This window comes from Gossypium arboreum, chromosome 1, assembly GCF_025698485.1.
Source record: "Gossypium arboreum isolate Shixiya-1 chromosome 1, ASM2569848v2, whole genome shotgun sequence".
Taxonomy (NCBI): domain Eukaryota; kingdom Viridiplantae; phylum Streptophyta; class Magnoliopsida; order Malvales; family Malvaceae; genus Gossypium; species Gossypium arboreum.
The window spans coordinates 36,188,415-36,260,503 of record NC_069070.1 but is presented as its reverse complement, the minus strand read 5'-3'; positions in this window follow the sequence as shown (position 1 = coordinate 36,260,503).

Genomic DNA, 72,089 nt, shown 5'->3' with positions numbered 1-72,089 from the left:
TTTTGGGCCTACTATATGATAACTACATAAGACTTAATTAACATATTGCGACCGTGGACAAGTCAAAGGGTTAAGGTGTGGCAATAGGTATATGCATGTCTAGGATTGGATCTAGGGAGAGCTTGGTACTTAAGCGGTCTTAATGACCCACCTCCTCTTCTCTAGAATCCTACATGGTGCATAGTATTAGTTCATCTTAGCTCGCAGAACTTGTTAACGGGTCAAGGTAAGTGAAAACCATAATTAAGGAAAAATTATTGAAATGCCCCTAAGGGCAAAAATGACCAAAATACCCCTAGATGTTGAATGTAAGTTTTATAGATGTGACATGCATACAAATGATCTTCTGCTCAGGTTCCATATGGGGTGGGAAATATGGAACGGAGGAAGTATTTGAGGATCGCATGGTTACCTGACAATCGTGGTTCCATAGACAGCTTTTAAAGCCCAATATGTAAATGAAGGTAGTTTCGCAACCAGGCTACCATTGGTGTGTGGGTTGGGTTGGTTGATATTTATATCCCCACATGGTGTGACGGGGGACGAAGCTGGTGTGTAGCGGATGGATAACTTGGATGGGATTGTATTGCATGTTTGATATTTATCTTTGAATGCTTGTTTTTCATCGAGGGTTGTACGCACTGAGTCGAAAACTCACCTATTCTTTTATTTTATTTTTAGGTGATGCTCAGTAGAAGGTTCGATGTTCGAAGGAACTTTGGGTGGCCGGCTAGCAAGATAATTCAGACTTGGTTTTTTTTAAGCATTTAAGTTTTTATTTCTTTTTACGTGTGTTCAAATCAGATTGTAATAAGGTTTTCATTATGTTATTATTATTTGAATTACTATTATTATTTTCATTGTAATTATAAGAAGTTGAACATGGTTTCTTAAACTATAGTATGTCTTTTCTACGTTTCCGCAACTAAATTTTTAAGTGACATGTTTCATCAAATCTTATGTTTCAAACAAGTGATTGAAAGAAGTTTATTTTTAAGATGTTCTTTTATTTTAATAAGGGTTTTCAATGAAAACACGGTTTTTGCTAAAACACTTCAATGTGATACGCCGAGTTCGACCATAACGTCCGGGCCGGGTTTAGGGTGTTACATTTCAAGACCATGAATTCGAGTCAAAAAATATTTAAAAATTATTTTTTTGTGTTTATTTTGTGTGAATTTATATCTGTGAAATTTTTGTGATTTAATTTTGTCGTTCAGGTGTCTGATTAAATAAAAGGACTTAACCGCGTAAATTGAAAAATTGGGTAGTTTATTTTGTAAAGGGCTTATTTGTTAATGGCTTTCTAATGGGAGTATTTAAGATGAAATTAGCCCATTATATATGATGTTGGATAGTAATGGACTTAGGTTATATGATATTATTATTATTTCATTAAGGGTAGTTAGGTAAATTAGTAATAAATTTAATATATGTTAATATATCATAAAAAAATAAGTTATCATCACATTTGTTTCTTAATTATTGCACCGAATATAAACAAAAGAAACAAAGAAAGAAAAAAGGTTAGGTTCGGCCATCTTGCAAGCTAAATTCAAGGTTCGTTCTTTGTCGGTTTTTGATAATTTCTACGTTTTTGAGATCGTTGCTTCGAGTACTACAAAACCCAAGCTTTATTTTTTGATTTTGATGAATATTTTGAGTTGTGCCATTGTTGATAGCTTGTGATTTTTGTTGTTTGATGATGAAAAATGAAAGATATGATTTTGATTAAATGAAAGATATGATTTAGATTAACATATTTTATATTGGAGTTTTTGATGATTTTGAGTAATTAGGACTTAATTGCAAAAATAATAATTTGAGGCACTAAAATGTGAAATGTATAAAATATATGGAATTGTATGAGCATATGAGCACAGGTACTATTCGGCCTAACATGGGTGTTGTGAAATTTTGTGTATTTTGTGTTTTGTGCAAAGGGACTAAATTGTAAAAATTGTAAATGTTAAGGGTAAAAGGGTAATTTCCCTATTTATGTGTTTTTGGACTTAATTGAATGAAAATATGTTTGAATGAGCTTAATTTGAATATGTTTAGATCAAGAACCAAAGAAATCGGATTTGGATCGGGGAAAAACGAAAGTTGTCGACTAGCTACCCAATTCTGTTTTTGTATCGTATGAGGTAAGTTTATAAGCAAATAGACGGGTTTACTGATAATTTAATGTTATAATTACATGTTGTTATGAAATATTAAGATTAAATTATGCTATAGCCGAATGTGTTTGAATATGGTTACCACACTTCCCAGTTTGATAAGACCGAGATACGACGTCCGAAAGCCCCGTATGAACCTTAAGAATAGTTAAGATACATATGTCATGACATAGGATTTCGATATATGTGTGCAAGTAAGTCCATGGTATCGATTTTTGATTTTGATATGTGTTTTCGAGTAAGACCCTGTCTGGGACAGTGGCATCGATATGTGGCTACATGTAAGACCACGTCTGGGACGTTCGCATTGTACGAATTATATGATTATCCGAGTGTCCTATCCAATTCCAATGGTTCATCGGGAAAAGGTAAATTGTGATCGGATGTGTTAAATGAACAAAAGAAGTGACAGGTATGAATTAGCTTGCTAGTTATCAATGATAAGGTTTGTCTCTGACTTTTTTGATAATATAAGTTATATATGATATAAAGCATGAATTTCCATGTTTTAAATTAAGTGTATTTGTCTTGAACAAGTAGTGTGGATATTATGAAAATGATCCTTGGATATACATTAATATGTAATCATGTATATAATAGGCTATGGTTATACTTTGTGTATGTGATGTTTTAAATGAATTCTTGAACTTATATAAATATGTATATTTGTGAAGTGGATTACATATTGATAATTTAACTTTGGAAGCTGATTGATATTTGGCTAATATGTTCATGGGAGCATTCAACCAAGGTAGCTTTGACACATGGAAATGTAGTATTTTATCAATTTCTATATGTTACTGAGCTGTTTATTTGCTTATAGCTTACCAAGCTACGATAGCTTATTCTGTGTTTTATGTTACTCTATTTTATAGATTTTGAAGTCAAGCTACAAGTTTGGGGATTGTCAGCCAAGCTCATCACACTATCTACTATTTTGGTACCTTTAAGCTTAACTTAAATTATGGCATGTATAGGCTAATTTTGAGATTGAATATTTTGGAAATGCTGTAAATTAGCCATGCGAAAATGGCTTAATTATTTTGCTTGACTTGATTTCAGTTTAGTTGTGGTTGAGGTCTATTTTGGTTGAGATGTCGTATGCCATGAATATATATATATAAATTGTGCTAGGTGATTATATATCAAGTTTAGTGTTTGATCTTAATTGTGACATGATAAAAATCAGTCATATACTTAGTATGTATGTGAATTTAGTTGCTATGTTTAGTCTTAATCTACATGTCTTTGGTTAAAGCAGTTTAACAAATTTATTTGCTGGTAAAGAGATAATGGAAGCTTATATACGTAAGTGATCCTAGGTATAGAGATTCGGCCATGAAATAGCATTAGTATAATACATGTTTATTATTTGTGTGATGGAGGATATTAAATGTGACATTATTTAAATGAGGGGTAGCTACGATCCAGCTCATTTAGTTTGTTTATGAAGTGACAAAGAATCCATGTGGTTCATGATTAACCTAGTCGACTACTTGATATATATATATACATATATATATAAATATATATTTGATGTTCAAATGTTAAGTACAACTTGGCACTTGGTTAAATGCGCACCTTGCATGATTTCATGATAAATAAGTAATACATAAATGTTTTGTTCTATATTAAGGCTATACTAAGAACGCAATAATAATATACATTCGGCTTGCTTGATAACATGTGTATTCGATTATATAGTGCATTGTTAAAGTTATGGAATTTTTATAAGTCATGAAACTAAGGTGTAAAGAGGATAGAATACGCATGATATAAACTTTGTAGTACATTTATGAATTTAAACTATGACATGTGCATATGGCATTTGACTTGCTATTTTATTTAAGTTTTGTTTGCCTTGAATATCTGTCAAGAGTTTATGTGTGACAACCCGAATTAGGGCCTAATCGGAATAGTGGTTTCGTGACCACAAATCCGAGATAGAAATAATTGTTTTATAAATATTTTGGGGTTTATGATATGATTGCATGATTGTGTGAAAATTTCGTGATGAAATTCTATGCCTAAAGTGTTTAAATTGAAAGTAGGGACTAAATCGAATAAGTTGCAAAATTTGCATACTAGAAATTTTAGTATGAAATTGTTTTGAAATATTTATTAGGAGGTCTTAAATAGCAATTCTACCAATTTTAAGTTCATGGACAAATTTAGGACATGGAAGGAATTTTTGGAAAGTTTAGTAGTAAGGGTATTTTGGTCATTTTGATATTAAATGAAATAAAATGGGAAAAATAACACAAAATAGTCATCTTCCCATTTAGTTGCTGCCAAACTTCACTCTCTCCATAGCTAGGATTCTTCAACTTTCAAGCTCCATAGTAAGTGATTCTAAGCCCGCTTTTAATGTTCTTTACGTTTTTGGAATCCGGAAGCTCGATTAAGCTTATGTTAGTAATAATTTAACCTAGGGTTCATATTTGGAAAAATACCCATAGGTGAAATTTGTGTATTTTGATGTTTTATGATAGAATATGAGGTTTTAAATTGTGTTAAATAATTTGTGCTACTCGGTTTTAAGTGAAAACGAGTAAAAGCAGATAATCCAGTAAAATACCTAATGTTCATAACTATATGATAGAGTGGGAATTTGATGTTGTTGTAGAAGAGAAAATGTTCAGCATATCATAAAACATAAGAATAAGGGCTGAAATTAAATTCCCGAGCCTAGGGGCAAAATTGTAATTTTGTAAAAGTTAGGGGCAAAATGTAATTTTTCTACAATGTGATTTTTGGATTGAAATAAATAGTATGAGTATTAAATGAGCTAAATGTGTTATTATAGATCAAGAAAGGCGCTGAACCCACCTCGAACGGGGAAAGAAAAAGTTTTGGACTAAATTGCAAAATTTCCATATGTTGCACCAAGGTAAGTTGTATGTAAATATTACAATAATTTCATGTACATTCTTATATTTCAGCCTATTATATAAATATACTAGCTGATGTTAAAATATAAATTGACTATTGGAAGAATGGAAATAAATACAGAGAAAGAGATCCGGTTGAACATTCTGAGAGATCGAATGAAATAGAGGAGCGTAGCTAGGTCACATGTATGATGCTTTGAGTGCACATCATGTGTACAAGAGAGCTACGAGACACCCAGTAGTAGCTAGGTCACATGCGTGATACGAGATCTATCCCATGTAGACAAGAGAGCTACGTGAAAGATAAATGTAGCTAGGTCGCATGCGTGATTCCAAGTGAAGGACACCATGTAGACAAGAGAGCTACGTGAAAGATAAATGTAGCTAGGTCGCATGCGTGATTCCAAGTGAAGGACACCATGTAGACAAGAGAGCTACGAGACAAATCGGCTAGGTCGCATGAGTGGTACTAAGTGTTCCCCATGTGTACAAGAGAGCCGAACTAAATGAAGTATGATGGTGGGGTCAGTGTCAAACCGTTAAATATCGAGGATTGATCCGAATTGTTCAACGGGATGGTTTTGTGGTGACATTGTGGTTTGGACCTACACTTATAGTGAATGAAATGTGGTGAAAATGAATTGTGGCATATACATATATACGATAAAATGAGGTTAGTATAAAGAATGTGTGAAAGAGTGAAATTAGTATTAAAACTGTTTTTAGATGGCAGCAGTGACGTGATTTTGAAAATCACCAAAAATAGGAGGAATATAATTAGAGGTTGAATGAGATGTGAAATTAAATCTTAATGAGTCTATTTTCATATAAAAGAAGCAGGGCAAGCAAAGGAATTCTATATTTTGAGATATTTACAATTGTAACTGACTTGCTCAGGATGAATACGTGATCCCCTGTTTCCACTTTGAAAAATCATTAAAATTGTACAAAGCAAATTAAGAAATATAGTTTACATGCATAAATTCCTTATTGAGACTAGTTTTAAATACAACAGACTTCAGGGTTGTTTGAGTTATGTACTGAGAGAAATTCAATTCGTAGTGGACAGAGGTCAGGCCAGTCGAGCTGTGTAACAGGGGAAACTTTAACTAATAAACTGTACTAATTTGCTGAACCAAAATTATAAAAAATTTAGCAAGAAGCTTTATGAGTCTAGATTCAGGAAATTTTATGGATATGAATTTCGAGTTTTGTAACTCGAGTTATGATTTATTTAGTGAATATGACACAGCAGAGACAAATTAATCAAGTGGAATAAGTAGTGAAGTTAAAGTCGATATACTTGAATTGTTGTGTAAACATGTTAGATTCTTAAATTAGTATTTACATACTACTTACTAAGCTATAAGCTTACTTCGCTTTCTCTCTTTTGTCTTATAGTGTTCTCCAGCTTGCTCAGAGTCAAGGATCGTGAAGATCTACCCGCACTATCATACTTTGGGGTATTTGAACTAAATGTTTTGAATTATGGCATGTATAGTAGACAAAAAATTATTTTGTTATGTGTCATATTTGTCTAGGTTTAAAATATTAGTTACAAGATTTCGACCAGTTACTTTGTACAAGCCATAAAAGTTGGCTAATATTGTTCAAGATATATGTTATACGATGCATTATCAAATGGGATGACATATTTCTATCTTGGTATATGTTATGTTCGTAATACCTTGTATCTTGTTCCTATGACAGTAACGGGTAAGGGTGTTACATTTAGTGGTATCGAGCTATGGTTTAGTCGGTTCTCGGACTAATAAAGTGTGTGTAAAAGTCTAGCTATACATGCCATAAAAATATTGTGATAGTGTGGTGACTCTCGATTATTCTAAACGTGTTTTGTTTTAATATAGTAATGGATCCTCAAGGAACTGCGGTGATGATGTCTTAGTAATGCGCCGGCTCCCTTTACAAGGGACCGCTACTGTGGAAAGTAGACACGAGACATTGGGACAAGGAGATGAGGCTCGGGCGCCTTTCTCCAAATGATGAACAATTGGTATACTGAATTTATTCGAGCAAATCCAAATGCTCAACCTCCTCCACCCCTCCTATACCTCGACGATTCCTCAGAGCTGCTCAAGGTATAAATTTGGTAAGAATGAACAAGCCTCCGGTTGACAAGATTCAAAACAAGGGGCAAGAGAGTTTAGAGCAAAGGTTGATGATGATCCCGAGAAAGCGGAATTCGGCTTGAAAATTCTACCGTGTATTTGATGAGCTCTCATGTACACCGAGGAATGCTTAAAGTGTCAGATCACTTTTGAGAGATTCACCTACCACCGGTGGAAGACTTTGGTTGCAGTGGTGCCAAAAGAAAAGTTACTTGGGATTTCTTCCAGAAGAATTTAGAAAGAAATACATAAGTCAGCGATTTATTGATCAAAACGGAAGGAGTTCCTTGAATTGAAGCAAGGAAAATGTCTGCCGCAGAGTATGAACGCGAATTTGTAAGACTCAAAGCAAGTATGCCCAGTGAATGTGTGTCCACCGAGGCCATTATGTGTAGAAGATTTGAAGATGGGCTGAATGAGGACATTAAAGTGTTTGTAGGATTTTGGAGTTGAAAGAATTTGTAGTATTGGTTGATCGAGCTCTTAAAGTCAAGAATTGAACAAAGAAAGAAGAAAAGCGCTATTGAGGCTCGAGATGTCGAAAAAGACGGATAAGTAAGCCATTTCAATCTCAACCAAAGAGGTCCAAAGAGACAAACCCTCGAATGACAGCTTCAATTGGGGATTTACACAGAGATCGTGGTAGAGCATATTCGGGTCTAAAGCTCAAGCTACTTGGTGGCAAGTGTGGGTAATGTGCGACCTAGAAAGCCCGAGTGTCGCAATGTGGCGAGCAACATTATGGTGAGTGTTGGGGACCGAGCGAGCTTGTTTCAGTCTTGGTTCTCATGAGCATTTTATTAGAGACCGTCCGAGAAGGTTAAAGAAGAAAGATTTCAGAGTGTTAGATGAATACCACCGCTAGTAGAGGTAGACCACCGAGAAATACTGGAGGTGGGACTAGTAGTAGAACTGTGATGAAAGATTTAACGGCAAGATCGAAGCTAGAGCACCGCTAGAGCTTATGCTATACGTGTCGAGAAGATGCATCATCTCCCGATGTCATTCTTCGGTACATTTTCTCTTTATGATACTATTGTTATTGCATTGATTGATCCCGGTCCACCCATTCCTATATTTGCATGAATTTAGTATCCAATAAAAAGTTGCTCGTTGAATTTATCGAGTTTACGATTAAAGTGTCGAACCCTTAGGCCAATATGTGCTAGTTGACAAGGTTTGCAAGAATTGCCCATTAATGATTCAAGGTCACTGCTTTTCCTACCAACTTGATGTCATTACCATTTGGTGAGTTTGACGTTATCTTGGGAATGGACCGGTTAACATTGTATGATGCTAAGGTAGATTGTAAACAAAAGACACTAGAGTTAAAATGTGAAAATGGAGAAATTTCGTGGGTTGAAACAGACGAATCAAATAAATTGCCTATGGTGATTTCGCACATGTCTCGCATGTAAATACATGAGAAAAGGTGTGAAGCTTATCCGCTTATGTAATGAATGTTGAGATGTCTCAACTGAAATTTGAATCAATACCTATAGTCTGTGAGTTTCGGATGTATTTCGGAGGAATTGCAGGTTGCCTCCAAACAGAGAGATAGATTTTGCCATTGATTTGTTGCTTGGTCATCGCACCGATCTCGATTGCTCCATATAGAATGGCTCATTGAATTAAAAGAATTGAAGGCTCGCTTGCGGGAGTTAACGGACAAGGGATTTGTGAGACCGAGTTTCTCTCCCGGGTGCTCTGTATTATTCAGAAGAAGAAGGATGGTTCAATGAGACTTTGCATTGATTACCGTCGACTTAATAAGGTGACTATAAAGAACAAGTACCCATTGCCGAGGATTGATGATTTATTCGATCGCTTAAAGGGGCCACAGTGTTTTCAAAGATTGATTTGAGGTCTGGTTACTACCAATGAGAGTTAAGGAGTCGATGTGCCAAAACCGCCTTTAGGACAAGGTATGGACATTATGAGTTTCGGTGATGCCTTTTGGCTTAACAAATGCTCCACCATATTTATGGACTTAATGAATCGGATTTTCCTACCATATTTGGATAAGTTTGTAGTAGTGTTTATAGATGACATTTTAATTTATTCTCGAGATGAGTTTGAACATGCCGAACACTTGAGAACTATATTGCAGATCTTGAGAGAAAAGAAACTGCTTGCCAAGTTTAGTAAAAGTGAGTTCGGCTTCGTGAAGTCGGATTTTTGGGGCATATAGTCTCGGTGATGGTATTCGGTGGATCCAAGCAAGATTTCTCCGATCGTTGATTGAAACCGCCCAAGAATGTATCTGAGGTTAGAAGCTTTTAGGCTTGGCCGGGTATTATAGGCGTTTTGTTGAAGGATTTTCGATAATTGCCTCTCCTATGACTAAATTGTTGCGTAAGAATGTTAAGTTTGAATGGATGATAAATGTCAACGAGTTTTGAAAAGTTGAAAGCACGATTGATGAAGCACCAATTTTAGTACAGCCGAGTCGGAAAGGAGTTCAGTAATTTATAGTGATGCATCATTGATGTGCCTTGGATGTGTGTTGATGCAAGAGGGCAAAGTAGTAGCTTATGCTTGAGGCGCTTAAAACCGCATGAGAAGAACTATCCTACACATGATTTGGGCCGGCATTGTTGTTTTTGCCTTGAAGATTTGGCGACATTATTTATACAAATGAAAATGCCGAATTTTTACCGATCACAAAAGTTTGAAGTATTTGATGAATCAAAAGGACCTAAATTTGCGACAAATAAGATGGCTTGAATTATTAAAGGATTATGATCTAGTGATTGATTATCATCCTGAAAAGCAAATGTAGTTCTTGACGCCTTGAGCGTAAAATTTCTTTTCACTTTGAGAGCCATGAACATGGGGTTAGCATTGTCGATGACGGGTCAATTTTAGCGAGATGAGAGCTAAACCGTTATTTCTCCAGTTGATTTGTGATGCTCAAAAGAATGATAGTGAGTTGCGGATCAAGAGAACTCAATGCGAATCAAAGTTATGACTCGATTTTCGAGTTGGACCAGATGACTGCTTGATGTTTCGAGACGAATATGTGTGCCGAAAAATGATAAATTGATTCGAGAAAATATTACATGAGGCGCACAATGGTGTTTATCAGTTCACCCCGGTAGCACAAAATGTATAATGATTTAAAAAAGTCAGATTGGTGGCGGTATGAAAAGGACATTTCGAATTTGTAACTAAGTGTTTGATCATCAACAAGTAAAAGTGAACATCAAGTACCTTGAGATTACTTCAACCGTAATGGTGCCCGAGTGGAAATGGGACAAGATTACCATGGATTTTGTAACGGTTTGCCTTTAACTCCTAAATGGATCTTGTTTGGGTAGTGGTTGATAGATTAACAAAGTCAGCCCACTTTATACCAAGACGTCTGATTACTCACTTGATAAATTAGCGAATTATATATTGCTGAAATTGTGAAGTTGCACGAGTACCTATGTCTATAATATCGATAGAGATCCAAGATTTACCTCGAGATTTTGGAAAAAGTTACAAGAAGCTTTGGGTACAAAATTGAACTTTAGTACCGCATTTCATCCACAAACAGATGGTCAAACGGAAAGAGTAATCCGGTACTCAAGATATGCTTAGATGTTGTGTTTTAGAATTTGGAGGTAGTTGGGAGAAATATCTATCTTTGATTGAGTTTGCCTACAATAACAGCTTATCAATCAAGTATACAAATGGCACCGCATCTGAAGCCTTATATGGTCGTAAGTGTCGGACTCCTTTATATTGGACCGAGCTTAGTGAGAAACAGATTCACTGAGTTGATCTAGTTAAAGAAACCAAGAGAAAATAAAAGTAATTCGGGATTGCTTGAAAGTCGCTTGAGATCGACAAAAGTCATATGCGATTTAAAAAGAAAAGATATTGAATTTCAAGTGGGTGATAAAGTGTTCTTGAAGGTGTCACCATGGAAAAAGATTCGAGATTTAGTCGAAAAGGCAAGTTGAGTCCGCGTTTTATTGGGCGTCACGAGATTCTTGAGAGAATTGGGCGATGGCATATCGGTTGGCCTTTACCGGCAGAGTTAGAAAAGATTCATAACGTGTTTCATGTATCAATGTTGCGACGTTATCGTTCGATCCTTCACATGTGATTTCCCAATGAAATTGAGATTCGATCGGATATGACCTATGAGGAGGAACCAATAAAGATTTTTGCTCGAGAAGTTAAACAGTTAAGAAACAAAAGTATAGCCTTAGTGAAAGTATTGTGGCACGTACATGGGATAGAAGAGGCTACGTGGGAACCTGAGGAAGCTATGAGGAAACAGTACCCAAACCTCTTTACCGGTAAGATTTTCGGGGACGAAAATCTCTAAAGGGGGGGAGAATTGTGACAACCCGAATTAGGGCCTAATCGGAATAGTGGTTTCGTGACCACAAATCCGAGATAGAAATAATTGTTTTATAAATATTTTGGGGTTTATGATATGATTGCATGATTGTGTGAAAATTTCGTGATGAAATTCTATGCCTAAAGTGTTTAAATTGAAAGTAGGGACTAAATCGAATAAGTTGCAAAATTTGCATACTAGAAATTTTTAGTATGAAATTGTTTTGAAATATTTATTAGGAGGTCTTAAATAGCAATTCTACCAATTTTAAGTTCATGGACAAATTTAGGACATGGAAGGAATTTTTGGAAAGTTTAGTAGTAAGGGTATTTTGGTCATTTTGATATTAAATGAAATAAAATGGGAAAAATAACACAAAATAGTCATCTTCCCCATTTAGTTGCTGCCGAAACTTCACTCTCTCCATAGCTAGGGATTCTTCAACTTTCAAGCTCCATAGTAAGTGATTCTAAGCCCCGTTTTTAATGTTCTTTACGTTTTTGGAATCCCGGAAGCTCGATTAAGCTTATGTTAGTAATAATTTAACCTAGGGTTCATATTTGGAAAAATACCCATAGGTGAAATTTGTGTATTTTGATGTTTTATGATAGAATATGAGGTTTTAAATTGTGTTAAATAATTTGTGCTACTCGGTTTTAAGTGAAAACGAGTAAAACGGCATAATCGGTAAAAATACCTAATGTTCATAACTATATGATAGAGTGGGAATTTGATGTTGTTGTAGAAGAGAAAATGTTCAGCATATCATAAAACATAAGAATAAGGGCTGAAATTAAATTCCGAGCCTAGGGGCAAAATTGTAATTTTGTAAAAGTTAGGGGCAAAATGTAATTTTTCTACAATGTGATTTTTGGATTGAAATAAATAGTATGAGTATTAAATGAGCTAAATGTGTTATTATAGATCAAGAAAGGCGCTGAACCCGACCTCGAGCTGGGAAAGAAAAAGTTTTGGACTAAATTGCAAAATTTCCATATGTTGCACCAAGGTAAGTTGTATGTAAATATTACAATAATTTCATGTACATTCTTATATTTCAGCCTATTATATAAATATACTAGCTGATGTTAAAATATAAATTGACTATTGGAAGAATGGAAATAAATACTGAGAGAGAGATCCTGTTGAACATTCTGGAGATCGAATGAAATAGAGGGAGTAGCTAGGTCACATGTATGATGCCGAGTGCACATCATGTGTACAAGAGAGCTACGAGACACCCTGTAGTAGCTAGGTCACATGCGTGATACGAGATCTATCCCATGTAGACAAGAGAGCTACGTGAAAGATAAATGTAGCTAGGTGCATGCGTGATTCCAAGTGAAGGACACCATGTAGACAAGAGAGCTACGTGAAAGATAAATGTAGCTAGGTCGCATGCGTGTTTCCAAGTGAAGGACACCATGTAGACAAGAGAGCTACGAGACAAATCGGCTAGGTCGCATGAGTGGTACTAAGTGTTCCCCATGTGTACAAGAGAGCCGAACTAAATGAAGTATGATGGTGGGGCTGTGTGCTGAAACCGTTAAATATCGAGGATTGATCCGAATTGTTCAACGGGATGGTTTTGTGGTGACATTGTGGTTTGGACCTACACTTATAGTGAATGAAATGTGGTGAAAATGAATTGTGGCATATACATATATACGATAAAATGAGGTTAGTATAAAGAATGTGTGAAAGAGTGAAATTAGTATTAAAACTGTTTTAGATGGCAGCAGTGACGTGATTTTGAAAAATCACCAAAAATAGGAGGAATATAATTAGAGGTTGAATGAGATGTGAAATTAAAGCTTAATGAGTCTATTTTCATATAAAAGAAGCAGGGCAAGCAAAGGAATTCTATATTTTGAGATATTTACAATTGTAACTGACTTGCTCAGGATGAATACGTGATCCCCTGTTTCCACTTTGAAAAATCATTAAAAATTGTACAAAGCAAATTAAGAAATATAGTTTACATGCCTAAATTCCTTATTGAGACTAGTTTTAAATACAACAGACTTCAGGGTTGTTTGAGTTATGTACTGAGAGAAATTCAATTCGTAGTGGACAGAGGTCAGGCCAGTCGAGCTGTGTAACAGGGAAACTTTAACTAATAAACTGTACTAATTTGCTGAACCAAAAATTATAAAAAATTTAGCAAGAAGCTTTATGAGTCTAGATTCAGGAAATTTTACGGATATGAATTTCGAGTTTTGTAACTCGAGTTATGATTTATTTAGTGAATATGACACAGCAGAGACAGCTTAATCGAAGTGGAATAAGTAGTGAAGTTAAAGTAGACATACTTGAATTGTTGTGTAAACATGTTAGATTCTTAAATTAGTATTTACATACTACTTACTAAGCTATAAGCTTACTTCGTTTTCTCTTTTTGTCTTATAGTGTTCTCCAACTTGCTCAGAGTCAAGGATCGTGAAGATCTACCCGCACTATCATACTTTGGGGTATTTGAACTAAATGTTTTGAATTATGGCATGTATAGTAGACAAAAAATTATTTTGTTATGTGTCATATTTGTCTAGGTTTAAAATATTAGTTCTGATTTCGACCGATTACTTTGTACAAGCCATAAAAGTTGGCTAATATTGTTCAAGATATATGTTATACGATGCATTATCAAATGGGATGACATATTTCTATCTTGGTATATGTTATGTTCGTAATACCTTGTATCTGTTCCTACGATTTGAACGGGTAAGGGGTGTTACATTATGATTATGGGAGCATATTACCTTATTCATATGATTATAGAAAACGATAAACAAATGTAAGTTGTGAGTATGTATTGCAACATATATATTTATTTTGTTACATGTGAAGGACGTATCTATTATTTATACTTATGAAGTGAAAATGTTTTCATTAAAAGGTGTTATTTTATGATTTAAATTTTGAGTAACTATTGAGACTTGTGTTTACGATTAATTATATAATTCATATATATTTGTTTAAGATTGTATTTTATTTTGTAATACCTTGAGACTCCGTCCGGCGACAGACACGGGTTAAGGGTGTTACATTTTATTGGTATCAGAGCTACGGTTTAGTCAGTTGTATGACTAACGTAGCGTGTGTGAGTTTAGCTATACATGCCATAATTATATACTGTGATAATGTGTTGACTTCTGACATTTGAAATGTGTTATCATATAGTAAATGGATCCCGACAGAGCTGTAGTTGATGATGTCGAGAGTGTAGCGTCTGCTCTCGCACAAGGGACACCGCAGGCTGATTCTCAACCGACTTCGAGTAATCCAAAAAGTGAGGCTAAACATGCCTTTTATCAAATTATGAATGATTAGTTCACTCAACATATCCAGACTAATCTGGTCGTACAACAACCTCCACCCCCGATTAATCCATCTTCCGTGCCTGTTGTATCCCAAGTAAGTGATCTGTTGCGAATGAATAGACACCTGTTGATAAAATCAGAAAACATGGAGTTGAAGATTTTAAAGCCACTGATGAGGATGATGCTGAGCGGGCTGAGTTCTGGCTTGATAATACCATCCGTGTGTTTGATGAGTTATCCTGTACCCCAGATGAATGTTTGAAATGTGTCATACCCTAGTATCAGTAGTTTTGAGAGAGAAGGTGACCTGGGAATTCTTTCAGATTGAGTTTCGTAAGAAATATATCAGTCAGAGATTTATTAATCAAAAGCGTAAAGAATTTCTAAAACTGAAACAGGGTCGGATGACAGTGACGGAGTATGAGCGGAAGTTAGTAAGACTCAGCCGGTATGCTCGAGAGTGTGTTTCTACTAAAGCCATAATGTGTAATGAAGATATCAAACTATTAGTTGGCATACTTCAGATAAAAGAGTTTGTGGTACTTGTTGAGCGAGCCTGCAAAGTTGAAGAGCTCAGGGAAGAGAAAAGAAAAGCTCACTTTGAAGCTAGAGATGCACGCAAAAGAACATCCGATAAGTCATTCCAGTCAACATCAAATAAGTTCCGAGATGATTTTAGCCGTTCTAAAGCCACTTCAGGTTACTCCAGACAGGATCAAAATAGACCACCAGTGAGCTCGAGAGCTACCTCAGTTGTGAGTGTAGGTAATGTCAGATCAAATCAACCCGAGTGTAAGCACTATGGTAAACGACATCCTGGCAGTTGCAGATTGCATGAGCGGGCCTATTTTAAATGTGGTTCGACAGATCATTATATTCGAGACTGCCCAATGTTAGCTGAAGAAAATCCGGTGTAGAATACGAGATCAGGTAACACTGCAGCTCGAGGTAGACTACCTAGAAATGCTAGTAATACGAGTGGCAGTCTGACAGGGACTAAAGATACGACAATCAGATCAGAGGCTCGTGCACCTGCCAGAGCCTATGCTATACGTGCACGAGAGGAGGCTTCATCCCCAGATGTTATTACTGGTACATTTACTCTTTATGATACTAATGTAATTGTATTGATTGATCCTGGTTCTACTCATTCTTATGTATGTGAGACATTAGTATTAAGCAAGACTCTACCTGTTGAGTCTACTGAGTTTGTGATTAGAGTGTCAAACCCCTTGGGCAGGTGTGTTATGGTTGATAAGGTGTGTAAGAATTGTCCTTTAATGGTTCAAGATCTGTGCTTTCCGACTGATTTGAAGTTGCTGCCATTTAATGAGTTCGACTTAATTCTGGGTATGGATTGGCTGACTTTACATGATGCTATTGTGAACTGCAAAAGAAAGACCATTGATCTATGGAGCTAGAATGATGAAGTCATTCAGATTGAATCTAGTGATTTGTGTGGTTTACTAGCAGTGATTTCTTCGATGCTAGTTCAAAAATATGTGAGAAAAGGGTGTGAAGCTTACTTTGCCTACGTGCTCGACAGTAAAGTGACTGAAAGAAACATTGAATCAGTACCTATTGTGTGCGAGTATCCGGATGTGTTTCCTGAAGAATTACCAGGTTTGCGACGTATTCGGGAAGTAGAGTTTGTTATTGAGTTAATACCTGGGACAACTCTGATATCTATAGCATCGTACAAAATGGCACCTATAGAATTAAAAAAATTGAAAGCTCAGTTGCAAGAATTAACAGATAGAGGTTTTGCACGACCGACATTTTCTCCGTGGGGTGCACCTATGTTGTTTGCGAAAAAGAAAGATGGAACCATGAGAATGTGCATCGATTACAACAGCTTAATAAGGTGACTATAAAGAATAAGTATCTGCTACCACGAATTGATGATATATTTGACCAACTGAAAGGGGCTACAATATTTTCGAAGATAGATTTGAGATCAGGCTACTATCAGTTGCGAGTTAAAGATTCAGATGTACCAAAGACTGCTTTTAAAATGAGGTACGGATATTATAAGTTTTTGGTTATGCCTTTTGGACTCACTAATGCACCTTCTATTTTCATGGATTTGATGAATTGGATCTTCAGACCGTATCTTGATCAGTTTGTGGTTGTATTTATAGATGACATTTTGATCTACTCTCATGATGAAGCTGCATATGCCGAGCATTTGAGACTTGTGTTGCAGACATTGCAAGATAAATAGTTGTATGCGAAATTCAGCAAATGTTAGTTTTGGTTAAATGAAGTTAGTTTTCTGGGTCATGTAGTATCAACATCAAGCATTCGAGTGGATCCGAGCAAAATTTCAGCTATATTGGATTGGAAACCTCCGAAGAATGTTTCTGAAGTCCGAAGGTTTTTGAGACTTGCTAGTTATTATAGACGGTTCGTGAAAGGTTTCTCTATGATTGCTGCTCTAATGACAAAACTATTGCAGAAAGATGTTAAGTTTGAGTGGTCGAAGAAATGCCAGCAGAGTTTTGATCAGTTGAAAACTCTTTTGACAGAAGCTCCAGTGCTAGTTCAACCAGAATCGGGTAAAGAATTTGTTATTTATAGTGATGCATCATTAAATGGTTTGGGTTGTGTTCTGATGTAGGAAGGCAGAGTGATAGCTTATGCCTTGAGACAATTGAAGCCACATGAAAAGAATTATCTTATACATAACCTAGAATTGGCCGCTATTGTTTTCGCCCTGAAAATTTGGCGTCACTCTCTGTTCGGTGAGAAATGTCATGTCCATTTTGATCACAAAAGCCTGAAATACTTGATGACTCAGAAAGATCTGAATTTGAGACAACGTCGATAGTTAGAATTACTAAAAGACTACAAGCTTATGATTGATTACCACCTAGGAAAGGCTAATGTTGTTGCTGATGCTTTAAGCCGGAAATCACTGTTTGCTTTGCGAGTAATGAATACGCATATGGCCATGTCTGATGATGGTTCGATAGTAGCTGAATTGAAAGCAAGACCGTTATTTGTTCAACAAATATGTGATGCCCAGAGGGTTGATAATAAATTGATTGTAAAACGAGTTTAGTGTGAGATGTATCCTGATTCAGAATTCAGATTTGATGTTCATGACTGTTTGAGATTTCGTCTCGAGGAATTCAGAGTTGATTCAAATGATTTTGAATGAAGCTCATAATAGTCAGTTATCTGTTCATCCAGGTAGTACAAAGATGTATAATGATCTGAAACAACTTTACTAGTGGCATGGTATGAAACGAGACATTTCTGACTTTGTTGCAAGATGCTTAGTCTGTCAACAAGTAAAAATGGAACATCAGGTGACTTCAGCCTATCATGATACCTGAGTGGAAATGGGATAGAGTTACGATGGATTTTGTATCTGGTTTAACATTGACACTGAGCAGGAAAGATGCAATTTGGGTTGTTGTTGATAGATTGACTAAATCGGCTCATTTTATTCCGATACATACAGACTACTCATTGAATAAACTGGCTAAATTGTATGTTTCTCAGATTGTGAGATTACATGGTGTGCCTATATCTATTGTTTCGGATAGAGATCTGAGGTTTACATCGCATTTTTGGAAGAAATTGCAAGATGCCCTGGGTACAAAATTACATTTCAGTACTGCTTTCCATCCGCAAACAGATGGCCAGTCTGAGCGAATCATTCAGATACTTGAGGATATGTTGAGATGTTTTATTCTCGAGTTTGAAAGTACGTGGGAACGATGTCTACCTCTGATTGAATTTGCGTATAATAATAGTTATCAATCGAGTATCAAAATGGCACCTTATTAGGCTTTGTATGGTCAAAAATTCCGTACGCCATTATATTGGACGGAGCTCAATGAAAATAAGATTCATGGGGTTGACTTGATCAGAGAAACTGAACAGAAAGTGTGTAATATCCTGATTTTGGGCTTAGTCAGAACAGTGGTTTCGGGATCTCTAATTTGATGAGAAAATCTTCATTTTTATTATATTTTTATCGTCTATGATTTCACGAAGTGATTTCGTGAAAATTTCGTTTAAAAATTTCGACATTTGGGCACTCAATTTAGTAAAAAGGACTAAATTGTAAAAAGTGAAAAAGTTGAGTTTTATATGTTAGAGGTGTCTAATTGTCATGAAATTTTAAATGGGATGTCCTTAAATGAAAATTAAACCATTTTATAACTTTTTGGAAAAAAATGGCCTTGGTTGGGTAAATTTTGAAAGAATAGTAAAAAGGGCATTTTGGTCATTTAGAGGTAAAATGAATTAAAAGACAAATTTTAAACCCCAAATGTGTCCCTTTCTTCTTGCTATAGCAGAATGTACCAAGAGCAGCCATGGTTAGGGTTTGGCCAAGCTTCCAAGCTTAATAGTAAGTGATTCCGAGCTTCGTTTTTAATGTTCTATGTATTTTTGAAATCCCGATAACATGATCTGCTCATTTCTACCATTATTTTGAGCTAGGATTTATGTTTAAAAATTTACCCATGAATGATATGCATGTATTTTGATGTTTAATGGTAGAATATGAAGCTTGAAATTGTGCTAAACAACTTTTGCTAAGTGATTTTACATGAAAACGAGTAAAACGGTATAATCGGTAAAATATCTAATGTTTATAAGTACATGTTAGAGTGAGAATTTGATGTTTCCATAGAAGGGAAAAATGATCAGCATGTCATAAAACATAAGAAAATAGGAAGAAGTTTAATTTCCAAACCTTGGGGCAAAAGTGCAAATATGCAAAAGTTTAGGGGCCAAAATGTAAATTTGTAAAAAATATGATTTTTAGACCCATATGAATAGTGTGACTAATTAGGCTAAATGTGATATTATAGATCAAGGAAATCGAGATTTGAGCTTAAATCGGGAAAATACAAGGTTATGGACTAGAATGGTAAATTGCCATTTCTGGATCCGAGGTAAGTTTGTACAGAAATAATTTATCGATTCTTTTTATTTTATTATATTTTGTTATCATATGAAATGTGGCTGCCTATAAAATGATTATTTGTTGTAAATTGCAAATTGAAAAAGGACTATGAATAAATTGTAACATGTTAGAAAGTGAGGAATTTCCCGGTTGAGCCTTCGGAATAGAAACGATACAAATGATCTATTGTGAGGTCATGTGTGTAGTACTAAGTGCAGGCTACTACGTGTACCAGATAATTGGTCGCATGTGTAGTACTAAGTGCAAGCTACTATGCGTACCCGATAAATTCAATCATGTGTGTAGTACTAAGTGTAGGCTACTACGTGTACTGGATAATTGGTCGCATGTGTAGTACTAAGTGCAAGCTACTATGCGTACCAGATAGCTTTGGCTACAAGTGTGAAAATATGTGCAGGCAACTGAGTATTAGTTATTATTCAGAAGAGTTCAATGGGAAAATCGATTAAGTAAAAATAAATGTGAACATGATTATATGATGAATAAGTGCAGGTATATGTTTAAGAAAATTTTGAGCAATATGCTCGATATTTGAGTGAACTTCGATAAGACAAAATGGATTAAGTGAAATTATGTAAGAGTGAATTTTAGTAGTAAAACAATGTTGGACAGCAACAGTTGTGTGACTTTGAAAATTCACCAAAAATTGTGTAAGTTGAATTAAATTTCAAATAAATTATGAAATTAAAGCTCGATGAGTATATTTTCATATAAAAGAAACAGAGGGAGAAAAAAAAGTTGTATATTATGTGATATTTAATTTTTTCTGAGATAGTGTCAAAATGAATTCGAGATCCCCTATTCTGACTTGGAAAAATTGTTAAAAATTGTAGAAAAATAATTATGGGTTATAATTTATATTCTTATAATCTTTGATTAGTCTACTATTAATAGAAACAAACATGAATATTATTTGAGTCTTGTACTATGAGATAAATAAATTTTAGTGAAGAAAGATCGAAGCTATCAAATAGAAAAATAGGGGAGACTTTTAATAATAAACTGTACTTATTGGATGGACCAAAAATTCTTAAGATTTTATGGTGGAAAGATATATGAGTCTAGTTTCTAGGAAAATTTACAGATCTTAATTTGGAGTTCCATAACTCCAGATATAAATGATTTAGTGATTGTGACTCAAGAAAGCAGCTTAACCAGAACATGTGTAAATGTACAATTGGGTTAGTTTTACTATGGAAAGCATGTTAGTAAATTGCTTATTATTATTTCATGTGAGCTTACTAAGCGTAAAACTTACCCCCTCCTTTCCATTTCTTTTAGTGTTGTCAGGTTAGCTCAGGGTGGGAGATCGTCGGAGGCAGCATCACACTATCAAGCCAACACCTTGACAGTATAAACACATATGAAAATGTGATCTTTCTCGTTCTATATGTCGATGATATTCTACTCATTAGAAATTATGTGGAGATATTGTCATTGGTTAAAATATCCTAGGTCTTGTTGGAGAGGCTTATTCACTTATATACAAGGATATTAAAATAGTTAAGGCTTAAATCATTGGGTGTATTATGAAAATTGTTTAGTAGATTCCTTCCTTGAGCAAGGCTCTACAAAGATAAAATTATTATCTTGATGTCTAAATAATTTCGATTTCCATCTTTACTTTATGATATATTATACATTGCTTCGAAGTTTTGCTCAAACAAGTGTTAGAATACGAATTTCAACATCAAATTAATCAATAATTTTTTATTGTAAAATATTTTATATGTTCATTTTTAAAAAATTCATGTAGAATTATCAAGTGAGTGGCATGTATAGGGACCTACTTTTATAACATGTGTTATTATAATTTGGCCAAATATATTGGTCTTTAGTGAGCTAATGATTCTGACTTATAAATCTAGCTATTTATGTTATGTTTGATATTGATGATGTGCATATGCTTGTTTGCCATGCATGGTTGGTAATATGTTATGTGTTCTTGTGAATATTTAAGTCTGTTAATGCCTCGAACCCTGTCTCGACATTGGATATGGGTGAGGGGTGTTACAAAGTGAAAGTGATCCGTGAAAGTTCGAAAGCAGCGCCAGATTATCAGAAATCTTATGCGGACTTGAAACGTAAAGATATAAAGTTTTAGATCGGAGACAAAGTCTTCTTGAAAGTCTCACCGTGGAAGAAAATGCTCAGATTCGGTCGTAAAGGCAAATAAAATCCGAGGTTTATTGGGCCATATGAGGTTATAGAGCGTATAGGGCCAGTTGCTTATAGACTATTGTTGTCACCTGAGTTAGAAAAGATCCACAATGTATTCCATGTTTCGATGCTTCGGAGGTATCGATTTGATCCTTCACATGTGATTAGTCCGTCTAAGATTGAAATTCAGCCTAATATGACCTACGAAGAAGAGTCGATTCACATTTTGACTCATGAGGTTAAAGAGTTGCGTAATAAGAAGATTCCATTAGTTAAAATATTGTGGCATAAGCATGGAATTGAGGAAGCAACATGGGAGTGTAACATCCTGAATTTGGGGCCTAGAAGAGTTGGGTTTTGAGTCTTGGATTCGAATAGAAGAAAACTTGAATAATTAGGAAGTTTTAAATATTATCGTTTCAGAAAAAAAATTATTTTATTAAATTACCACTAGAAAATTTTTACTGTATTTATTATTACGGATACTTTAAATTTTTATGAAATTTTAATTAGTATTATTATTATTAGAAAAATATTCTCGTATGTATGTTTGAAAATTTTATGAAAATTATTATTATTTATTGTATTATTGATATTTGAAATTTTTATTATTAGATATATTTATAAAATTATTATTATTATCGGAAAGGAAAAAAATATTAGTTGTAATGCCTTGATTTTCGGATTTTTTTGGGTTTTGTGATTTTTAGTAAATCTTGAAATTTTCATGTTCTAAATATTGGAATTATGTTTAAATGTGTTAGTAGACCTTTAGAAGGCCCAAGACTAAGCTAAACACGGTAAAATATCAAGGTGGGATTTTTAAGTGAATAGGAGATTTGGTTAAGTGGGCTTTTAAGAAGAATTATGTAAGTTATGACACAAATGAGCCTTTGGTAAAGTGGCTAAGTGACACCACTAGGGAGCTATGAAGGTAGCGTGTAAGTGTTGGGGAAGACACAGGTTCGATTCCTTTGTTGGCAAATAGATGCATTTATTTTTTAGTGCGGGAGGGTAAGTGTTGGAGTTCGTGGATTACGCTAGAGGAGAGTTGGATCGGTTTAACTGCTTGGATTAAGGAGTGATAAGGGAGAGATTTAAGGGATTGGGATGAGGCTAGGAGTTAGCTGAATGGGGGAATTGAAGAGGAAAATCGGTAGGGGATTATGAGGTAGTATTTCACACTTAGGGTATTGTTGGTGCCGTTTTCTTACCTTTTACACCTTAGGATTGTTCTTTTCTCTCTTTTCCTCTCTAGCAAAACTACCACCTCCCTACTCTTCTTCCTCTATCTTTTCTTCTTCAAACTATTCATCATACCTACTATTCATCAACACTTTTTCCGAATCCATAAAAGCGAAAACCCGTGATCACTTTGCTTGTGCCGATTTCTTCAAAGCCGTGTTCTCCTATGTTCTTTTGCTTTTATTAATTTACAAATTATCTTTTCTTAATCTCGGATTCCCGACCGCAATTCTACTTCAAGGTTGTAGCCCGCATTATCATCTCCTTCATCACACAAAAGTCGAAAAACCATAGAATTGGGGGCTTATAGCGAAACTTGAACTCCGGAGTCGAGTTTTTACCATCGTTTGAAAGATAAATCTGCACTGTTATTGTGGAGATCAAAAAGGAGTAAGGGTAAGTGTTCATCATCTCGGATCTGGTTATATTTTACAAAGTTAGGAAAAGCCAAGTCCCTAAAATATAGAGGTTGTCGAATTGGGCATGTGGCTCTAAAGGTTTTAATCGACGTTTTACATCAATGATTCTTGTCTTCTTAAGTGTTGGATTGAAAGCGTGAATCATTGGAGCAATCGGATTCGGAGCTAGCTATCGATTTTGGCAAAAGGTAAGATTTCAAAGGCTTGTAGGGACATGGTTCGATCATGGGTGAGTTAAGTTTTGGAGTTTAGTGATTATGGTTTGTAAATAAGCACTGTGCTAATCAATTGTAGGATATCGGAAGAGATCTCAGTAGCAGTCGTCGCAAATCAGGTGTGTACCGAACACCCTTCTTTAGTTCAATTCGGCAAAAGCCGAAATGCCGAAATTCCGGCATTTCATGGTCATGTGGGTATGCGAATGCTCTCAAGTCATAGAGTAATTGTTAGATCTGGCACCGCAAGGTGGTAAGCATGTTCGCGTGACGTTTTAGTGTATTTCGGAAAAAGGGGCTCGATGGGCCAAAACTGGGCCCAATGGGCTTACGGACCAATATGGGTAAGAGATGGGCAAATTAGCCTATTAGGTAGATGGTGGAATCAAATTGCGTAAAACGATAAAATTATGAATTAGCTTGTGCGAGAGCGTGAGATCACGAAATTACCCCTAAAGAGCAAAATTACCGATATACCCCTAGGGTTTTAAATTGGTGAATCGCTTGATTGATTACTCTGTATTTTGCATGATATGCATTTATTAATATCTGTTGCATGGGATTGGGGTATTAATGGAGGAAATCTCAAAGTGGTTCATCCACGATCGGAGGCTTTGCCTCAACCGACCGAATTTGAGTAGCGTTCTTTGCAATTGTGGTGTGTGTATGGGGTGGGTTGAGATATTCCCACATGGTGTGTAGGGTTGGTGCAGGCGAGTGTAGCGGTTGGTGGGTTGAGTAGTCTCCCGGATGGGCTTGCATTCATTATTACCGTTGTTACTCATATTCTTGAATCGGGCCTATGGGCCACACTTGTTATGTAAAAAGGGCTAAGGCCTTGCTATCTGTATTCGAAAGGGCTTGACCTCGTGTACTATTATCTGAATAGGGCTCGGCCCAATGGGCTCGAGCTGAATTGGGCTTTGGATGGGTTTCAGATACACCGAGTTTTCCCAAACTCACCCCTTCCTCTTCCATCCTTGCGGTGAGCCCTAGAATTGGTGGACTTGGAGTGGCGGGATTCAGAGTGGCCATGAAGATTGATTGCCGATTTTAAATAAGTTTAGCATTTATTTTGGATTATTTTTATTATGCTTAAAGTTGTAATAAGGTCGCTCTTTTAATTACTTATATTTTGGGGATTATTAAACTGGCTAGCACTAGGGTTCGTTTATAAAATCTACTTGTTTTAAAAGATCACGATGACGCATAAAGTTTCATAAAATAAATGTTTTCCAAGAAAGATAAATATTTTAAGCAAACGATTTGCAACCTTAATCATTTTCTTAAGATGGTCATAATCAAACGGTTTTCTCAAAATTATACAAGATGTTAGAGTGTGGCAATGGCGGTGTGCATGTCTAGGATTGGATCCGAAGAGAGCTTGGTACTTAAGCGATCAACGGACTCACCTCCTCTTTTTCGAGGTTTCCTACCGGTGTACACTTCCATTCACTTTAACCTACTTTTAAAAGTGTCTTTACAACACCAACTCAGCTTTTCCAAACTAAGTAATCTGGAATGTTTTGAACGCATCAATGTGGCGCATCGATCCGGTCATAACGTCCGGCCGGGTTTGGGGTGTTACATTTAGTGGTATCGAGCCTAGGTTGCAACAACTCTATATGTGGATCGGTCTGAAAATCTTTTCAAAAACTTGGGCCTAAGAAGGGTATTTTGGAAATGGTAAGATTTTCAAGATGTTCAAGTTTTTCTATTTGTTAAGCGGGTTAAATCAATAGTTTTAAAATAAAAGTATCTTCAAAGCAAATATTTTTCGGAAAGCATGGGGTTTTATGGATGATCGGAAGTGGCACTGAATCCACGCACCAAGTCTGTAAGTATTTCATTCCTTATATTACACTTGTATTAAGATATTATTGTAGATAGAACTGAGACCATATCATGACATTATAACTAGGGCAACCCTAAAACTCTAGAATCTGAGGACCGTAGTTAGGCTATGATTACGTGAAAATAGAAACTTGAAAATACTATCTCTGCATAAGACATGTGAATAAATAGTAAAATATTTGAGACCTTTGTAGATTATTTGATATGTGTACTAGTAATGTAGAGCATTGATATGGATTCTGCGGGTAAGCAAAGTCTGCCAACTTTGGGTAGCGGTAACTCAGAGCTTGGTACTGAGGCACTGGCCGAGTTAGTAAGGAAAGTGGTAGAGGAAGTATTGGATACAAAGATTAAGGAAATTAGGGAAGCGCTTAAAGCAGGGTGCTTGGAGTGTAAGAAAAGGAAGGATTCTAGTTCTCAGAAAACCAAGCCTCGTTCCGTGAAACATGTTAAGGCACGACCAAACTATCCAATCTGCAAAGATCGCAGCGGACGTCATTCGGTGAATGCCATAGGAAGACAGGAGCATGTCGTAGATGTGGGTCCAAGGAGCATCGAGCTCGGGATTGCCAAGTTTGTTTTATTTAAATATATGTTACGAGTTGTATGCGTGCACGATAAACGTTTCTTTATTTGGTAATTAGATGTTCGGGTCGTACTAAGAATTATTTTTAATCGAGTCTGCAGTGAAAGCATAGTGGTTTGACTTGAGTAATACGGTTAGTTGATAGTTTGAAATTTCGAGGACGAAATTTTTTAAGGAGGTAGAGTTGTAACATCCTGAATTTGGGGCCTAGAAGAGTTGGGTTTTGAGTCTTGGATTGAATAGAAGAAAACCCGAATAATTAGGAAGTTTTAAATATTATCGTTTGAAAAAAATTATTTTATTAAATTACCACTAGAAAATTTTTACTGTATTTATTATTACGGATATTTTAAATTTTTATGAAATTTTAATTAGTATTATTATTATTAGAAAAATATTACTGTATGTATGTTTGAAAATTTTTATGAAAATTATTATTATTTACTGTATTATTGATATTTGAAATTTTTATTATTAGATATATTTATAAAATTATTATTATTATCGGAAAGGAAAAAAATATTAGTTGTAATGCCTTGATTTTCGGGATTTTTTTTTGGGTTTTGTGATTTTTAGTAAATCTTGAAATTTTCATGTTCTAAATATTGGAATTATGTTTAAATGTGTTAGTAGACCTTTAGAAGGCCCAAGACTAAGCTAAACACGGTAAAATATCAAGGTGGGATTTTTAAGTGAATAGGAGATTTGGTTAAGTGGGCTTTTAAGAAGAACTGCGTAAGTTATGACACAAATGAGCCTTTGGTAAAGTGGCTAAGTGACGCCACTAGGGAGCTATGAAGGTAGCGTGTAAGTGTTGGGGAAGACACAGGTTCGATTCCTTTGTTGGCAAATAGATGCATTTATTTTTTAGTGCGGGAGGGTAAGTGTTGGAGTTCGTGGATTACGCTAGAGGAGAGTTGGATCGGTTTAACTGCTTGGATTAAGGAGTGATAAGGGAGAGATTTAAGGATTGGGATGAGGCTAGGAGTTAGCCGAATGGGGAATTGAAGAGGAAAATCGGCGGGGATTATGAGGTAGTATTTCACACTTAGGGTATTGTTGGTGCCGCTTTTCTTACCTTTTACACCTTAGGATTGTTCTTTTCTCTTTTTCCTCTCTAGCCAAACTACCACCTCCCTATTCTTCTTCCTCTATCTTTTCTTCTTCAAACTATTCATCATACCTACTATTCATCAACACTTTTGCGAATCCATAAAAGCCGAAAACCCGTGATCACCGCTTGTGCCGATTTTTTCAAAGCCGTGTTCTCCTATGTTCTTTTGCTTTTATTAATTTACAAATTATCTTTTCTTAATCCTCGATTCTGACCGCAATTCTACTTCAAGGTTGTAGCCCGCATTATCATCTCCTTCATCACACAAAAGTCGAAAAACCATAGAATTGGGGCTTATAGCGAAACTTGAACTCCGGAGTCGAGTTTTTACCATCGTTTGAAAGATAAATCTGCACTGATTGCGTGGAGATCAAAAAGGAGTAAGGGTAAGTGTTCATCATCTCGATCTGGTTATATTTTACAAAGTTAGGAAAAGCAAGTCCCTAAAATATAGAGAGGTTGTCGAATTGGGCATGTGGCTCTAAAGGTTTTTAATCGACGTTTTCATCAATGATTCTTGTCTTCTTAAGTGTTGGATTGAAAGCGTGAATCATTGGAGCAATCGGATTCGAGCTAGCTATCGATTTTGGCAAAAGGTAAGATTTCAAAGGCTTGTAGGGACATGGTTCGATCATGGGTGAGTTAAGTTTTGGAGTTTAGTGATTATGGTTTGTAAATAAGCACTTTGTGCTAATCAATTGTAGGATATCGGAAGAGATCTCAATGAGCGATCGTCGCAAATCGGTGTGTACCGAACACCCTTCTTTAGTTCAATTAAAAAGCGAAATGCCAAATTCCGGCATTTCATGGTCATGTGGGTATGCGAATGCTCTCAAGTCATAGAGTAATTGTTAGATCTGGCACCGCAAGGTGGTAAGCATGTTCACGTGACGTTTTAGTGTATTTCGGAAAAAGGGGCTCGATGGGCCAAAACTGGGCCCAATGGGCTTACGGACCAATATGGGTAAGAGATGGGCAAATTAGCCTATTAGGTAGATGGTGGAATCAAATTGCGTAAAACTGATAAAAATTACTGAATTAGCTTGTGCAGTAGCGTAGATCACGAAATTACCCCTAAAGAGCAAAATTACCGATATACCCCTAGGGTTTTAAATTGGTGAATCGCTTGATTGATTACTCTTCGTATTTTGCATGATATGCATTTATTAATATCTGTTGCATGGGATTGGGGTATTAATGGAGGAAGTCTTGAAAGTGGTTCATCCACGTCTTGGAGCTTTGCCTCAACCGACCGAATTTGAGTAGCGTTCTTTTAACTGTGGTGTGTAGGGTGGGTGGGTTGAGATATTCCCACATGGTGTGTAGGGTTGGTACAGGCGGTGTAGCGGTTGGTGGGTTGAGTAGTCTCCCGGATGGGCTTGCATTCATTATTACCGTTGTTACTCATATTCTCGAATCGGGCCTATGGGCCACATTGTTATGTAAAAGGGGCTAAGGCCTTGCTCTCAGATTCGAAAGGGCTTGACCTCATGTGTACTATTATCTGAATAGGGCTCAGCCCAATGGGCTGGAGCTGAATTGGGCTTTGGATGGGTTTCAGATACACCGAGTTTTCCCAAACTCACCCCTTCCTCTTCCATCCTTGCGTGAGCCCTAGAATTGGTAGACTTGGAGTCAAGGGATTCAGAGTGGCCATGAAGATTGATTGCCGATTTTAAATAAGTTTAGCATTTATTTTGGATTATTTTATTATGCTTAAAGTTGTAATAAGGTCGCTCTTTTTAATTACTTATATTTTGGGGATTATTAAACTGCTAGCACTAGGGTTCGTTTTATAAAATCTACTTGTTTTAAAAAGATCACGATGACGCATAAAGTTTCCATAAAATAAATGTTTTCCAAGAAAGATAAATATTTTAAGCAAACGATTTGCAACCTTAATCATTTTCTTAAGATGGTCATAATCAAACGGTTTTCTCAAAATTATACAAGATGTTAGAGTGTGGCAATGGCGGTGTGCATGTCTAGGATTGGATCCAAGAGAGCTTGGTACTTAGCAGTCAACGGACTCACCTCCTCTTTTTCCGGTTTCCTACCGGTGCACACTTCCATTCACTTTAACCTACTTTTAAAAGTGTCTTTTATAACACCAACTCAGCTTTTCCAAACTAAGTAATACGGAATGTTTTGAACGCATCAATGTGGCGCATCAGATCCAGTCATAACGTCCAAGCCGGGTTTGGGGTGTTACAGGGAGCCTGAGGATACAATGAGAAAACATTATCCGAATCTATTCATCGGTAAGATTTTCGGGAACGAAAATCCGTAAGGGGGAGAGTTGTAATAGCCTGATTTAGACCCTAATCGGAATTGTGGTTTTAAGACCATGAATTCGAGTCAGAAAAATATTTAAAAATTATTTTTTGCTTTTATTTTGTGTGAATTTATATCTGTGAAATTTTCGTGATTTAATTTTGTCGTTTAGGTGTCCGATTAAATAATAGGACTTAATCGTGTATATTGAAAAAGTGGGTAGTTTATTTTGTAAAGGGATTATTTGTTAATGGATTTCTAAATGGGAGTATTTAAGATGAAATTAGCCCATTATATATGATGTTGGATGGTAATGGAGTTAGGTTATATGATATTATTATTATTTCATTAAGGGTAGTTAGGTAAATTAGTAATAAATTTAATATATGTTAATATATCATAAAAAAATAAGTTATCATCACATTTCTTTCTTCATTCTTGCACCGAATATAAACAAAAGAAACAAAGAAAGAGCAAGGGTTAGGTTCGGCCATCTTGCAAGCTAAATTCAAGGTTCGTTCTTTGTCGGTTTTTGATAATTTCTACGTTTTTGAGATCGTTGCTTCGAGTACTACAAAACCCAAGCTTTAATTTTTGATTTTGATGAATATTTTGAGTAGTGCCAATGTTGATAGCTTGTGATTTTTGTTGTTTGATGATGAAAAATGAAAGATATGTTTTAGATTAACATATTTTGTATTGGAGTTTTTGATGATTTTGAGTAATTAGGACTTAATTGAAAAAATAATAATTTGAGGAACAAAAATCTAAAATTGATAAAATATATGGACTTGTATGAGCATGGGTACTATTCGGCCTAACATGGGTGTTGTGAAATTTTGTGTATTTTGTGTTTTGTGCAATAGGGACTAAATTGTAAAAAATTGTAAATGTTAAGGGTAAAATGGTAATTTTCCTATTTATGTGTTTTTGGACTAAATTGAATGAAAATATGTTTGAATGAGCTTAATTTGAATATGTTTAGATCAAGAACCAAAGAAATCAGATTTGTATCAGGGAAAAACGAAAGTTGTCGACTAGCTACCCGATTCCATTTTTGTATCGTCTGAGGTAAGTTTATAAGCAAATAGACGGGTTTACTGATAGTTTAATGTTATAATTACAAGCTGTTATGAAATATTAAGATTAAATTATGCTATAGCCGAATGTGTTTGAATATGGTTACCACACTTTCGAGTTCAATTCGACCGAGGTACGACGTCCGAAAGCCCCGTATGAACCTTAAGAATAGTTAGGATACATATGTTATGACATAGGTTTCCGATATATGTGTGCGAGTAAGTCCATGGCATCAATTTGTGATTTCGATATGTGTTTATGAGTAAGACTGTAACACCCCTTACCCGTATCCTAGGCCGGGCTAAGGTACGAGGCGTTACCAGAAAAACATACAAACATTAAACTAAAATACGAGCCATAAAATTTTATTCATATTTCAAAGCGTTCATTCTCTTACACATAGTCCCTTATTTGAGTCTACGGAGCCCAAAACATACTTTAGAAAGGGTTTGGGACTAAACCGAGAACTTATGAAAATCTTGGAAATTTCATGCTTTAAGGCTCCACACGCCCGTGTCCCAAAGTCGTGTTCCATACACGGCTGAGACACATGGTCGTGTCTCTGCCTATGTGGAATATACTTAGGCTATTTTCCAAGCTTTGGTCAACCTTGATCTCTTACACACTTATACAAAATCAAAAGCATATATGGTATTCATTTAATGATTAAACATCCTCAATTAAACCACAAACATAGCATTTGTATGTCATCATACATGTGTCCCTCATACTCATTTTACCTTGTTTATTATAGTATCACTTATACATTTATACCAAGATTATCATCTTACCAAATATCTTCAGCTTAATCATCAAGCATTCATATTTAAAGCTAGATCATATCTTTATAAAATACCACGATTCAGATGCGCATAATAACATGTTTGCCTGAAACATTTCAATCCAATTCCATACCCAACAAGCATTACATTAAGACTAGTCATATATATATATATATATATATATATATATATACATGTCATGATACATAACATTCTCTTTTGTTTTCTTATAAACACATATCATTTATTTCATTATATCAATATTTCATATACCATAGTTTCCATGTATTCCACATATATTTATTTTCCTCCTCCTCCTCTCCATTCCACATCCTTAATGTATATAGCATTCTTGTAAGTACAATTTCACAATTTACTAATAAATGTTCACATCAAACTGTCCACACGAGTCATAGTCACTTAATTATATATAATTCGAGCTACAGAGATCCAAATTAAGATCCGTAAATTTCCACTGAAACTAGACTCACATATCGTTCCACCATAAAATTTTCATAATTTTTGGTTTAGCCAATTAGTACAGTTTATTCATTAAAATTTCCCCTATTTCACTTTTTGACAGTTCTGACCTCTCTTCACTAAAAATAATTATCTCACAAGATGAAACTCGAGATAATGTTCTTGTTGATTTATATTGAAAATAGACTCATTATGTATTTTAAAAATATAATTTTGAGCCTATAATTATTTGTCTCCAAATTTTTGTGATTTTCCAAATTCAGAACAGGGGATCACGTAATCATTCTGAATCAGTCTCACGAAAACATAAATATGTCAAAATATAGAACTCCTTTGCTTTCTATGTTTCTTTTATATGAAAATAGACTCATTAATATTTAATTTGATATCTCATTCAGTCTCTGATTCAATGTATACTATTTGTGGGGATTTTTCAAAATCACGTCACTGCTACTGTCCAAAACAGTTTTATTGCTAATTCACTCTTTCACACTTTCTTTGTATTAACCTCATTTTAACATACATATCACAAATCATTTTCACCACATTTCATACATCAAAAGTATAGGCCCATGATCACAAGGTCACCATAAAATCATCCTCATGTATAACTTACTTGTTTATAACCTTACCACATCCTGGTCACTTAATGAACACATCATTCACATAACCATCATTCACATAACCAAGTTCCTGCACATATTCATCACAAAACTCACAAAGCAATACATAGAGAGTCTCCCGTTGAACACTTGGGATCAATCCTCGATACTTGGTGGTTTCAGCACATAGCTCCATCCATCATATAGTTCGGCTCTCTTGTACACATGGTGAACACTTAGTACCACCCATGTGACCTAGCCAGTTTATCTCGTAGCTCTCTTGTCTACATGGTGTCTTTCACTTGGAACCACGCATACGACCTAGCTACATATATCCCGTAGCTCTCTTGTCTACATGGTGTACACATAGTATCACCCATGCGACCCAGTTACATCATAATGTCTTGTAGCTCTCTTGTACACATGATGTGCACTCAGCACTATACATGTGACCTAGCTACATACCATCTCTATCATCCAATCTTTCCAAGGTTCAACCAGATTTCTCTCTTTTCCAACAATTTCACCAATCAAGTAATTATCCACAAACATATTTCCAATATTTTTATAAAATATCATAATACAAGTAATAGTGATGTATTACTTACATATAAACTTACATCTCATTTAATATCAACGCAATAACATTAAATTACACATTGTCTTATTAAAAATCATATGAACTTACAATTTCCCATAATATCCATAATCATAGAAATCACATTTATGTATGATAATTCAATGCACTTCATGTACCATAGACATATTTTAAATCAATTCATAAACTTGGCACCATAATCATTTAATTTAACATAATTCAATTAATTCACTAAATTTAACTTTCAAATATAAATTACAGATTATTGTTGTATTATTATCATACCAACTTACATACTTTCAACACCTCGGAGATCATAGTAAATATATCAATTTTACGTTGAAACATGCACAAATTAATGCTTATTATACATATGAACTTACCTTGATATTAAAACGGCCATTTTACCAACTTTCCCAATTTTCGATTTTTCTCTCATTCTAGGTTCAAATCTCATTTTCCGGGATCTAAAACATCATATTTTACTTATTTAATTAATGTACTATTCAAAACAGTCCTTAACTCAAACTTTGGAAAAATTACAATTTTGCCCCTAAACTTTTGCATATTTACACTTTTGTCCCTAGGCTCGGGAATTAAAATTGATCCCTTATATTTATGTTTTATGACATGATGATCACTTTTCCCTTCTATGGCAACATCAAATTCTCACTCTAACATATACTTATGACTATTAGGTATTTTTACCGATTAAGCCCTTTTGCTCGTTTTCACTTAAAACCGAGTAGCACAAGTTGTCTAACATAATTTAAAACCTCATATTGTATCATAAAACACCAGAATACACAAATTTTACCTATGGGTATTTTTCAAAATATGAACCCTAGTTGAATTATTGCTAGCATAAGCTAAATCAAGTTACCGGGACTCCAAAAACGTAAAGAACATGAAAAACGGGGTTAGAACGGACTTAAAATTGAGCTTGGGAAGCTTGAAAACCCTAGCCATGGAGTCTCCCTTGGTATACACGTCCATGGTGAAGAAGATGAACAAAATTGGCTTTTAATTTTGTATTTTAATTCATTTTACTCCTAAATGACCAAAATACCCTTACTACTAAACATTCCAAAAAATTCCATCCATGTCCAATTTTTGTCCATAACTTAGAAATTGGTCAAATTTCTATTTAAGACCTCCTAATTAATATTTCAAATCAATTTCATACTAGAAACTTCTAGAATGCATGTAACATCCTGATTTTCGGGTTTTTCGCGATTCCTGATATTTTAAGTAAATTTCTAAAATTTGGTAGGTGATGATGGAATTCATAATTTGGGTGTGTAAATGGGCTTATGGAAGGCCCATGAGTTGGCCAAAACCCGTGGAATTTTTAAATTTTGGACTTAGGAGTTAGGGGTTACGGCTAGGTGCCCTTATATTAAGTTGTGGGTAAAGTGTATCACAAAAAGAGCTTTGGTAGAGTGGCAAGGGTGACGCCACTAAGCTTCTAAAAGGTGGCGTGTGGGCATAGAGGAAGACACAGGTTCGATTCCTGTGTTGGCAAATAAGAGTATTTATTTTTGTGGGGTGAAGGGTAAGTGTTGGAACTTAAGTGGATTCTGAAGAGGAGAGTTTGATCAAGTCAAATGCATAAATTAAGGAGGGATAAGGAGAGATTTTAGGGATGTGATAGGAGATAGAGTTGGCGAATAAGGGAGATTGGAGAGGGATTTTCGGCAAAGGGCATTAGGTTAGTAATTTTGGCATTAGGGTCTTAGTTGTGCCGATTTCTTCTTTGGTGTGTAGCCTTTTTCTCTCTTTTCTTTTCCAGCCGAATCTACCTCCCTCCTATTCATTTTTCTTCCTTTTTTCTTTCTTTCAAATCAGCCCACTATTTCCTTTCATTCACCATTGTTTTCCCTTATCTCTATTTTTGCCGAAGTGCCGCAAAAAGCCGAATCAGTGAAGATAGGGGGTGCCGATTCTTTGTGACCAGCAACCTTTTTCTTCCTTCTTAATGGTTGGCGTTCGATTCTCTTACCTTTTAGACATCCGGATTCAAGAGGAGAAAGACTGTGGTAAGTGTTCAAACTCTAAACGATTCCTAGTGTAGCTTTGGCCAAAAGCCGAAACTCCAAGTTTAGGGAGATGGCCGAATATGGGCATAGACTCTATGGGGTCTTCTTTTAATATTTTTGGTTTATTTATTGAAGGAGCAGCAAGGTGTAGTGTCGGTTTGGAGTAGCTTGGATCACGGAGTAGCTAGGCCTAGTCATCAATCGCGACAAAGGTAAGGTGCCTAAGGCCATTATGGATGGTGGCGAATGTGTAAGTGTTAATATTGGAAAGTTCTTGATTTGGTTCAATTATTGCGAGCTGATCTATTTAACAATTGATTATAGGAGAAATCGCATAGGAGATCTCGTCAAGGAATATCGCAAATCGGTGTGTAACGAACCCTTTCATAGCTTAAAGCGATAAAATGTTTGAAAAGTAGAAATGCCAAATTCGCATTTCGAGGACTTATGAGCAATGAACGCTCACTAGTTAGTTAGAATCGATGAGGCGGTGATCGAGAACGATGGAAACAGTAAGAATGTGATTTTTGGCGTTCTTGGTAAGTTGGGCCTCGAGGGGTCAAGTGGGGCCCATTGGGCTTTTGGGCCCATTTGGGTAAAATTGGTAGAAAACGAAATCGTTATATGGCATGATAAGACCGTTAAAACCGTTATGGAATATAGGCTAAATGGGCCTAGATGACGAAATTGGCTAAGTAGGGCCCATTAGGGGTTTGAGGCCCAATAACTCGATTTCACTAAAAATGGGCCAGAATCACTGTTTGCACCCAAGGATTGTTAGTAATCGTTAATGAACATGGAAACCCTAATTTTTGGTAAAATTACGAGATTACTCTTATAATATGAAAATGACCGTTTTGCCCCTAGGTAAAAATGACCATTATACCCCTAGGGTTTATGTATGATTTTAATACATGGGATTTTGATAAATATGGTATGTATGATATACACATGAAATGTATGCTATGCACATGATATGTATGATATGCACATGAGGTAATCATAAATGCATTGGGTTGGGTTTTATATGGATGGAGGAAGTGAAAAGGGCTTATGCCCCGATTATCAAAAGGGCTTATGCCCCGATTATCAAAAGGGCTTATGCCCGATTATAAAAGGGCTTATGCCCCGATTATTGAAAAGGCTTTTGCCGAGTTATTAAAAGAGGCTAGGCCTCCATTATATGATAAAGCACTATCTTTGCCGATGGAGAGAGTATGGCGGGGTGGGTGAGTTAATCCCACATGGTGTGTTGGTTGGCACGGTGGAGAGTAGCGGATGGTGGGTTGAGTAGTCTCCCAAATGGGTTGCATTCTTTCATTGAAATTATATGTGATATTGAAATGGGCCTAAGGGCCATACTGTTTCTGATAAAGGCTTGCCCAATAATATGAAATATGAAAAGGCTTGACCCGGTGTTATGGAATATGAAACATGAAAAGGGCTATGGCCCAAGATATGTTGAGATTGGATTTGGGCTTAGACCCAATAGGTCATTATTGTTTTGGGCTCTGAAAGGGGCTTGTTGCACACTGAGTTTCCAAACTCACCCCCCTTTCCTTAACCTTGCAGGTGAGCCTTGATGTGGGGACTTGGGCCGGAGAGGATTCAGAGTGGCCACGGTGATCATCTTTGGGCTTTTAAATAAGTGTTGGTTTTCATTTAATTTCCTTTAATTATTATTTATTTTGGGTTGTAATAAGGCCAATTTTAACTTTCCTTTTATTTCTTTTCGGAATTATTTTAATTTTAATAACTTTAAAAATTGGTTAATAATTATTCAAATGGGCTAGACTTAGGACGTGTTTTCAAAATGATACTTGTTTTCAAAATATCTCAACACCACGATTAATCGATTTATCAAAGACGTCCACTTAAACAAATTTAAACTCGATATAACAAAGTGTGGCTATGGTTGTGGGCATGTCTAGGATTGGATCCAATTAAAGAGCTTGGTACTTAGCGACCTTCATGGCTCACCTCCTCTCTCGGATACCTACACGGTGCCCGGCTTCCATACACTTTGTTAACTCAAAAAATGTATGGTTTTAAAACACTAAAACGGAACGTGGGTTTTCAACTCCAATGTGGCACGTCAGATTCGGCCATAACGTCTGGACCGGGTTTGGGGTGTTATAATGCAAGTTTTGCAACTTATTCAATTTAGTCCCTAACTTCGAATTAAGCACTTTATGCATAGAATTTCTTCACGAAATTTTCACACAATCATGCAATCATATCATAGACCTAAAAATAATCATAAAATAATTATTTATATCTCAGATTTTATGGTCCCGAAACCTCTGTTCCAACTAGACCCAATTTTAGGCTATTACAAAGACCCTGTCTGGGGCAGTGGCATCGATATGTGGCTACATGTAAGACCACATCTGGGATGTTCGCATTTTACGAATCATATGATTATCCGAGTGTACTATCTAATTTCGAATGGTTCATCAGGAAAAGGTAAATTGTGATCTGATGTGTTAAATGAACAAAAGAAGTGATAGGTATGAATTAGATTGCTAGTTATCAATGATAAGGTTTGTCTATGACTTGTTTGATAATATAAGTTATATATGATATAAAGCATGAATTTCCATGTTTTAAATTAAGTGTATTTGGCTTGAACAAGTGGTGTGGATATTGTGAAAATGATCCTTGGATATACATTAATATGTAATCATGTATATAATAGGCTATGGTTATACTTTGTGTATGTGATGTTTTAAATGAATTCTTGAGCTTATATAAATATGTATACTTGTGAAGTGGATTATATATTAATAATTTAACTTAGGAATTCAATTGATATTTGGCTAATATGTTCATGGGAGCATTCGGCCAAGGTAGCTTTGCACATGGAAATGTAGTATTTTATCAATTTCTATATGTTACTGAGCTATTTATTTGCTTATAGCTTACTAAGCTACGATAGCTTATTCTGTGTTTTATGTTACTCTGTTTTATAGATTTTGAAGTCAAGCTACAAGTTTGGGGATTGCCAGCCAAGCTCATCACACTATCTACTGTTTTGGTACCTTTAAGCTAAACTTAAATTATGGCATGTATAGGCTAATTTTGAGATTGAATATTTTGGAAATGCTGTAAATTAGCGATGCGAAAATGGCTTAATTATTTTGCTTGACTTGATTTCAGTTTAGTTTTTGATCTTAAATGTGACATGATAAAAATCGGAATAAGTTAATTAGATAGCTATGTATGTCTTCCATATTATTACGCAATATGTATGTGAATTTAGTTGCTATGTTTAGTCTCAATCTACATGTCTTTGGTTAAAGCAGTTTAACAAATTTATTTGCTGGTAAAGAGATAATGGAAGCTTATATACGTAAGTGATCCTAGGTATAGAGATTCGGCCATGAAATAGTATTAGTATAATGCATGTTTATTAATTATGTGATGGAGGATATTAAATGTGGCATTATTTAAATTAGGGGTAGCTACGATCTAGCTCATTTAGTTTGTTTATGAAGTGACAAAGAATGCATGTGGTTCATGATTAACCTAGTCGACTACTTGATACATATATATATATATATATATATATATATATATATATATATAAATATATATATATATATTTGATGTTTAAATGTTAAGTACAACTTGGCACTTGGTTAAATCCGCACCTAATTGAATTCATGATAAATAAGTAATACATAAATGTTTTGTTCTATATTAAGCCTATACCAAGAACGCAATAATAATATACATTCGGCTTGCTTGATAACATGTGTATTCGGTTATATAGTGCATTGTTAAAGTTATGGAATTTTTATAAGTCATGAAACTAAAGTGTAAAGATGATAGAATACGCATGATATAAACTTTGCAGTACATTTATGCATTTAAACTATGACATGCGCATATGGCATTTAACTTGATATTTTATTTAAGTTTTGTTTGCCTTGTATATCTGTCAAGAGTTTATGATTATGGGAGCATATTACCTTATCCATATGATTATAGAAAATGATAAACAAATGTAAGTTGTGAGTATGTATTGCAATATATATATTTATTTTATTACATGTGAAGGACGTATCTATTATTTATACCTATGAAGCGAAAATGTTTTCATTAAGAGATGTGTTATTTTATGATTTAAATTTTGAGTAACTCTTGAGACTTGTGTTTACGATTAATTATATAATTCATATATATTTGTTTAAGATTGTATTTTATTTTGTAATACCTTGAGACTCCGTCTGGCGACAGACACGGATTAGGAGTGTTACACATACTTCCTCTAGTTACCTACTTCCCATCATCAAATGCACAATACATTTACCATACATTTACTTAAGAACATTACAAAACAAAACCAAATGCTCCTACTACGTGCCATATAAGCCAAGATGTATGCAAAGGCTACCAAATAATTCTCAGATAGTGTGATTCTTGTAGTTGATTTGATCCCCCGATCCATAAAAAATACCTACAATAAATAAAACAAATAACACAAGTAAGCTTTTATAAGCTTAGTAAATTCGTTGATTAAATGATAAAGCTTATCAAATTAAATATAATATTTCAAATAACAAGATGAATAAACCGCATTCCTGTCAACAAGGTTCTTAACAGAATTCCTGTCAACTACAGATCACAATAGGTGAGTTAATACATAAATAAGTATGAGATCATTCATTATCAAGCCACAATGCTATATAGGAGACTCATAAATAATCTTTTAACAATCCTATAACAAGACATTCAATGCAATAACATTACCGATGAACAATATACGGTTATGAGTACACCATTAACCATCCGAGAACACGTCATACGCTCATATGAGCTAATCCAACCGATAACACACCTCAGCACGAAGTGCCTAGCCTATAGGCTAAACATCTGCCCCCAATAACACGCTAGAAAACACTGTAATATAACATAATAGCCCACAAAAAATGCAAAAATTTGATATATTTAGTGAACAGGAAATATATAGGAATCCTCATTACATCTCATATCAAACCCGTACTACAAGCAAAATAATTTATTAGCATGCCAATCGTACTCTATCCTACGTTCATCGGCTTAGAAGATATTAATCGTAACCAATGTTTTATCAATCATTATTTCAGTTCTCAATAATCAGATATCAACACATTTTATGAAATTAAGCCCCTTTTTACATTTTTACAAAATTTCCCCCAACATTTTATTTTTATATAATTTAGCCCATAAGCCCAAAACATGCAATTTAACCATTTTTATTCAAATCCAAGCTTAGAAGATTATTCAAGGGTCTCATTACAGCCCCTATTTGCAATTATTTCACATCAAGTCCTTGTAATTTTATCACTTTAACATTTTAGTCCTTTAACATTAAAATTACTAAAAATTACTTTACAAAATAGTCTTATATAACAACCAACCTCAATAATTTACCATAAAACTTCAAGAACAACTTAAATTCATCAATGACATAATCCACAATGTTTAACATTATTACAAATTAGTCTCCGAGTTAGCTAGATTAAGCTAATAAGAGTTCAAAAACATTTAAATTACTAAAAACGGGCTAGATATTCTCACCAAATTAAAGAACCCTAGCTTGGCCGAAGCTTGTTATCCTCTCCCATGGTGGTTTCGTCTTTTTCAAGACATAAAAGAAAATAAGAAGATAATGATATTTTCTTTTTTTAAACTTTTAATTTAAAATTATCATTTAACTAATTAGAAAATTAACCTTCAATTATAACTTATAAAATCATTAAACATGTCCATAATATATAAATATGGTATAATTACCATCCAAGGAAGGTTTAATCGCACAATTAGTCCTTCAATTATATTAAATTCCATCTAAACAAACTTAATTTTCAATTTAATCCTAACTAATTAAGACTAAATGAGCAAATAGCCCAAAAGTTTGTGGATTAATCATATCCACCATCGCTTGGACTTTTTTACCATGGTTTAATTACCATTTTGGTTCCTTTACTATTTTAAATCCATACCGATTAACTTTTTACCTCTTTTAAAATTTTGTCCTTTTACCTAAATTAAGCAATCAATCATCAAAATTACAGGACCAAACTTCAATTCACCTATAATACGACTTTGCAATAATGTAATGAAAATATTTACGACTTTAAATTACAGAAACAACATTCTAATACCTCATTTTCAATAACCACTTGACTTTTAAACCGAACTACTTATACTAACTTTTAATTCAATTGGTTAAAATTCCTCAATCTAAATTCAATATAAAAGTTATTATTGACTCATATAATTTAAAGACTAATTATACGAACTCACTCATCAGATTTGTCGTCCCGAAACCACTATTTTTGACATCATTGAAAACATGTTGTTATATGTCAAACGTCGTTTCCAATCTGATTTGTGATAGCCGATTTTGACCCTATTCGGAATGCTGGTTTCGAGACCACGAATCTGAGTCAGGAAAATATTTTAATATTTTTCTATGTGTTTAATTTATGTGAATTTGCATGTGTGAAATTTTCATGACTTAATTTTTTTGTTTGAGTGTCCGATTAAATAAAAGGACTTACTCACGTAAAATGAAAATTTGATGGTTAAATGCGAAAGTGCCTAATTGTTGTTAACTTTATAATATAAAGCATTTATGTTGAAATTATACCTTTGAATTTTTGCATGGACGATTGTGGACTTGATTTAGTGGATTTGGAATAAAAATAAAAAGGCTAAATAGGTAATTCAATAAATTATGTAATAAAAATAACATAAAACATGAAACAAGATTTCATGTTCATCTTTTTGCCGAGAATAAAAAAAGAAAAAAAAAGAAAAGGGAGTTTAAAGGTTCGGCCTAGGTTAAAGCTCAATTCAAGTTTAGTTCTTGTAACACCTCTAACCTGAATCAGATCGCTGGATTAAGGTTAAGAGGTATTACCGAACTCAACATTTAATAATCTCATTCACATTGTAAATAAACATAAACAGAGATCGAGCTGAAATACATACTGATATTTAAGTTATACGCCCTTTTCGTATGGCCAGAATATTTACAATTTCAAAACATCGTTATAATCAGCCTAACCTATACATGCCATATCGAGTCCAAAATATAACTATACCCAAAAAGATCGACAGTGTGATGAACTGCTGACGATCCCTGTAACACCCCGAACCCGAGACCGTCGCCGGAGTCGAACGCGAGGTGTTAACAGACTTCAACCCACTTATTGACAATTTTCAGACAAGCTGCCAATCTGAGTACTAGTCGCTCCAAAATTCATAACTTGAGTTTTACAACTCGAAAATCAGTTCCGTAAATTTTTCCTGAAACTAGACTCATATGTCCATCTACATATTTTTTCTAGAATTTTGGTCGAGCCAATTAGTACAGTTTATTAGTTAAAGTCTCGCCTGTTGTAGGGATCGACTACACTGACCTTTGTGCGTTACGAATTGGATATCTCCTGTACAGGGCTTCAATACTAATGCCGTTTGTTTCTATAGAAACTAGACTCAGAGAGGAATCTACACATATATGGAATGACTCCTAATTATCTCTGGTTAATTTACAATGATTTTCCAAAGTTGGAACAGGGATCCAGAAACCGTTCTGGCCCTATTTCACAAGAACTTTAAAATCTGTTAACTTATAACTCATATGACCATTTCGTTTCTTCCATATGAAAGTAGATTCATCAAGGTACACTTACATAATTTATTTGCTATTTAATACCATTCCTACTATTTTTAGTGATTTTTCACATCCACGTCACTGCTGCTGTCAGCATCTGCCTTTAGTAGGCTTTACCTATTTCATACTTTCCATGATTCAATTGGCCCTTTTACATAAATAGCACAAAGCGTGATCATGATTAACCATTCCAATGGCTAATCGTTTCAAAATAATTCCATACCTCATAAGGGTCAACATACAAACGATTATAGTTCTATGCTAAAACGATATAAGCCATTTTCGCATGGCTATCCAAGTTTACACAAACCGGAAGGTACATGACCTTCAACAAAGGATGGTCCTATACATGCCATTTCAAAGTTCAACCAAAATTTGTACCAAAATGGGGCTTCGATAGTGTGGATGACTTGACTTCTTTGATCCCGAATCCGATAGCTAACGAGCGAAACCTATAAAACAGAGAGCCAAAGCAACGGGTAAGCATTTTAATGCTTAGTAAGTCTCAAGCAATGAAATCAGCTTTGACTAAGGTATTTTATTCACATGGCTAATTAAACCACTTTACTAATTCACATTCCCATACTCATACTTATTTCACATCACCGACCCTTATGTTCATACACAAAAGAACAACTTAGCCCAAGGTCGGTAGCTCGTTTATCAACTTAGCGCATACTTACTTGTAAGAATTCAATTAGTACAAGCACATACAAACATACCTCATTGCTGGAATTTTCACAAGTGTATAAGCTGAAATTTTCACAGCAAGATTGCTCACTTCGAATCACATACTTTCGGATTTAACCGGATATAGCGACTCGACGATTGCCTTGGTCATAACCCGGTTTGGTGACTTGCACAAAGGCCTTGGTCTTAGCCGGATATATCAACTCGCACGAATGCCTTCGGTCTTAGCCCGGATATATCAACTTCATACGAATGCCTTGGTCTTAGCCCGGATATATCAACTCGCATACGAATGCCTTGGTCTTAGCCGGATATATCAACTTCATTACGAATGCCTTGGTCTTAGCCCGATATATCAACTCGCATACGAATGCCTTGGTCTTAGCCCGGATATATTTCCAATGTTCACTTACATATATATCAATATTCAAGACACGTCCATAGTTCATTTTCGTTACTAAAGCTCTAACACAAAATATCTATCAACCTTTACTATTTCGGCTCAATGGCCACACAAACAAGGAGCATAATTTTGATATAATTCAAGTAGGGTCATCCTCAAGACTTACCTTGGATGTTGTCGAGCGATTTCGACGGCTATTCAACTACTTTTCCTTCCCTTTATCGGATTTAGCTCCCTTTGCTCTTGAGCTAATTTACACAAATTTAACTTATTAAAATCTCATCATGATAGCTTATGGCGAATATGACAAGGAGTGTAAATGGTCATATGGCCATCCTTTAGCTCAAATACACAATGGTCATGCACATTTTTACATCACAACAAGCAATTCAATACATTCAAACATCAACGTGAAGTTCAAAGTACTTGGCCCTTATATACATTAGGCATCAAAGTTGTATATGTACGAAATCATAAATCGAACTCAACACATTAGTTAATATTCCTCTTAGCGAATTTTCTAAGCCAAGAATAGGCATCAATATGCTTGCCTCAAACCGAATGCATGCACACTAATTACCCTCATGTGGCGAATATACGCTTAATACCACACAAAAAAAACAGCATACATTTTACTACTAACACATTACATATCGTAATTCATTGCACATCTCTTATTTACTTCATAATCAACACATCATCACAAGCAAATATACACTTTGAATTAGTATATATGTCATACCAATCCATCATGTGCAAACATATATTCATGTAGGTGCAAGGGCCGAATTCTCAAGTGGCTTATATCCAAATATATACACATTTCCAAAGCTTAAATCTTACTTACCATGCAACATGCATGAATTATACTTATGGATATATCATGGCGAATACCACAACACCACACCATTTCAATTTGGTCATGGTGAAACAAAGAACTTAGTATCTCATTCAAAAAAATGCTAAAAGAAAATCTAAGAATCTTCAATCCTCCATCACATGTATCACTTTCAAGCTTGTTATTTAACATGCAATGGCATTAACACCACATTCACTTTGGCCGAATTTCATTCCCATGACATAACAAGGATTTGAACCATGGGCTAACAAGAACATTAAGCTAGCAACTAAAAACATGCATGAACCTCAAACATACCTTAATCTTGATGCAAGTTTAGCCAACCTCTTCCTAATCCTCTTCCAAACCAAGTATGAAGCAAAACTCCTTCCTTAACCTTAGTATTTTCGGCCAACAAGAGAGTGAAAAGAGATGAACAAAATTTTTTCTTTCTTCCTTTAGGACATTCGGCCAAGCTATGGAGGAAGATGGACACTTTTTTTTTGTTTCTCATCTACTAACATTAATTGTTTATTCCATACCCTTATTTTATTCTTTCCATCATAACCCATTTACCAAACATGTTTCATGACATGATTTTTGCCCATAAATCCTTGTCATGGCGGCCACTAGCTATGGGGGAATTTGACATGCAAGTCCATTGTTTTGCATGCATCCTTTAATTAGTCATCACACATTTCCCCTCATACTTTCAAAGTTTATTACTAGGTCCTTTCTAGTGAAATTCACATTTATAATTCTAAATCAAAGCATAAAAAAAATATCACACATGAGTTAACACACATTATAGGCAATAAAATAAATATTAAATTATTTTTATGCCTTGGTTTTGTGGTCCCGAAACCACATTTCGACTAGGGTCGTTTTAAGGCTGTCACAATCCCCGAGTCGGTGGCCAAAATCAATAATCTATAAAACAGAGAAATAAAGAACAGAGTAAGCTTTCAAAGCTTAGTAAGTTTTAAGCAATACAAACAATTAAAACTTGTCATTTAAATCGAACATTTAGTACCACAAAACTAATATTCTAATTAGTAATCACTTGGCCGAATATACACAAGTACACCAATTAAAAAGCCTATTGGCCGAATATATATGTATATAAATATAAGAATACATAAAGAAATTTCAGCACATACTTTACTTTACTTTATAGCTCATACAATTAGTTTAAGTCACATACTTTTATGTAATGACAGACATCGACCGAATAGGTCATACTCTTATTCGTACATATAATAATCATTCACACACATATATCGTTCTTTGATACTAATAATTCACTTTAAAAATCAATTCACATACGATTACATAATACGTACCTGACTATCATAATGTATCATACATAATCAATAGTAGTTTACCTCGAACTTTCGAATTCATAATCTTACTCGAATCACCGGCGTTAAGCCTGCTAGGTTTAAAACCCGAATCCAATCACCAGCACAAAACCTACGGGACTTTAAGCTCAGATATAATACCAGCACTAAGCCTGCGGGATTTAACCCGGATATAATACCAGCACGAAGCCTGCGGGATTTAACCCGGATATATTTCCAACTTATAGCCTGCGGGTCTTTAAGCCCGGATACACATCAAATATCATGCATATTTAATCATATATTAACACATCTCATTCAACATATCACATCAGTAGTCATTTGCTACATTCAGATATAAGCTCCATATGAACACCATCATTTACATTTCGGTTCAAAAGTCATACATAAATATCACATATCAATTTCACCATTCAAACTTAACCATAGTGACCATTCGACTATAAGTCATATGCATAAATTATTTATCACACAACTTAATTCAAGTAGAACCAAAACGTCACAATTCATCTAATATATACATATCAAGGCATCATCAATTATTTACTAAAGGTGATTACTCCAAACTTACCTCGGATATACTTGAACGGTTGCGGAATGGCTACTCGATTAATTTCTCTTTTCCCCTATCCAACTTCGACCCTCTTTGCTCTTACGCTTATTTTAAAACAAATAGATTTATTTAATTACTTATCAAATAGGCAATTTAATTTAATACATGTATATCATATAATTAAGGTACAAATAACCTTAATAATTAACTATTAAACACCATATATATATATATATATCCCTACTCATGCACAACCGAACACCTTACTAGGCATTATCAAGTTTATAATTATAAGCATGTCTACGTTAAGACCAATTATGGATTTAATAAATTCTACAAGTATGGTTATTTATATACTTTGATAAATAATCACACACATACAACCACATATATATATATATATATATATATAACATGTTCAAGTATAATATTATAAATTAAATACATACACATCCAATTATCAAATTATATACAACTGTCGAGTTACAAATTAAAAGGAAAATAAAATTAAAGCATAATTTTTGCTATGGTATAATCATATTAAAACAATTTATTTATTTATCAAATTCAGACACAACAAAATAGATTTAGATATCAAAACTCAAAATTAGTTTATAACAATTTAAATCACTTAAACATCCAACACCCAATTTCTTTAACCAAGCACATTTTCGGCAATGACAAGGCAATATAACAACCTTTAATCCAACTTATAATTTATGCATAACACATTCCAAGCATTCACTCCATTCCATCATTTAAAATACAAACATTACTCAAAAATATCCCTAGTTCAAATTCGGCAATTACACAAATACACAAGCTGATTTTTTTTTTCATCTAAACTACTTACCAGAACATTAAACTATCTCAAACATCATTCATTTGTAATTATTCATTAAACTTGAAGACAACCATGTATCCTTTTCATTATCTACCATGGCCGAGAACTCAAATCCTCCCCAAAATCAAAATTTTAACATGGGTTAAATAAAGAACTTGGTAACTAACTTAAAATTAACTAAAATTTCAAGAACTAACATGAATTTCTTACCTTGATTCAAGTCTAAAATGACCGAATGGTGTTTTCTCCCCTTTCCTCTCTTAACATTCGGCTTAGAAGGAAATAAAGATGAATTCCTTGTTTTCTTCACCCATTTTCTATTTTTAATATCCTTATTCTATATTATAAAGCCATATAATAGAAAAAAATTCTAACATAAAATATATTTATATATATATTTTATAATAAATAACAACATGGCCAGCCACTAACTAGAATGGATAATTTGACATGCAAGTCCATACTTTTATAACATGCATTAATAGACCATTACACATTAACCTATCACATTTCAAAAATGTCTCATATAAGTCCTATTTAATAAATTTCACCTACAAATGACAAAAATCAAAGCATAAAACTTTCACACATGCATTTACACATATAATAAGCATAGAATATAACGGTTAATTACTTTTGTGACTCGGTTTTGTGGTCCCGAAACCACTTTCCGACTAGGGTCAAATTAGGGCTGTCACAACTCTCCCCAACATAAGAAATTTTCGTCCCCGAAAATCTTACCAGTGAATAAGTTAGGATATCGTTCTTTCATAGAGTCCTCAAGCTCCTAAGTAGCTTCTTCAACCCCATGTTTAAGCCACAGTACCTTCACTAATGAGATTTTCTTATTTCGTAATTCTTTTACTTCACGAGCCAAAATACAAACCAGTTCTTCTTCGTAACTCAAATCAGATCGAATCTCAACCTCTGATGAATTAATTACATGCAATAGATTGGATCTATAACGTCGAAGCATCAAAACATGAAAAACATTGTGAATCTTTTCAAGTTTAGGGGGAAAATCAATCTGTATGCTACCGGCCCAACTCATTCGGATATTTCATACGGCCCGATGAACCTCGAACTCAATTTGCCCTTACGGCCAAACCTGAGCACCTTTTTCCAAGGTGAAACTTTAAGAAATACTTTGTCTCCGATCTGATACTCAATGTCCTTTCGTTTAAAATCCGCATACGACTTCTGACAATCTAAAGCTACTTTCAGACTTTCACGAATCACTTTTACTTTCTGTTCAGCATCTTTAATCAAATCAACCCCGAAGATTTTACTTTCATTGAGCTCGGTCCAAAACAACGGTGTACGACATTTACGACCGTACAAAGCCTCGTAAGGTGCCATCTTAATGCTTGATTGAAAACTATTGTTGTAAGCAAATTCAATCAAAGGCAAATACCGTTCCCATGAACCACTAAATTCAAGGATGCAACATCTCAACATATCCTCGAGTATTTGAATTACCCACTCGAATTGACCATCAATCTAGGGATGAAAAGCGGTGCTAAAATGCAACTTGGTACCCAATGCTTCTTGCAATTTCTTCCAAAATCGTGATGTGAATCTCGAATCTCTATCCGACACAATAGAAACAGGTACCCCATGTAATCTGACAATCTGAGAGACATACAACTCGGCTAACTTATCTAGTGAGAAATCTGTACGTACGGGAATGAAATGAGTTGATTTAGTCAATCTATCCACAACAACCCATATCACATCTTTATTGCTCAGTGACAAAGGTAACCCAGACAAAAAATCCATCGTAACTCGATCCCACTTCCATTCGGGTATCATGATCAGCTGAAGTAATCCCGAAGGCACTTGATGTTCCGCTTTCACTTGTTGGCATATCAAACACTTCGAGACAAAATCAGAAATGTCTCGTTTCATACCATGCCACCAATACTAACATTTTAGATCGTTGTACATTTTTGTGCTACCATGATGGACCGACATTTGGCTATTATGAGCTTCGCTCAAAATCATCGAAATAAGTTCCGAATTTCTTGGAACACACAATCGACTTCTGAACCTCAAACAATCATTGTCATCAATTAGAAACTCTGAATCCATATTCGAAACATATTCAGCTCGTTTAGCAACCAATTCATCATCAACTTTCTGAGTTTCACATATTTGATGAATTAGTAACGGTTTGGCTTTTAAGTAAGCTAATAACACATTATCGGATGAAACGGACAAGTGTACATTCATTGCTCGCAAAGCAAATAGTGACTTGCGACTTAAAGTATCAGCAACCATGTTAGCCTTTCCCGGGTGATAGTCAATGACAAGCTCATAATCTTTCAACAATTCAAGCCAACGTCTTTGTCTCAGATTCAAATCTCTTTGAGTCATCAAATATTTGAGGCTTTTGTGATCCGAATATACATGACACCTCTCTCCAAACAAGTAGTGTCGCCATATTTTCAAAGCAAATACAATGGCAGCTAATACGAGATCATGGGTCGGAGAGTTTTTCTCATGTGGCTTCAATTGCCTCACAGCGTAATCTACAACTCGACCTTCTTGCATCAATACACAACCCAGCCCATTTAAGGACGCATCACTATAAATGACAAACTCTTTGCCGGATTCAGGCTGTACTAACATTGGAGCTTCAGTCAAATAGGTTTTCAGTTGGTCGAAAATTTTCTGACACTTTTCTGACCATTCGACCTTAACATCTTTCTGAAGTAGCTTCGTCATTGGTGTGGCTATCATCGAGAAACCCTTTACAAACCGTCTGTAGTAACCGGCAAGTCCCAAAAAGCTCCAAAATTCAGTAACATTTCTAGGAGGCTTCCAATCAAGTATGGCTGATATTTTACTCGAATCAACACGAATACCCGATGCGGATACCACATGCCCCAAAAAGCTAACTTCTCTCAACCAGAACTCACATTTACTGAACTTAGCATATAACTGCTCATCCCGTAAAATCTGTAACACTAATATCAGGTGCTTGGCATGTTCGGTTTCATCTCGCGAATAGATCAAAATGTCGTCTATAAACACAACTACAAACCGGTCCAAATACTGTCTGAAGATTCGATTCATCAAGTCCATAAATACCGCAGGGGCATTAGTGAGCCCAAATGGCATCACTAAGAACTCGTAGTGACTGTATCTCGTTTAGAAAGCAGTTTTAGGCACATCTGAGTCTCAAACTCGCAACTGATAATAACCCGATCTCAAATCTATCTTTGAAAACACTGAGGCTCCCTTCAGCTGATCAAACAAATCATCAATACGCGGTAACGGATATTTGTTCTTTATTGTCACTTTATTTAATTGACGATAGTCGATGCACATTCTCATGGTTCCGTCTTTCTTTTTCACAAACAATACTGGTGCACCCCAAGGTGAGAAACTAGGTCGAGCGAAACCTCTATCTGTCAACTCTTGCAACTGAGCTTTCAATTCCTTCAATTCGGTTAGTTCCATACAATACAGAGCTAGCGAAATTGGTGTAGTCCAAGGTACAAGTTCAATGCCAAACTCTACCTCTTGAACAGGTGGTAATCCCGGTAATTCCTCAGGAAAAACATCCGAATACTCACAAACCACTGGCACTGATTCAAGTTTCTTTTCTGACTTTTTACTATCAAGTACGTACGCAAGATATGTTTCACACCCCTTTTTTACATATTTCTAAGCCAACATCGAGGATATTACTACTGGTAACCCGTTCAATTCAGTAGACTTAACTCGGATTATCTCATCATTAGCACATCTCAAATCAATAGTCCTTCTTTTGCAATTCACAACTGCATCATGTATGGTCAACCAATCCATACAGAGAATAACATCAAATTCATTAAACAGTAAAAGCATCAAATCGGCCGAAAAACAGGAACCTCGGATTATCAGGGGACATTTCTTGCACACTTTGTCGACTAGCACATATCAACCCAAGGGATTCGACACTCGAATCACAAACTCAGTAGACTCAACAGGTAGAGTCTTACTGGATGCTAAAGTCTCACACACATATGAATAAGTAGAACTAGGGCCAATCAATGCAATCACATCAGTATCAAAGAGAGTGAAAGTACCGGTAATAACATCAGGCGAAGAAGCATCCTCGCGTGCGCGTATAGCGTAAGCTCTAGCAGGATTACGAGCCTCGGATCTGGTCGTAGCATCTCTAGATCCTCTCTGACTGTCGCTAGCATTTCCCGTATTTCTAGGTGGTCTACCTCGTGCTGTAGTAGTACTCGGTTTCCCACTCTGATTCACATTCTGCTCAGACAATCTCGGACAGTCCTTGATGAAGTGGTCAGCTGATCCACACTTATAACAGAAGCGGTCATGAAATCTACAACTCCCCGAATGCCATTTTCCACAAAACTTGCACTCGGTCCTATCCCGACGATCATTTCCAACACTGGCAATTGAAGTGGCTCGCGTACTCACATGGGGTCTATTACAATCTCGTCTTGAAAAGCCCGAAGTGTTCTTAGATCGGCCCGAATCATCTCGAAATTTCTTCGGTGACTGCTGAAAAGGCTTTCTCGAAGATCTTTTACGAAACTCTCTAGCTCCATCTTCAGCTTTTCTTTTCTCTTTACTAAGCTCTTCGGCTTTACAAGCTCGCTCGACAAGTACTACAAACTCTCTGATTTCAAGGATGCCAACAAACAGTTTTATATCTTCGTCCAATCCATCTTCGAAACATTTACACATAATAGCTTCTGAAGAAACACATTCTCGGGCATACCAGCTAAGTCTCACAAATTTTCGTTCATAATTAGTAACTAACATGGAACCCTGTTTAAGTTCAAGAAATTCCTTCCATTTCTGATCGATAAATCTCTGGCTGATATACTTTTTTCAGAACTTGGTCTAGAAGAACTCCCAAGTCACTCGCTCTCTGGGAACAACAGAAACCAATGTATTCCACCAATAGTAGGCAGACTCACGTAGCACAGATATAGCACATTTTAGGCATTCATCGGGTGTGCAAGACAGTTCATCGAACACTCGGATAATATTGTCCAACCAAAATTCAGCTTGCTCAGCATCATCACTGTCTGTAGCTTTAAATTCAGTAACCCCGTGCTTTTGAATTCTGTCAACCGGGGGCTTATTCAACCTCATCTGATCAATTACTAGAGGTATCGTAGCTACAGGGGGTGTATTATTCGGGAGTGGGGGTTGTGGAGCAGCCGTATTAGTTTGAATGTATTGGTTGAACCAATCATTCATCACATTATAAAAGGCTTGTCTAGCCTCATCATTTTGATTGCTTGCAATAGGTTGAGAGTCCACCAGCGCTGTCCCGTGCGCGGGAGCAGGCGCTACACTCTCGATATCATCAGCTACCGCTCGATCGGGATCAGGATCCATTACTATACTAAAACACATTTTTAACTGTCAGAAATCATCACACTATCGTATTATCACATAATGGCATGTATGGCTAGACTCATATACGATACATTAGTCCTAGAATCGACTAAACCGTAGCTCTGATACCAATTAAAATGTAACACCCCTAACCTAAATCAGATTGCTGGATTAAGGTTAAGAGGTATTACCAAACTAAACATTTAATAATCTCATTCACATTGTAAATAAACATAAACAGAGATCAAGCTGAAATACATATTGATATTTAAGTTATACGCCCTTTTCGTATAGCCAGAATATTTACAATTTCAAAACATCGTTATCATCAGCCTAACCTATACATGCCATATCGAGTCCAAAATATAACTGTACCCAAAAAGATCGATAGTGCGATGAACTGCTGACAATCCCCGAGTCGGTGGCAAAATCAATAATCTATAAAACAGAGAAATAAAGAACAGAGTAAGCTTTCAAAGCTTAGTAAGTTTTAAGCAATACAAACAATTAAAACTTGTCATTTAAATTGAACATTTAGTACCACAAAACTAATATTCTAATTAGTAATCACTTGGCCGAATATACACAAGTACACCAATTAAAAAGCCTATTGGCCGAATATATATGTATATAAATATAAGAATACATAAAGAAATTTCAGCACATACTTTACTTTACTTTATAGCTCATACAATTAGTTTAAGTCACATACTTTTATGTAATGACGACATCGAATCGAATAGGTCATACTCTTATTCGTACATATAATAATCATTCACACACATATATCGTTCTTTGATACTAATAATTCACTTTAAAATCAATTCACATACAAGTACATAATACGCACGACTATCATAATGTATCATACATAATCAATAGTAGTTTACCTCGAACTTTCAATTCATAATCTTACTCGAATCACGGCGTTAAGCTGCTAGGTTTAAACCGAATCCAATCACCGACACAAAACCTGCAGGACTTTAAGCTCGAGATATAATACCAGACTAGGCTCAAGGATTTAACCGGATATAATACCAAAGACGAAGCTGCAGGATTTAACCCGGATATATTTCCAACATATAGCTTGCAGTCTTTAAGCCCAGATACACATCAAATATCATGCATATTTAATCGTATATTAACACATCTCATTCAACATATCACATTAGTAGTCATTTGCTACATTCGGATATAAGCTCTATATGAACACCATCATTTACATTTCGGTTCAAAAGTCATACATAAATATCACATATCAATTTCACCATTCAAACTTAACCCATAGTGACCATTCGACTATAAGTCATACACATAAATTATTTATCACACAACTTAATTCAAGTATAACCAAAAGGTCACAATTCATCTAATATATACATATCAAGGCATCATCAATTATATACTAAAGGTGCTTACTCAAAACTTACCTCGGATATACTTGAACGGTTGCAGAATGGCTACTCAATTACTTTCTCTTTTCCCCTATCCAACTTCGACCCTCTTTGCTCTTGAGCTTATTTTAAAACAAATAGATTTATTTAATTACTTATCAAATAGGAAATTTAATTTAATACATGTATATCATATAATTAAGGTACAAATAACCTTAATAATTAACTATTAAACACCATATATATATGTTCCCTACTCATGCACAACCTAACACCTTACTAGGCATTATCAAGTTTATAATTATAAGCATGTCTATGTTAAGACCAATTATGGATTTAATAAATTCTACAAGTATGGCTATTTATATAATTTGATAAATAATCACACACATACAACCACATATATATATATAACATGTTCAAGTATAATATTATAAATTAAATACATACACATCCAATTATCAAATTATATACAAGTGTCGAATTACAAATTAAAAGGAAAATAAAATTAAAGCATAATTTTTGCTATGGTATAATCATATAAAAACAATTTATTTATTTATCAAATTCAGACACAACAAAATAGATTTAGATATCAAAACTCAAAATTAGTTTATAACTATTTAAATCACTTAAACATCCAACACCCAATTTCTTTAACCAAGCACATTTTCGGCAATGACAAGGCAATATAACAACCTTTAATCCAACTTATAATTTATGCATAACACATTCCAAGCATTCACTCCATTCCATCATTTAAAATACAAACATTATTCAAAAATATCCCTAGTTCAAATTCGGCAATTACACAAATACACAAGCTGATTTTTTTTTCCATCTAAACTACTTACCAGAACATTAAACTATCTCAAACATCATTCATTTGTAATTATTCATTAAACTTGAAGACAACCATGTATCCTTTTCATTATCTACCATGGCCGAGAACCCAAATCCTCCCCAAAATCAAAATTTTAACATGGGTTAAATAAAGAACTTGGTAACTAACTTAAAATTAACTAAAATTTCAAGAACTAACATGAATTTCTTACCTTGATTCAAGTCTAAAATGACCGAATGGTGTTTTCTCCCCTTTCCTCTCTTAACATTCGGCTTAGAAGGAAATAAATATGAATTCCTTGTTTTCTTCACCCATTTTCTATTTTTAATATCCTTATTCTATATTATAAAGCCATATAATAGAAAAAAATTCTAACATAAAATATATATATTATATAATAAATAACAACATGGCCGGCCACTAACTAGAATGGATAATTTGACATGCAAGTCCATACTTTTATAACATGCATTAATAGACCATTACACATTAACCTATCACATTTCAAAAATGTCTCATATAAGTCCTATTTAATAAATTTCACATACAAATGACAAAAATCAAAGCATAAAACTTTCACACATGCATTTACACATATAATAAGCATAGAATATAACGATTAATTATTTTTGTGACTCAATTTTGTGGTCCCGAAACCACTTTCCGACTAGGGTCAAATTAGGGCTGCCACAGTTCTAACTCAGTTTTTGTTGATTTTTACGTTTTTGAGATGTTGTTTCGAATACTACCCGACCCACGCTTGAATTTCTGATTTTTATGTATATTTTCAGTTTTACCATTGTTGATAGCTTGATGAATTTTGTGTTTGATGATGTTAAATAAAAGTTATGTAATGGATTAACAATTTTTTGTATTGGAATTTTGATGAAATTGAGTAAATAGGGTTAAATCGCAAAGTGTTTAATGAAGGGACTAAATTGTGAAATAAATGAAATGTGAGGACTTGTATGTGTATGGGGAGTATTCTACCTAAGCATGGCATGGGCAAATTATGCTTGTTTTGTGTTTTGTGAATTTTGGATTAAATTGCTAAAAGTGTAAAATGTTTGGGGCAAAAGTGCAATTTGACCATTTATGTGTTTTTGAATGAATTTGATTGAATATTTGATTAAATAAGTTTAATTTATATCAATTTAGATCAAGAAAAAATAAAATCGGATTTGGATTGGGGGAAGACCAAAATAGTCGAATAATTGATTAATACTGTTTGTCGATATCCGAAGTAAGTCTTTAAGCAATTAAACATCGTTAATTTTGAATGTAAATTATTTTAATATGCTGATTTGGAATTCATAGATTTATAGTAGAGTTAGCTGAATATGATTAAGCATGGAAATAATGTATTTGAGTTTAATTCGACTGAGTTATAACATTTGAAAGTTCGTATGAACTATATGGAATATCTAGAATTTTCGATATATGAATTGTTTATGAGACAGTTTTATAATAGTGGTATTCGGGCTTTGAGCCTAGCAAGCCTTGTTCTGGTGAATTAAATCGGGCTTTATGGCTAGCAGGCTTATTGTCGGTGTATAAAATCAAACTTTGAGTTTAGTAGGCCTTGTGCCGGTATGTGATACAGGCTTAGGCCTAGCAGGCTTTATGCCGGTGAATTATTATAAGTTTATGCCTAAAAGACTTTATGTTGATGTGGTAATTGAATACGTTAAACGAGCTAAACCGATCAGGAACGTGATAGTTGGTTACCTATTTGAAAATAGGATGAATTGATTTCTTGATATGTGATGAAAAAGGATACATGATGTTGTTGTAGTATATGTGTTAATATGAGAAATATATTTGGCCTTATAGTTGTATATGGAAGTAATGTTAAATTTTGAGTGATGAATATATGTCTATAAATATATATATATATATATATGTATATTCGATTATATAAGACAATATGGTTTTAAATTTGAGAATATATTGATGAGGTATACATGTATATTCTAGAGGAGAAATTGTTCTATAAAAGTATATGCTATATATGTATGGAATTAAAAGCTTGAAATTATATGTGATTACAAATGTATAAGTTGATTTATTTAATTAAAATGATTTAGTAATTGAGATGTTATTATACATTAATTGTTTAATTTGCTTAAGGCTTACTAAACTAAGTTAGCTTACTTTGTATATGTTTTTTTATATAATTTTTTTTTTTAGATTTTGGAGGTCGTTACATGCTCGGGGATTGTCGGTGAAGTCATCCATACTATTGTTCACTTTCGGTACTTTTAAAAAACAAATAAATCTCAAATATATGGCATGTATAGGATAATATGTGTATGTTAAATTTTGAAGCATGTATTTAACTAAAAGCCATGCAAAAATGGCTTGCTTATGAAGTTAATTTTGGTTTCATGCTATGATTAACTTGTGGTTCTATATATATATTTTTTTGTTTTGATGATTCGGTCAATGTATATAATATGTTGTGTACTTGGTATGTGTTGGAAAAAGCTTGGTTATCTACATTCAACATAAGGTAAGTAATGGATGTTATTTAATATATGCATAATTTTTATATGTGGAGTATTTGATATATGCAAGATGAAATGACTAATGTGATTCAGTATAATAATTGTATAAATGATAGACTATAGTCGTATGTATTATGTATATCTTGATTAGGTTGAATGGATTTAGAAATGCATATATGTATGCTCGAATGATGAATTTGAGTGAGAACGATGTAGCTCTTTTGAATTGGTTTTAAAGATTCATTTGCTTTACACTTACGCGCAAATGATATGTTAAGAAAATAATAGGTTGGTTATTATTAAATAAATAGGTAAAATGGCACTCATTTTTATATAAGAAAGAATTGACCATATTAAAATGCTATGTGAGTTAGAAGTCAAACATTTAATTATTTAGATGAAATTATAAATTTGTTTGACCATGTTTTATCTTACTAAATCTGTATATATATTATTATATTTTATGCTGAGTAAGATAAATTTGAAATTTTTGGTATGGATTTGTATACAATATGATTAATAATGCAAGTTTGATTTGTAAATTAGTTAATCACTTTGTATATTTATATAAGTACGAAAATGACCTATATGATTATGTGATTGCATGATAGTTGTGATTTGGTCTAGTAATATCTCGTAATCCATTTCAGCGATAGATATGAGTTATGGTTGTTATATTTTATTGGTATCAGAGCTACGGTTTAGTCGATTCTAGGACTAACGTAGTGTGTGTGAATCTAGCTATACATGCCATATTTTATACTATGATAGTGTGATGACTCCTGACAACTGAAAATGTGTTTTCGTATAGTAAATGGATCTCGATCGAGCTGTAGCTGATGATGTTGAGAGTATAGAGCCTGCTCCCGCGCAAGAGGCAGCGCCAGTTGATTCTCGGCCGACTTTGAGTAGCCGTGAGGGGGAGGCTAAACAAGCCTTCTATCAAATGGTGAATGATTGGTTTACTTAATCTTTCCGAACTAACTCGGCTGCACAAAAACCTCCACCCCCGATTAATCCATCTTCGATACCTGTTATACCTCAAGTGAGTGATCCGTTGTGATTGCTTAAGCCACCTATTGATAAAATCAGAAAACAAGGGGATGAAGAGTTTAAAGCTACTAATGATGATGATGCTGAGCGGGCTGAGTTTTGGCTTGATAATATTATCCATGTGTTTGATGAGTTATCTTGTACTTCGGATGAATGTTTAAAGTGTGCCATATCTTTATTACGAGACATTGCATATCATTGGTAGAATACACTAGTATCGATGGTTCCGGAAGAGCGAGTGTCCTGGGAATTCTTTCAGACTGAGTTTCGTAAAAAATACATCAGCTAGAGATTTATCGACCAGAAACGCAAAGAGTTTCTAGAGCTAAAACAGGGTCGGATGACTGTGACAAAATATGAGCGAAAATTTGTGAGACTTAGTCGATATGCCCGTGAATGTGTTCCAACTAAAGCTATCATGTGTAAAAGATTTGAAGACGGTTTGAATGAAGACATTAAACTACTTGTTGGCATACTTGAGATAAAAGAGTTTATAGTATTGGTTGAGAGAGCCTGCAAAGCCGAAGAACTTGGGAAAGAGAAAAGAAAAGCTGATTTTGAAGCTAGAGATTTGTGACAGCCCAAAATTGACCCTAGTCGGAATGTGGTTTCGGGACCACAAAACCGAGGCATAAAAATAATTAAAAATTTATTTTGATGCCTATAATATGTGTGTGCTCATGTATGACATTTTATGATGTTTGATTTAGTGTTATAAGGTGAATTTCACTAGAAAGGACTTGTGTGAGAAAATTTAGAATTGAGATAGGCAAATGTGGAAGTGGCCTATTGATGCACACTAGGAAATGTTGTCCTTGCATGTCAAATTCCCCAAATTTGACTATAGTGGCCGCCAAGGTGGGCATGATGGGCAAGGAAAACATGTTTCCAACATGTTTGGCTAGTGAGTTATGTAGGAAGTATTATAATAAAAATAAGCATAAAAAAATGAAAAAAAAAAAAGAGAAAGATGAGCTTGGATGCCCCTTGTTGCCGTGAGTAGAGGAAAAGAGAGGAAATTTTGTTCATCCATTTTCACTTCTTGGCCGAAAATACTAAGGAAAAAGGGGGAGGATTTTTGCTTCATGCTTGGTTTAGAAGAGATCTAGAAGGAGATTTGGCTAAATTGCATCAAGATTAAGGTATGTATGAGGTTGTGTTGGGAGTTTCATGCATGTTTTGGTTGCTAACTTGATGTGCATGTTAGCCATGGCTTAAATCTTTGTTATGCCATGGAAATGGTATTTGGCCAAAGTTGTTATGGTGATAAAGCCATTGCATGCTAAGTGTGAAGCTTGATGATGATGCATGCAATGATGGATTGTCTACTCTTGAGTAAGATTTTGAGTTTTCTCTTTGTTTTATCATGATTGAAGTTGAAAAGGAGCATGATTGTCATATTCGCCATGATGCATTCTTGAGCATGATTCATGCTTCTTGCATGTTAGTTAAAATTTGTGTTTTGGATGGCTATGGACACCTTGAAAATTCGCCATGCTCATATATGCATATATATGATTGCACATTATGTTTGGTTATGAACTAAGTGATGAATATATTGGTTTAAAGAAGAAAATGTGGAAGAATGCTTGTGAAATTGCAAGCACAATTGACCTAGCACACATATAAGTGCTTGATGCTATATTATGAGTTTTGGGCCACAATGTGCAAAGCATTAATTAGTAAATTGCATGCTGTTTTTGTGAGGTATTAAGTGCAAAATTGACCTCAACATGTACATGAATATTCGCCTTGGGTAGCCTATTGAAGGCCTTAGCATTTCCTTGATGCTCAAATAAATTGTATTGAATTGCTTGATGTAGTATAAAATGTGCATGACCATTGTGTATTTAAGCTAAAGGGTGGCCATATGACCATTTAAACTCCTTGTCATATTCGGCCAAGAGCTAGCACAATGAGGTTTTAATAAATTGAATTTGTTTGAATTAGCTCAAGAGCTTAGAGGGCCACAATTGGACAAGGGGAAGGAGAAAGTGATCGAATAGCCGAAAAAGTCGTTCGACAACATCCGAGGTAAGTCCTCAAGAAGTGACCTTACTTGAATTATGTGGAATGAAATATGGATGTATTGATTATTGATTTATGTGTGTATGAGTATTCGAATGATACCCGGGCTAAGTCCCGAAGGCGATTATGTTAGTGATTATAATTGTGTTTGAGCCTTGGTAACGAAAATAAATATGTATGTCCAATGATTATTGATGTATGTGTGCATGAGAAATTGATTGATATCCGGGCTAAGCCCGAAGACAATTATGCTGGAAATTATAACCGGTTAAGACCAAGGCAATTGTGCAAGTGGCTACATCCGGCTAAGACCGAAGGCATTCGTGCGAGTCATTCTATCCGAGCTAAGACCAAAGGCATTTGTGCAAATCGTGATATCCGGGTTAAGTCCGTAGGCCTTGGTGCGGATTACCATAACCGGCTATGTCCCAAGGCGATTGATCGAGTAGCGACATCCGGTTAAACTCCGAAGGTATGGGATTTGAAAATTATAAGCTTGCTGGAAAATTTCAGCTAATGCACTTGTGAAATTTCCCAATGACAAGGTAAGTGCGGTGTGTGCTTTGCGCACTAGGAGTAGGCGTGTGAATATCCGCTCCTATGATGGAACGAGTTATCGGCCTTAATGAAGCCGTTATTTGTGTATGAACATAAGAGTTGGGATGGTGAAGTAAGTATGATTATGTGAATGTGCATTAATGAAATGATGCATTTAACTATGTGAATGTATTGCTGTAATTAGAGTTGATTATATTCCTTGAGACTTACTAAGCATAAAAATGCTTACCCCGTTGCTTTGGCTCTCAGTTTTCTAGATTTCGCTCGAAGCAATCGGATTTGGGATCGTTGAAGTCGAAGTCATCCACACTATCAAGCCTCCATTTTGGTATAAATTTTGGTTGAACTTGAGATGGCATGTATAGGACTACCTCTTGTTTGTTAAATATGTTGTAATGTAAGTATGTTCGGCCATGCGAAAATGGCTCGAAAAGGGAAGCATGAACTTAGACTAATTGTGGTTTGTATGTATATATTTGGTGTCATGATGTGGCTATGGCTTGGAAATGGGAATCTTGGTCATATGATCAGCCATTGGCATGGTTAAAATGATCATATATGAACCTATGTATGGCAAGACTAGTTGATTCATGGAGACTACCAAATAGGTAAGCCCTACCTTAAAAACAGATGCTGCCAGCTGCAGTGGCGTGAATGTGAAAAATCACCAAAATTCATAGGAATGGAATTAAATAGTGAATAAGCTATGTAAATGAACCTTGATGAGTCTATTTTCATATGGAAGAAACGAAATGGTCATAGGAGTTACAGGTTAAGAGATATTAAAGCTATTGTGAGACAGGGCCAGAATGGTTCCCTGTCGCAACTTTAAAAATTCACTATAAATTATCCAAAAAGAATTAGGAGACATACCTTATATGTACAGATTCCATTTTGAGTCTAGTTTCATTAGAAACAAACTACACCAGCATTAAAGCCCTGTACAGAGAGATATTCAAGTTATACCACGCGAAGGTCAGAGCAGTCGATCCTTGTAACATGGGTAACTTTAACTAATAAACTGTACCAATTGGCCCGACCAAAAATCCTAGAAATAAATCCATGGATGGATATATGAGTCTAAATTCAGGGAAAATTTACAAAACCAGTTTCCGAGTTTTGAAACTCGAGATATGATTTTTAAGGCGACAGTGACGCAGTTTTCCAGCCTGACTGGAAATGTCAAATTGGTGGGCAAAACATGTGAACTTGGCTTGTTAACCCTCGGGTCCGACACGGGATGGTCTCGGGTTTGGGGTGTTACAATTTTATTGGTATCGAGCCACGGTTTAGTCGATTCTAGGACTACCGTGATGTGTTTGGGGTCTAGCTATACATGCCATTAAATGATGAATCGATAGTGTGATGATTTCTGACAATTCGACTCTGTGTTTGTTTGTAGCAATGGATCCCGATCCCAACCGAGCGATAGCTGATGATGTGGAGAGTGTGGCGCCTGCTCTCGCACAAGGGACAGCGCCGGCGGACTCTCAACCTATGGCCAGCAATCCTAATGACGAGGCTAGGCAAGCCTTTTATAGTGTGATGAGCGAATGGTTTAATCAATACATTCGAACCAACACGATTGTTCCACAACCTCCATTCCCGACAAATGCAACCCCGACCTACAATACCTCCGTGATGACCAAATAAGGTCAAGTAAGCCCCGGTCGATAGGATTCGAAAACATGGGGCCACTGAATTTAAGGCTACGGATGATGATGATGCCGAAGCGAGCTGAATTTTGGTTAGATAACACTATCCGGTGCTTGATGAGCTATCCTGTACACCGATGTGTGCTTAAAGTGTACCATCTCCTTGCTACTGTGAGTCCGCCTACTATTGGTGGAGTACTCGACTTCGTGGTGCCTAGAGAGCAAGTGACTTGGGAATTCTTTCAAACCGAGTTCGAAAAAGTATATCGATCGAGAGATTCATCCACCAAAAGCGGAGGAATTTCTTGATCTTAAGCAAGGTTCTATGTCCGCTACCGACTACTGAACGAAAGTTTGTGAGGCTTAGCCGACGCAGCGAGAATGCATTTCGTCCGAAGCTATTATGTAAACGCTTGAGGATGGGCTGAATGATGATATAAGGATGTTTGTTGGCATTCTCGAGATACGAGAGTTCGTGGTACTTGTTGAGCGAGCTTGTAAAGTCGAAGAGCTTAGAAAGGAGAAACAAAAAGCTGATGTGGGAACCGGAGAATTCGAAAGAGGTCCTCGGAAAGTCTCTTCAACAAGCATCGAAGAGATTTCGAGATGATCTGAGCCGGTCTAGAGGCGTTTGGGCTTTTCTAGACGAGGACGCGATCGACCCCCTGTGACCACACGAGTCACTTCGATCGCCAGTGGTGGAAATGATCACCGAGAGAGGGCGGAGTGTCCACATTGTGGCAAATGGCATTCGGGGAGTTGTTGGTTTCGTGATCGCTCCTGCTATAAGTGTGGATCGGCCGACCACTTTATGAAGGATTGCCCGAGGATGCTTGAACAGAATGTGAGTCAGAGTGGAAACCCGGGTGCTACCATTTGCTCGAGGTAGGCCACCTAGAAATATGGGCAATGTCGTTGGCGGTCGAGAGGATCTAGAGATGCTACCATCAGATCTCGAGGCTCGTGCTCCTGCAAGGACTTATGCCATCTGCCAAGCGTGAGGATCTTGCCTCTCCGGATGTCATTCTTGGTACTTTCACTCTTTTCAATACAAATGTGATTGCTTTGATTGACCCTAGTTCTACTCATTCATATATATGTGAAACCTTAGCATCCAATAAGACTTTGCCTATTGAGTCTCTTGAGTTTGTAATTCGGTGTCAAACCCTTGGGTCATTATGTGCTTGTTAACAAAGTGTGCAAGAAAAGTCCCCTAGTGTTCGAGGTTCTTGTTTTCCGCGGACTTAATGCTTTTGCCGTTCGATGAGTTTGATGTTATTCTTGGTTTGGATTGGTTGACCATGCACGATGCGGTTGTAAATTGCAAGAGCAAGACTATCGATTTGAGGTCTTGCGAATAATGAAATAATTCGGGTTGAGTCCACGGACTTAAAGGGTTGCCACCGTAATATCGGCGATGTTGGCCCGAAATATGTAAGAAAAGGGTGCGAAGCGTACCTTGCGTCGTGCTTTCGATGACAAGGAATCGAGAAGAAACCCGAATCTGTGCCGTGGTTTGTGAATACCGGATGTTTTCCCAAGAATTGCGGGTTTACCACATGCTCGGAAATAGAATTTGGCATCGAATTGGTACCGGTACCACTCCAATTTTGATAGCTCCGTATCGTATGGCACCAACGAAATTAAAGGAGTTGAAAGCTCGATTGCAAGAATTGGTGGATAGAGGTTTTGCTCGCCTGAGTTTTTCGCCTTGGGGTGCTTGGTGTTGTTCGTGAAGAAGAAGGATGGAACCATGCGATTGTGCATCGACTATCGTCGACTTAATAAAGCGACGATAAAGAACAAATATCTGTTGCCACGTATTGACGACTTGTTCGATCAATGAAGGAGCCTCGGTGTTCTCGAAAATAGATTTGAGATCGGGCTACTATCAATTGCGAATCCGAGATTCGGACGTGCCCAAGACGCCTTGAGCGAGATATGGTCACTATGAGTTCCTAGTGATGCCGTTTGGGCTCACTAATGCCCTATGGTATTTATGGATTTAATGAATCGGATCTTTAGACCATATTTGGATCGATTTGTAGTCGTGTTCATTGATGACATCTTGGTCTATTCAAGAAATGAGACCGAACATCTTTGAACACTGCGGTTAGTGCTGCAAATTTTACGGGACAAGCAATTATATGCTAAGTTCAAGCAAGTGTGAGTTACGGTTAAGAGGTTAGCTTCTTGGGTCATGTGGTATACAGCATCGGGTATTCGAGTCGACCGAATAAAATTTCAGCCATACTTAATTGGAAGCCTCAGAAATATTCTTGAGGTTCGAGCTTTTTGGGGCTTGCGGTTATTACCGACGATTTGTAAAGGCTTCTCAATGATAGCCACGCCGATGACGGCTTACTCCAAAAGGACGTTAAGTTGAATGGACGGAGAAATGCCAAAAAGTTTCGATCAATGAAAACTTATTTGATGAAGCCCCAATTCTAGTGCAACCCGAGTCCCAAGCAAAGAGTTTGTCATCTATAGCGACGCCTCTCTACTTGGGTTAGGTTATGTATTAATGCAAGAAGGTCGAGTTGTGGCCTGTCGTCGAGGCAATTAAAGCCACATGAGAAAAATTATCCGACTCATGATCTCGAATTGGCCGCCATCGTATTCGCCTTAAAGATTTGGCGACATTACTTATTTGGTGAAAGGTGCCATGTATACTCGGATCACAAAAGTCTCAAATATTTGATTACCCAAAGAGACTTAAATCTGCGACAAAGACGTTGGCTCGAGTGTTAAAGGATTATGAGTGATCATTGACTATCACCCGGAAAGGCGAATGTGGTTGCGGATGCCTTGAGTCGTAAATCGTTATTCACTTTACGACGATGAATGTGCACTTGTCCGTCCGATCCGACGGTGTGTTAGTGGCTGAATTGAAAGCCAAACCATTATTGACACACCAAATTCGAGAAGCTCGAGAAAGTCGACGACGAGTTGGTTGCAAAACGGGCTGCATGTGTTCGAACAAGGACTCGGAGTTTCAAATCGACGATGACGATTGTTTGAGGTTCAAAAGTCGTCTGTGTCCCAAAGAATTGAACTCATTTCGATAATTCTGAATGAAGCCCATGTGGCGAATGGCAATCCACCCGGAGTACGAAGATGTACAATGAATTGAAACGTCGATTTTGGTGGCATGGTATGAAGCGAGACATCTCCGACTTTGTTTGAGATGTCTAATATGTCAACAAGTGAAAGCGGAACATCGGTGCCTTCGAGATTACTTGACCAATCACGATACCCGAGTGGAAATGGGATCGAGTCACAATGGACTTTGTATCCGGACCGCCATTGTCGACAAGTAAGAAGGATGCGGTTTGGGTCGTGGTAGATCGATTGACTAAGTCGGCCCACTTTGTCCCCGTCGTCGGATTTTCAATGGACAAATTAGCGGAATTGTACGTTTCTCGATTGTGAGATTACACGGGTGCCTATTTCTATCGTGTCGGATAGAGATCCGAGATTTACCTCGCGATTTTGGAAAAAGTTGCAAGAAGCTTTGGGTACCAAGTTGCATTTCAGCACCGCCTTTCACCCCCAAACCGATGGTCAATCCGGCGGATAATTCGGATACTTGAGGATATGTTAAGATGTTGCGTCCTCGAGTTTAGTGGTTCATGGGAGCGGTATTTGCCGTTGATTGAATTCGCTTTCAACAACGACTTTCAATCAAGTATTAAGATGGCACCCTACGAGGCCTTATGCGGTCGTAAATGCCGTACGCCATTGTTTTGGACCGAGCTCGGTGAAAGCAAGATTTTCGAGGTGGATTTGATTAGGGATGCTGAGCAGAAAGTGAAAGTAATCCGTGAAAGTCGAAGATAGCCTCCGATCGTCGAGTAGTCGTGACGCGGATCTGAGCGTAAGGATGTCGAGTATCGGTGGGTGATAAAGTGTTTCTCAAGGTATCGCCTTGGAAAAAGATACTCGAGTTCGTAGTAAGGGCAAGTTGAGCCCGAGGTTCATTGGACCATATGAGATATCGAGCGAGTCGGTCCGGTGGCATATCGCTTGATTTTGCCCCTGAACTCAAAAGGTTCACGATGTCTTTCACGCTTCGATGCTTCGACGCTATAGATCGATCCATCGCGTGATTAGTCCATCGAAATTGAAATTCAAGCTAATATGAGTTATGAGGAAGAACCGATTCGTATCCTATCACGAGAAGTGAAAGAGTTGCGAAACAAGCGGGTTCCGCTAGTGAAAGTGTTATGGCTCAAGCACGGATAGAAGAAGCTACTTGGGAGACCGAGAACTCTATGAAAGAACGATATCCAAACCTATTTACGGTAAGATTTTGGGGACGAAAATTTCTTAAGTGGGGAGAGTTGTGACACCCAAAATTGACCCTAGTCGAATGTGGTTTCGGGACCACAAAACCGAGGCATAAAAATAATTAAAAATTTATTTTGATGCCTATAATATGTGTGTGCTCATGTATGACATTTTATGATGTTTGATTTAGTGTTATAAGGTGAATTTCACTAGAAAGGACTTGTGTGAGAAAATTTAGAATTGAGATAGGCAAATGTGGAAGTGGCCTATTGATGCACACTAGGAAATGTTGTCCTTGCATGTCAAATTCCCCCAAATTTGACTATAGTGGCCGGCCAAGGTGGGCATGATGGGCAAGGGAAAACATGTTTCCAACATGTTTGGCTAGTGAGTTATGTAGGAAGTATTATAATAAAAATAAGCATAAAAAATGAAAAAAAAAGAAAGATGAGCTTGGATGCCCTTGTTGCCGTGAGTAGAGGAAAGAGAGGGAAATTTTTGTTCATCCATTTTCACTTCTTGGCCGAAAATACTAAGGAAAAGGGGAGGATTTTTGCTTCATGCTTGGTTTAGAAGAGATCTAGAAGGAGATTTGGCTAAATTGCATCAAGATTAAGGTATGTATGAGGTTGTGTTGGGAGTTTCATGCATGTTTTGGTTGCTAACTTGATGTGCATGTTAGCCATGGCTTAAATCTTTGTTATGCCATGGAAATGGTATTTGGCCAAAGTTGTTATGGTGATAAAGCCATTGCATGCTAAGTGTGAAGCTTGATGATGATGCATGCAATGATGGATTGTCTACTCTTGAGTAAGATTTTGAGTTTTCTCTTTGTTTTATCATGATTGAAGTTGAAAAGGAGCATGATTGTCATATTCGCCATGATGCATTCTTGAGCATGATTCATGCTTCTTGCATGTTAGTTAAAATTTGTGTTTTGGATGGCTATGGACACCTTGAAAATTCGCCATGCTCATATATGCATATATATGATTGCACATTATGTTTGGTTATGAACTAAGTGATGAATATATTGGTTTAAAGAAGAAAATGTGGAAGAATGCTTGTGAAATTGCAAGCACAATTCGGCCTAGCACACTTATAAGTGCTTGATGCTATATTATGAGTTTTGGGCCACAATGTGCAAAGCATTAATTAGTAAATTGCATGCTGTTTTTGTGAGGTATTAAGTGCAAAATTGACCTCAACATGTACATGAATATTTGGCCTTGGGTAGCCTATTGAAGGCCTTAGCATTTCCTTGATGCTCAAATAAATTGTATTGAATTGCTTGATGTAGTATAAAATGTGCATGACCATTGTGTATTTAAGCTAAAGGGTGGCCATATGACCATTTAAACTCCTTGTCATATTCGGCCAAGAGCTAGCACAATGAGGTTTTAATAAATTGAATTTGTTTGAATTAGCTCAAGAGCTTAGAGGGCCACAATTGGACAAGGGGAAGGAGAAAGTGATCGAATAGCCGAAAAAGCCGTTCGACAACATCCGAGGTAAGTCCTCAAGAAGTGACCTTACTTGAATTATGTGGAATGAAATATGGATGTATTGATTATTGATTTATGTGTGTATGAGTATTCGAATGATACCCGGGCTAAGTCCCGAAGGCGATTATGTTAGTGATTATAATTGTGTTTGAGCCTTGGTAACGAAAATAAATATGTATGTCCAATGATTATTGATGTATGTGTGCATGAGAAATTGATTGATATCCGGGCTAAGCCCCGAAGACAATTATGCTGGAAATTATAACCGGGTTAAGACCCGAAGGCAATTGTGCAAGTGGCTACATCCGGGCTAAGACCCAAAGGCATTCGTGCGAGTCATTCTATCCGGGCTAAGACCCGAAGGCATTTGTGCAAATCGTGATATCCGGGTTAAGTCCCGTAGGCCTTGGTGCGGATTACCATAACCGGGCTATGTCCCGAAGGCGATTGATCGAGTAGCAACATCCGGTTAAACTACGAAGGTATGGGATTTGAAAATTATAAGCTTGCTGGAAAATTTCAGCTAATGCACTTGTGAAATTTCCCAATGACAAGGTAAGTGCGGTGTGTGCTTTGCGCGCTAGGAGTAAGAGCGTGTGAATATCCGCTCCTATGATGGAACGAGTTATCGGCCTTAATGAAGCCGTTATTTGTGTATGAACATAAGAGTTGGGATGGTGAAGTAAGTATGATTATGTGAATGTGCATTAATGAAATGATGCATTTAACTATGTGAATGTATTGCTGTAATTAGAGTTGATTATATTCCTTGAGACTTACTAAGCATAAAATGCTTACCCGTTGCTTTGGCTCTCGGTTTTCTAGATTTCGCTCAAGCAATCGGATTTGATCGTTGAAGTCAAGTCATCCACACTATCAAGCCTCCATTTTGGTATAAATTTTGGTTGAACTTGAGATGGCATGTATAGGACTACCTCTTGTTTGTTAAATATGTTGTAATGTAAGTATGTTCGCCATGCGAAAATGGCTCAAAAGGGAAGCATGAACTTAGACTAATTGTGGTTTGTATGTATATATTTGGTGTCATGATGTGGCTATGGCTTGAAATGGGAATCTTGGTCATATGATCAGCCATTGGCATGGTTAAAATGATCATATATGAACCTATGTATGGCAAGACTAGTTGATTCATGGAGACTACCAAATAGGTAAGCCCTACCTTAAAACAGATGCTGCCAGCTGCAGTGGCGTGAATGTGAAAAATCACCAAAATTCATAGGAATGGAATTAAATAGTGAATAAGCTATGTAAATGAACCTTGATGAGTCTATTTTCATATGGAAGAAATGAAATGGTCATAGGAATTACAGGTTAAGAGATATTAAAGCTATTGTGAGACAGGACCAGAATGGTTTCTGGGTTCCCTGTTGCAACTTTAAAAATTCACTATAAATTATCAAAAAATAATTAGGAGACATACCTTATATGTACAGATTCCATTTTGAGTCTAGTTTCATTAGAAACAAACGACACCAGCATTAAAGCCCTGTACAGAGAGATATTCAAGTTATACCGCGCGAAGATCAGAGCAGTCGATCCCTGTAACATGGGTAACTTTAACTAATAAACTGTACCAATTGGCCCGACCAAAAATCCTAGAAATAAATCCATGGATGGATATATGAGTCTAAATTCAGTGAAAATTTGCGAAACCAGTTTCTGAGTTTTGAAACTCGAGATATGATTTTTAAGGCGACAGTGACGCAGTTTTCCAACCTGACTGGAAATGTCAAATTGGTGGGCAAAACATGTGAACTTGGCTTGTTAACCCCTCGGGTCCGACACCGGCGATGGTCTCGGGTTTGGGGTGTTACAAGATTCCCATAAAAGATCATCAGGTAAAAATTTTCAGTCCATATCGAAGAAGTTCAGAGATGATTCTGGTCTATCTAAGGCTACTGCGAGCTTTTCTAGACGATATCGAGACTGACCCCTTGTGAGTTCACGAGCCACTTCGATAGCTAGTGTTGGCAATGTTCAACAGAATAGAGTCGAGTGTAAACATTATGGTAAATGGCATTCTGGAGATTGTAGATTGCATGATCGGTCTTGTTTTAAATTTGGATCGATAGATCATTTTATTCGAGAGTGCCCGATGTTAGCGAGCAAAACACTGTTCAGAGTGAGAGACAAGGAAATGTGCTAGTGTGAGGTAGACCACCAAGAAATACAAGTAATATGAGTGGCAGTCAGAGAGGGATGAAAGATACATCAGTTTGATCTGAGGCTCATGCACCCACCAGAGCAAATGATATACGTGCTCGTAAGGAGGCTTCTTCTCTAGATGTTATTACTGGTACTTTCACTCTTTATGATATTAGTGTTATTGCATTGATTGATCCTGGTTTGACTCATTCATATGTGTGAGACATTAGTATCCAGTAAGACTTTGCCTGTTGAGTCTACTGAGTTTGTGATTCGAGTATCAAACCCAATGGGCCGGTGTGTTCTGGTTGACAAAGTGTGTAAAAATTACCCGTTGATGATTCGAGATTCATGTTTTTCGGCCGATTTGATGTTGTTACCTTTCAACGAGTTCGCTATTATTTTGGGTATGGATTGGTTGACTTTGCACGATACTATTGTTAACTGCAAAAGAAAGACCATTAATTTAAGATGTCAGAACGACGAGATTATTCGGATTGAATCTAATGATCTGAGTGGTTTACCAGCAGTAATATCTTCCATGGTAGCTCAGAAGTATGTGAGAAAAGGTTGTGAAGCTTATGTGAGAAAAGGTTGTGAAGCTTACTTTGCTTATATGCTTGATAGTAAAGTGACTGAAAAGAAGATTGAATCCGTACCAGTTGTGTGTGAGTATCCGGACGTGTTTCCTTAAGGATTGATGGGTTTGCCACCTATCCGAGAGATAGAGTTTGGTATTGAGTTAGTACCGGGGATGACTCATATTTCAATAGCTCCGTACTGGATGGCACCTACTGGATTAAAAGAGTTGAAAGCATAGTTGCAAGTGTTAACTGATAAAGGTTTTGCACAACTGAGTTTTTCTCCTTGGGGTGCGCCAGTTCTATTTGTGAAAAAGAAAGATAGAACTATGAGAATGTGTATTGATTACCTCCAGCTCAATAAGGTGACTATAAAGAATAAATATCCATTGGCACGGATTGACGACCTGTTCGATCAGTTGAAAGGGGCTTCAGTGTTTTTGAAGATAGATTTAAGATTAGGTTATTATCAGTTGTGAGTCAGAGACTCCGATGTGCCTAAAACTATTTTTAGAACGTAACTGATTA